Here is a 70,320-nt window from a genome sequence, read left to right on the forward strand (position 1 = left end):
TTTTTCACATAAGCATTTTGGCAGTTAATATTGTATTGCAGCATTTTTATTACACTGTATGAATCCTTCAACACACTTCAACAAGTAAATGAGAAAGAAATTATTAAACATATCTGTGCAATTAAATACCCTAATATATTATAAACAAAAAATATTTCATGAGTAGCTGAACAAATGAAGTCTGGTTTGCTATGGATTTGTTCATTACATGCCTTCATTTACTCAGTCCCCCCTCCTTACTGCAGTATGATCAGCTCCTTTCCTGTCTGCTTTCTGACTGAACAAGAAGTATCAGAGTGCATTGGTCAAATGGATGCTGCACCATAAAGTAGAAACACAGCTATGTTAAATTGCTTTTTCTTGGTAGGGGAACTACTTTGGTCTTTCTATACGCTTGGTTTTCCTAACACTTACAGGGACTAAGTGTACTGAAGCTTTGTCTCTGTCTGTCAAACATAGTTAAGGTCTCTACTCTTTTCAGATATATGTAAAATAATCTACCCCTTGGTCAAACCGATGGGGGGAAAAATAAAAAAAGAAAGCCAGAGAGGCAGGTGTAAGTCTTGCTTCTTTGAAAAATACTCACTTTTACAGGAGACTGCATGAATACTTCTTGTAAGTTCTCATGCCACATGTTACCAAATATGAAGTGGTCAGAAATGTTCTCCTCACTTATTTTGTTACTCTCTAATGCTGGACAAACACATTTCAACATTTAACACCTCTGTCTGAGACTTTTAGGAGACTTCTGCCTACTTTTTATTTCCAAATCAAAACTGGCACAAATATGCTCCTACTTTTCAATGTAAAAAAAGTAATTAAAATGTAATGCAATGTCAATGCAAGATGTTCAAGAATTTATGACAATGAAATTCTTTGCTAACATCTTTGGCCATAGTCTTGAGATCATGTCAGCTTTAGGCTGGCCAAAGTCCTGCAGGACCACCCCATAAAACTTAGTCCAGAACTGCAGCTGGAAAATCCTCAGTGATTCCTTGTCATTTTCAAACATTAAATTAAGAAATTTGTTCTGACAGTTTTCTAGTAAACTTTCCAAACTGATTTTTTAGATATTAGGGGGAGCGTTCTGTGGCTGGCAGAGCAATACAGAAATGGACATATCTTGAGGAGAAAGAAGACATCGGTCACCTGTGCTGCTCTGGGAAGGAGTAAGGCTATGGAAAACCTGCTAGGAACCTGCACAGAAGAAAGTGGGCTATTGCTAAGCCCACTCTTAGCTGAACTAAGCACTTCTTTCCAAAGATCTGCTGCACCACTAGAATCAAACAGTGCAAATGTTTTGCCCATTTCTAATCCTTGCAGGAGCCATTCACCATTGCTGGAAGATATTTGCCTCTGGGCTAAGAGCATTCATGCATATCGTCAACTGAGTCCAGGACACTCTGACACAAAAAATATGCCAGAATAAGGTTGAAGAAAAGATGTTAATTGCTATCCAGCAGAGAAAAAGCAACATTATTGGCACAGAAAAACATTATGTCAAGAGGTGGTCTGGAATCTCATTTGTAGCCTGTTTGAATGCCATTTCTTTTTTTGTGAGCAAGGATCATGTTGGATTTTTTCTTCATATGAAGGGCATATGTTAAATACAACACGAACTGTCAGCTCCAAATTCCTTTATACTAATGGAAGTCTAGAGTTAACTCCACAGCCTTCTGAACCTGGTTTATAGAGCTTAATCAAAAGAGCTGCATAGCTCTTCTCATGTATTTAAGAGGACTGCAATATAAATGAAGGAAAAAGTGGGTCACAACTTTGGCAACCCTTTTTCCTTCCCTCTATTTTTGGTCTCAGAGTTAAAGCCTTCAACATTTCCTTGTACGGACAAAACAATTAATAAAAAAACAAACATTACAGTGGAGGCAACCATACAACTAAGATGGCTTTACTTTACCAGTGAGGAAAATACATAAAAATGGGCAACAGCCTGTAAAAGCCCCAATATCATACCACATATGGTGCGAACCGATAAAATTAGCGTAGGTGATCTGCAGATAGTATCTAGGAAATGTTAACAGTAAAACTGTATGTGCTAAAGGCCTCCAAAGTTTAAATAAATATTCCAAGTAAATGTTATGAAAACCTCTATTCCTTTCATGAGAACCTGTTCCAAGAAGGCTAAATGAGATATAGTTTATTTACACAAATCCCATTTTGATCTTCAATAAAAATAAAGTACGGGCTGTGTTGGGCAGGATGGTATTGCACACCCAGCAAGACAGGGCACAAATCCCATTCATCTCAGGGATATAACTAGCCTGTGGAAATGGGAGATACTGTCTTCCTAGGAAAGCATGCAAAATTTTCTTCTGTGCATGGTCCAGTTTTGCAACTTCCAGAGTGCTTAAATATGCAGATTTGATTGATCCTTCTGTAGGAGGGGTCCCAATTCAGTTTATTCCCTTTAGGAAAGTTATAAAAAGCCGAAGGGGAACACGTTCTGAAATGCTTTGTCCACACACAAGGCCAAAAAAGGCCCCTGGTCAGCACAGAGAGAGTTCTGCCGATCCTGGCCCAGCAGGACACTGCCCTTTCCTTTGCTGACCTAATGCTTGCCTTGGGTTAAGCACAGCCAGGCTTGGGAACAAGAACAGAGGATGTTCAGTGAGATGAGAAGGTGGAGTTGGGATGCTGAGGCAGGTCCATGATGTTTCTGGGCTGGTGGACATAATAAGGCTTTAGGTGGGGATAGGGACAAGAAGAGGTTTCAGGCCCTGCAAATGGGAAATTATTTTTTGAGATACTACAGGAACAAGGTTTCTTTCTCCATCTCCCATCTTCTCAAGAGCTGTCTCCCTCACACAAAATGCCCAGACACGCTCCTGTACCTCCTCACTTCTGCAGCACGTTTCACCAAAGGAAGACGATGGAGGAAGGAAGATGGTAAGGTTGGGGACCATTTCCCCTCATCAAGAGAGGGACAGGAACACATCCCAGCTAGTGAACCAGTAGGAGAGCCCCAGGGGGATGTGCTCACTGCTTTCCCTGTGCTGGTGGACCTCTGCAGAGGGCAAAGCCATACGCAGGAGGGAGAGGCAGAGAAGGAGGCTTGTTGCCAGCTGGGGGTGGGATGATTAGGGGTTGGGGTGACAATACCTCTGCAAGCAGGGAGGCATGGCAGCCTCACTGCTTGAGGGTCCCTCCCAGACTTCAGCTCAAGGCCAGGAGAAGCCCCCAGTGGGACGAATGCAAAGTCTGGCTGAAGCCAGCTGTGTTACTGTTGCTCCCCTCCATCGCTACCCCTCCAGACTTTGTTTACAATTGATTGTAAGTCCCACTCTGTTTTATTTACAAATGAACAAATTCCTTGTAGGTTCTGTACCAAAGTCTCCATAACCCCTGACTTGCAAGTTGAAACAATGTTTTCAACATGGTGGATCACCATTGCACACTGTGAGTTTTTATCAGTGGGCTTGGGCAGTGGGATCAGGCCTTGATACTGCAATTTCAAGATATTTTGAGATTGTCTAGGGGTGGGGACAATGCAGAATGCAAAAGCAGGTGCTGGGGCCATGGGGCTGGTTTATGCTATTTTCTGTCTGAGATAACTAAGCCATTTGATTCATCTGAAAAATTACTTTTTTATATATTGAAACAATGGCATGACAAAGCAGGTAGAATGAAAACTGAGTGACCCACAGTTTCAATTCTTGATTTTTAAAGGCTAATTATCTCAAATCCCAACAGAATCACATTTGTCAGGTTTTAATTTAAATGAATGTCTTCAGTTTCATAAACCAGTTTGCTTTTGGGCTGATGGTACATGTGTCAGGATTCCTATTTATGACTGAGACAATGAATTAAATAAATAATACAGAACCATGAACGCATTCTTCTTTCCTAGCAATTTTTATTTTGTAGAAATATAAAAATAAATATTTGCATTTGATTAGTAAGTTTTAGCTTGGTTGCATAACTATGTTGTTAACTTTTCTTTTGTGTTCATTTAATACGCCAGTTTTTCACTTCTGGCTTGTCCTCATGCCTGTTTTGTACATGGTCCGGTTTTAAAAACGTTAATGCTAAAGAGAACATGAACTGTGCATTGTCTCTGCTAACGTCATAATATAATAAAATAATTTCCAAGGATTTTTTCCCCCCCAGTGTTAACATTTTGATGGCTATATTTTCCACAGGTAGGGTAGGTTTTTCTTTTATTTATCTACATCATTACATATGATATTCCCAGTGATTCACTGAATAGGGAAATTGTACTATCAGATGAAGTATCTTTGACAGAACAAACAGCAACATTTAACTTTTGGAAAGCTGGTAGTTTCAAAAAACTCCTTTGTAGTACTTATAGATTATCAACTTTGATGACCTAGGGTTAAAAAAATATTAAGCTGAAATAAATTGAAAATATCAACAACTTGGGTATTACTTAAAAATCATGCTTCCCTTGATACAAAAACAATTTCATTCATCTGCACCACTTCCTTTCATTTTTATTAGCTGTCCAAACTTGGAGTCTGGACTCCAAACTCTGCAAATCCCAGTCCTACTTTTTTTTCAATTTGATAGGTCACACTGAAAACTGATAAAAGATGTGTATGTTTTTTCCTGCTACATTTGCAGTGCTGCCAACCGCAAACTTAAAGAACACAAGGCTATAATCCCCATAGCCTTGAAATGGAGGAAAAGTCACGAAGAAGAAAAAGAAAGGTGGGTTATTGATATCTGACTTGGGACTTTTCAGCTCTCAAACTATAATTGTCTCACATTCTTCACACTTTGTCTACAAGTAAAAAAGACAGAAGCTTTGCTTTTAATGCAAGCAGAGATTATTAAGACATAGAAAAGTTTTAGTTTTATCTCAGCCATCAACTTAAAGCTTTAAGAAAAAACATAAGTAGTGAGACTTGTGATGAAATTGTGAGAGCTGGAAACACCTCAGTCAAACTTGTTGTCCATTTCCATTGAAGTTGAAAGAAAAAATGCCAAAACCATATTTCTGGTGCAAAAAGTGATAAACCAGCAGAAAAGTCTTCCCAGTGAGCTTTTTCTCTGAAATGAAAGACAAGCATCTTGTAAAATGTCTACTCAGAGTCCCAATGAAGTCAGATTGCAAAACCATCCCTAGATGACTCCAGTGTTAAAACAGTGTGCTCACTGAAGGGGTTGTTCAAGGGAAGAGAGGGTACTTGGTACCAGGTTGAAATTTGGATACTCTTGGTCTTGATAAACCTGTAGCTCTTTAGAGGCTGGCCGACATAGAGAAATCTTCTTCTTATTGCCTCCTTACCTTCAATGGCAAGGCAACCTGCTTAGTGGATGAGGGAAAGGCTGTGGATGTTGTCTACCTTGACTTTATTAAAGCCTTTGACACCGTTCCCCACAACATTCTCCTGGAGAAACTGGCTGCTCATGGCTTGGATGGGTGTACTCTACGCTGGGTAAGAAAGCTGGCTGGATGGCCAAGCCCAGAGAGTGGTGGTGACTGGAGTTACATCCAGCTGGTGACCAGTCACAGGTGGTGTTCCCAGGGCCCAGTGTCGGGGCCAGTCCTGTTTAATATTTTTATCAATGATCTGGATGGGGGGATTGAGTGCACTCTCAACGAGTTTGCAGGTGACACCAAGCTGGGTGGGAATGTCGATCTGCTTGAGGGCAGGAGGCTCTGCAGAGGGATCTGGACAGGCTGGACCGATGGGCCGAGGCCGAGTGTGTGAGGTTCAACCAGGCTCAGTGCCGGGTCCTGCACTTGGGTCACACCAACCCCACGCAGCGCTACAGGCTGGGGCAGAGCGGCTGGGAAGCTGCCCAGAGGAAAAGGACCTGGGGGTGCTGGTCGACAGCCGGCTGAACGTGAGCCAGCAGTGTGCCCAGGTGGCCAGGAAGGCCAACAGCCCCCTGGCTTCTGTCAGAAACAGTGTGGCCAGCAGGACCAGGGCAGTGACCGTCCCCCTGCACTGGTGAGGCCGCCCCTCGAATGCCGTGTTCAGGTTTGGGCCCCTCACTGCAGGAGGGACACTGAGGGGCTGGAGCGTGTCCAGAGACGGGCAGCGAAGCTGGTGGAGGGGCTGGAGCACAAGGCTTATGAGGGAACTGGGGGTGTTTAGCCTGGGGAAAAGGAGGCTTGGGGGGGGACACCATGTTGCTCTCTACCACTGCCTGAAAGGGGGTTGCAGCGAGGGTGGTGTCAGTGTCTTCTAAGTAATAAGTAATAGGAATGGCCTGAAGTTGTACCAGGGGAGGTTTAGATTGGATATTGAGAAAAATTCTTCACCAAAAGGGTTGTCAAGCACTGGAACAGGCTGCCCAGGGAAGTGGTTGAGTCACCATCCCTGGAGGTATTTAAAAGATGGGTAGATGTGGCACTTAGGGACATGGTTTAGTGGTGGACTTGGCAGTGCTGGGTTAACAGTTGGACTCGATGATCTTAAAGGTCTTTTCCAACCAAAAAGATTCTATGAACTTCTGCTACTGACTTTGCTGTGAAATATTCAAAAGTTATGCTGAATGCTGTGTTTCTGTTTATGTTTAAGAGAAGCTGAATTTATCAAGCTAAACTAAATATTTAATAGAAGTTTGAGTTAGCAAACTAAATTAAATTTTTGCAATTTATTAAAGAAAGCAGTTTTATTGGCTAAGGGATACAGACCTAACAGGATGAGATAAGTCATAAAAGTGTAGGTTTAAGAGTAAATACGGCACCATGATGAATAACATATGAAGCTGTATACTCAATATTTTTTAAAAATATTGAAAATGCTAGTGCCAAGTCTTATTTAGCATCACAATATCCTTTCTACAGGTGCTGTCTTCATCCAATGCATGGTCATGTTGACATGAAAAATGCCTGTGCAATCATCTGTGCTCTGGTTGTGTGTACCCACCACTTCTTTTTCATTAGCACTGGCAATCATGCATCTCAGAGCTGTTGGATTGTTGGATCTGCTTGCACAGCTGCCTGAAAATCAGCCCATGGGAAAAAAAAAAAAGAAAGAAAAGAAAAAAAAAAAAAAAAGGAAAAGAAAGGAAAAGAAAAGAAAGGAAAAGAAAAGAAAAGAAAAGAAAAGAAAAGAAAAGAAAAGAAAAGAAAAGAAAAGAAAAGAAAAGAAAAGAAAAGAAAAGAAAAGAAAAGAAAAGAAAAGAAAAGAAAAGAAAAGAAAAGAAAAGAAAAGAAAAGAAAAGGAAAGAAAAGGAAAGAAAAGGAAAGAAAAGAAAAGAAAAGAGAAGAAAAGAGAAGAGAAGAGAAGAAAAGAGAAGAAAAGAGAAGAAAAGAAAACAAAAGAAAAGAAAAGAGAAAAGAAAAGAAAAGAAAAGAGGTTAACATTTAGCTGAAGCTTGAAGATGACCTGGCTCTCTGTTTATCTGAAATACCCAAATATCAGACATGGGTGGTAGTAGAAATATGCATGCAGTGGTGGTGGAAAAGTAGGACTACTGTTTCCGCAGAAGCATGGTCTTACAAAAAGCTTAAGCTATTCATTAAACTGGACCTTGACATTTTAAGTTTGTCTTGAGTAACAAGGTCTGTCTGATTCTAATTGTGCTGCCTTTCCACCACCTTGCACTTTAGGAAACCCTTCCAACCTGTGCAAACTGGGCATAAAAAAACAGAGCAGATGGTTCTCTGTTGGCGGTGCTTTCTAACTCATTTCTGCAGGTTTAAATCACTCCACCAGGTGCTAACCAGAAAGCCCAAAGGCTGGATTAATTTTTCTTCTTTAAAACTGCTTTGTACTATTGTAGTGAAAATGAATACAATTGTAATAAAAACTGTTTTCAAGTTAAGACAGTATCTAGCTCAGCATTTGCTTATTGATGGTGCCATAGTGCAGAACATTAAATTTTCATGTCTACCTACAGACATTTAAGACATTCAATTTAGTCTTTGCTTTATTTTATTTCCACCTGCCTAAATCAAATGCATTTTATATTAAAGACAAGGTTTCAATCAGGAATCAAATTAACAGGCTGAATGAGCAACCAGCACAAGATTTTGTTACTGTAGCAGAGAGTTGTATACACTTCACTGAAAATCTTAAGCTGTTGCTTTAAGAGTTTCTGTATCACAAAGCAAATTCCCCACTACCTTCCTTGATAATAAGCAAAAAATCAGTGCTTGAAGAATTAAGGAAGAGGAATATTATGATTTTCTACAATACAAGATGAAACTCTCGTGGAACAGAAAGGACATTGATCTACTAGTGTGGGCAAATGCCTAATGGGTAGTGCTGTGTCTTTTACTTTGCCACAGTAAGGAGCACACAAAGGAGCAAAACTGGGACAGTGAAGTCAAAATTAACTGTTTACTGTGTGTGACTTGTCAAGTCCAGATACACAACTAACTGTTTGATATGAGCAATCAAATACACAGCAGTTAGGAATTATGTTGGGAAAACAGCTATTCTTTTCTCATCAGAAAGCAATTGATAGCTAATTAGGCAATTAAAATTCCTTCTAAGACAAATCCTTTGCTAAGCTAATACTTAGACCGTATTTCCTTTCCTTGTTCACTAGGCATCCACAGTTCCTGTTCTTTTTTTTTACTGTACAGCAGGATCCTGTCTCTGTTTTGCCTGTTCCTCTTCATAAAGTGAACAGTCCAACAGAACAATGTGAGCAAGGTCCAAATACCTCCATTTACTCTGTAAATACTCAGTGTGTAGTGTGCAATACCAAGCAACATATAAACACCACTGCTTTGACTGAGTTTTGGTGGCTTGGAAACAGAGGATACAGTCAAGGTCACTAGATGTTTCACAAGCTGTGAGAGGGATACTCCTCAGTTCCTATCACCGCAGACATATTGTGTTAGCTTGATAAGGAGAGCTGTATTTAAAATTATAAAGTAATATTAGTCTAACAGGACATCCAAAGGTGATCTAGCCCAAAGCAGGGCCAACTTTCAAGTTACATCAGGTTGCTTGAGGTCTTTCCAGTCTAATTTTGAGCATCACCAAAGATGGTGATGTGATACCACAGTCTCTTCGGACAACCATTTCTGGTGCTTGAGCACTCTCACTGTGAAGAATGTGTCTGTTCTTTCCCAGAGACACAGTTCAGGAAAAAGGGGGATTACACCAAGCATTAGAGCTAAAGAAGAGGGGCAGCACGTCTGCTAGGCAAATGCTGGAGGGCAGGTGGCATCAGAGACACAGAGAAGATGGCTTCCAAAGCTGTGAGGTCATTTAGGTCACATGCTGGGTGGTAGCTAGTGCTGTGCAGGGCTAGAGGATGGTGTCTGGATTCATGAGCAATAGAGTAATACTGCTAGTTTTTGCTTCTACTTGCTTGAAGGTGATGATCTATTTGAGGCCACTTCATCTTGAGGTCAAGATGGTATTCAAGCACTGCTGTAGCTCACCTGTGATGAGGGTTGTGTAAAGAGTTTGCATAGCCAGTTGCAGCCTTTATAGCACCCCTTGTAAGCTTGGGTTGACTGACAGAAAAAAGCCATTTACAGTGTCTTCCCTAGCCTTGGAGAAACTGCTGGGAATTAGTGATCCTGCAGAGCCACCCAAAGTGTGATGTGGCTTGCCAGATTGCTTTGGGGTGCTGTATCGCTTGCTTATGATCAGACTTCAGGCTCTCCAACACAGCATCAGTTATTGTAGAAGTTCATTCCTGACACAGTGTCGCAGCAGCAGCTTTATAGGCCTGAGGAATTCTTGTTGCCTGCCTGTTTTTTACCACCAGTAATACTTCACCCCTATTAACAAACATGCTATCTGTCCTACGTTGTTGCCTTAGGGCACAACCAGAAGTTGCTGCTGCATTGTGCTATGTTTTCTCTGTGTGCACTGCAGCGCCATATGCTACTCATTCAGGGGCATCAGTTTTAGCCCTGCTGGAGCTGTACAGGGCCATACTGATCGTATACTTCTAAATATGATGATGTATAAAGAAGTAGAACTCCATTTTTGTGATTTTTTTTGATCCAATTCCTAACTGAGAGGGTCCATTGATTTCAGTGGAATTGTGCAAGTGATTAAGCTGCTTTTTTTTTGTTACAGTAAGTCCTATTCTGTAGACAAATGAACACCCAATTAAGGGAAGTGTTCACCACTTGTTTTACCAAGACACTTTGAGAGAGGATAGGAGTTGATTTGTAAGGAGGTCAAGAAACCAAATAACACAACAAAGAAACATTCTTTTTTTTCCTTAAATGTTTGCAGAAGACGATGGAGGCTCTTTTATGCATGCCAGGCTGAAAATTTCCATTTTATGAAGCTGCTTTTTCCTCTAGAAATCTGTAGAAAAACCTGCTTAAAGCCTCGGTTTTTGCAGGACAATCAGCTGCTGCCTGTGGCATTGCTTCCAGACAGGTTTTCTTTTCCCCATAAATAATCAAGTTTATTTTGTTTGAAGTATTTTACATCCTGTGCTAAGGCATTCATCTTGTGCACACATTTAAACATGTACACACAGGAACATGCTGGGAGATTTTTTTTCTCCAAGGCCAAGACAAAGAAAAGGTGGAGACTAAGTCTGAAGTCTCTTGCTGTCAGTGATGGAGATTCAAAGGTTACTGGATAAGCTCTGAGCCTCTGTGTGAACATCTGAGATCAACTGAGAATGTGTCAAGGTCTATAATGTTACCTAGAAACTTTAAAACTTCTGTGGATTAGGAAAACCATTCCCACGGCTTACTTTGCCCCTTGGGCAAACATTGCCACTCAAAATCGGATAACTTCTGGGATATTACAAGCCCAGAGGCTCTAAGCTATTGCCTTCTGACAATGTAGTTCGGTCCTCATGGGGTGTTAGATGATTATTTTGATTTCATTCCTAGCTTCACCTTCATTATCAGTCTTTGTAAAATAAGAAAATGAGATGGATCAGTTTTGTTGTGCTTATTTATTGGTGCCCTCATAATTCTAGAAGATAGAGTTAATTTTGGAAAAAGACATACTCTTTTCCAGCAGTTGCACTCCAGTGATGAAACATGGATTTCTGTTAAGCTTGAACAGAAATAAATAGAAGAGGAAAAAAAGATGTAATTCTGCTAACAGTTTTGGTATTCTTTTTCCAGTAGTTAGCATGGGAGAAATAAAAATGGGAACTGGCAATCCTGATACAATAACGATTGCAAACATAGCCTAGCGTTGAACTTCAGGTCAAGTAGGATTACAGAAATGAGGGGAAAAACAAGTAGGCTAAGAAACATAGAACAAAATATACCAACTAAAATTATACCTAAGTTGGAAAAAGCTTTTGTGTGTGAGCTTGTTTGTAAAACTGATGCACTACCCACCTCAGGCAAACTGCTGATTATTTTTTTCAATTCCAAATTCTCTGACCTCTTATCCTGGCAGAAAATGTTTGTGGAACTTGCTGAATTTCTGCCAGACTTTTAATTATCCTACTGGGATGTTATTTACAGCCAGCATTTTAGGGTGAGCCTTGGAGGTGCAGTTCCCATTAGTATTAATGATGTGTGTATGCTGTGAAGGTAACTGTAATCCCTTTGCAGATTAAACACTTGATGCTGTCAAATCTTTTCCTAATGCTATAAATCTGAAGGCATTCAAAATGGGTGTAGGCCTTTTTTTTATTTTAATTTTCCATATGAGTGATTACAGCATTTTTGAATGCCTTGGATGAACAAAAAGATCTCTCCAGGAATGATGCTCTCTGCCAGAAAGCATAGCTATGAATGGATGGCCTGATTAGTGTAGGTGTTCAGGATCTTTGAAAGTCACACCAAAGAGTCTATCCAATATACTCTTGTTGGAGCTATTGTAGTTAATGTGTATAAAAACTTGCAAATTTTAATTCTTTGGTTGAATTAGTCCACTGTCAGATTGCTCATGGCCCATGCTGCATTGTAATACATTCAGTGAAGCAGGAGGATGGTTCTGTGAGTTTCACGAGTTGTGGATAAAACCAGAATGTGATCCCATGTGAAAAGTAATTGCTCTTATTTCTGAAATATAAGCTTCTCCACACACTAAGTGTGATATATCTAGTTTTGCTCTCTATGGATGTGTTATATCTTCAGCTGAACAGAAAACTAAGGTAAAGAATTTCAACATCAAACTTGTAGACATGCTGTGCTGGTCTACAATCAAATTAATGTGCAGATAATTGCACAAGGAATTGATAAACATGTTTCAGACCGAGAGGCCTAACTGTGGGTATCCTCTGCACTGGAGACCTCTGCTTTGTAACTAAGCCAATATGGGAATCCAGAAAGAGACAGAAATACAGCTGAAGTACTCACATCTTCAAGCTAGATAGCAAAACAAGGCATTTGAGAGAAAGATATAAACAAATCAAGACACAATGTAGCCTTAAAATTAATTCTCTTTTTCATATTATGCAGTTACACTTATCACACATACATTTAAACACAGAGATATTGAGGCCTGTGGGTAAGAGGGTTTCCCTGGGGGGAAATGGCCCTTGTACTTGTTGGCACTGGCTGACGAGACGGCTGTTCTACTTCATTTGCTACAGGCAAAGCTGAGCTGGCTCCTGTTGCATTCAGGGCTGCATCTGCCTTTGCCATCCATCCACCCCAACAAAATGTAAAGCCTAGTCACATTTATTGCCTCTTTCTTCCAACCATGTGGTGGTAGTAAATTGTTAATTGATTCTTAAGGGTAATCTAAAGGTTTAGCTCATTAAAATGGCCCCAAAATACCTTGTAGTTATTCAGGAATATGATCTGTCCTACCCAAAGCCTCATGGAAACCTGGGTGGGAATGGAAACCAAATGTACTGGGAGAGTCTAGGAGTTAGTTACTACCATCTTAGAACCCATCTGAAGTATCCTTGAAGGAAATAAGTATCACCCATTCACATCCAAATTACAATCTGCAGTTGTGTGCTATTTAGAACAAAAGTTTTTAAAAGGGCACAATAGTAAATTTGTGTTGGAGAGAATTTGTCTCAGGCTGCATAAACTGTTTGTGCTCTTTAGCACTGTTCAATACTTTATGAACATTCTGTAAACTCTGGGTAATCTCTGTTTTAGGTAACAAAGACGTGTCCAGGCTGCATGTACACCAAGCCAGGTACTACTCAAGCAGCAATAAAAAGAGTTGCATCTATCCTGGGTACAGAGTCTGAACTGGAGCAAACTCAACACCTCAGAAGAAAAGATTATTTCTCACTGCTTGACCCCAGTTGTCACTCTCACTCCTTCACTACTTGCAGCTGCCATCTGGGAAGAAGGCTCCTCCAAACCTCTTTAATAATATTTGAAAACACCTATTGAAAAAGGCAGAGGAAATGCAGGTATTACACAGCAGGAAGAATATCAAGAAATTCAACTGAAATCAGGGCCATTTTATGAAGTGCAGAGCCCTCCAAAAATTTCTGACTACACGAACTAGGCGAAACATGGAAGGGCAGATGTCCATCTGAAATAGCATTTTTTCACATAAGTCACATGGAGCGATGCCAGCTGAGACTGGGGATTGACCTCTTCTTTAAATTTTCTATTATTAATTTTTAAAACAATACACAGGTTTTGTAAGTGAAACTGCAAAGCACCCGAGAACATTTACATTGCAGCAGGAGAGCCTTTTTAGTTCTGTGATCACCACTTCTCTCTGCACTTCTAGTTAGTGTTTCTATAAATAGGGAAGTATCTGTTACGGGTAGCCCAAAAGAAGAAGTGCATAATAGTCTTCCCAGTGGGGTAAGTGCTAAGAAAACATCAACACACTCCCAGGTCCTCTACATGCGCTCCTCTGTGAGTCTGGGAGAGGCCACTTACCTCTGCAAGGAGAGCCTTCAAAGCTGGAGGTGAGAGTTTACCAGGTCATAAGCCATTCAGGGTCTCTGCAGAAAATTTCTCCCAATTCAGCTGCCTGCCTGCCCCCATGTGTCCCAAACCCCTCACGTGCTGCAGGTGCAGTGAGTGCAAAGGGGCACTGGGCAGTGCCCAGCCACGCTGCAGGCAGAAGCAGCAGAGTGGAGAAGGTGGTAGGAGGGAGAAGCAAGTCATGTTTGGCGGGTGATGCAGTCCTGAGGGCACCTGAAGAGAGTCTTCTGAGAGAAGCCTCTCATGGTGGCAGTGGAGCGATCTCCCCAGACTAGATCCTCCAGTTGATATAAGTCTGCAAGGTTAATTGGTTTCTTGGCTTTATGTGATGAGGCTCATTTTCTACCACATGCACATATTGTGGTTCTATGGTAGCTTAGTCAAAGAATATTGCTATCAAGACAGATTTGAACACAAGAAGAAAGTGATAACAAGTGCACTAACTGCATACTTCTGAGCTTCCCTGCCCTGCAGAGGTACCTACACATCTCCTGAGGACTTTTAGGTCCTGACCCTGGCACTTGCAGGTGGAAGAGTGTACTCAAATCCCAAGGCGTTGAAAGACCAGAGTGGGCCATGGTGGGCCTAAGACAGACCTTCCAATCAAGCCAAGCATCAGGGTTCATCCCCTCCTCTTTGTCATCCAGCCCTGTCCCACTCTGGCTAAAGGTCACTAGCGGATTACAGCAGGTTTGGTAGTTACGCTACTGGCAGGATCCAGGGGTGGGAGGCTTAAAACACAGCTGAACACGTGTGAAAACATGGCTGTTTGGGTTACTGTAGGCTCCGATGACTTCTCCATTTTTTCCAGTCTCTAAACCAATGCCTGATTTCTTCCTGAAAGCAATTCTTCACTTTGGTGGTCATCAGCTTGTGAACTGTGTGACTCTTCTATGGGCTGCTTCTAAGATGATTAGGGAAAGTAAATTTTTGTATGCTAGATATTGTGAGTTTTATGCAGAGGTCTGTGCATCTAATGGAATATTTCAGGGACCCATAACCTGAAAAAGATTGAAAATGGCTGCTAGTTTAAACTGTAAGTCATCTGCTGCTGCATGAGAATTATCTGGTGAAGTGTTAAAAGCTGGCATTGCAAGGATGACAGATGACTGGAGTTACTTTCTGAAATACTTGGCTCCTTTTACTGTAAATAGTATCACGACCAATTTCATATATGCAGCTAAGGCTGATCCTAAACTTGGCATGTCTTGCTTTTCTGGTCACCATAGCATTGGATAAACTTCCACAGGTGTGTTTAACAACATGAGCAATATTTATCTGGGTTTTTTGTTGTTGGTTGGTTGGTTGGTTTTGTTGTTGGTTGGTTTTTAACAGGGAAGTGTGCACATTGGAGTGACTTGGTAGATTTTGGGGGTCTTTTTTGCTGAACATGTATGCTTCTTTTTATTTAGGCAAGATAAAAGAATGTGGTAGTACCCGGCGCACAAAAGGCACTTGGTTCTTTGAGAGAGCTCTGAATTTCTGGTGGATTCCTCCACAGGTTCCCATTATGGATGCTACTTCCATACAGATGAGCTCTTCCCTGGTAATGGAGACCTTGTTGATTAGAGGAATTTAATGGCTGACTAGAGTAGAGTTATAGTGTGGGACTGGACTTTGGGCAACCATAAAGAAAAGGCTCAAGACTCCAAGCTTGATTTGAAGTTCTGCAGGAAACTGATATGACAAGGCCCCATGTCTTGCCTCTCAGCTGAGACTGTTACACATGGGAAAACTTTTTCTATTTCCTTCAGACTGAATTAGGGTTCACAAAACCTCGCTGCACCTTTATATGCATGGTGCACGCATGTGTGTGTAAACACTTGGGTAGAACTTGGTAGCATACGGTCTGCCTACAATGCAGGGACTCTAAGATCTCTTAGAGTCCCTTAGATGAGTCACAAAGAGGTGCCTTATCAAAACCCACATTTGCCTAAGTCCATCATCTGACTGAAAAGCTTTGTTCACAGTTCTGCTCTTAACCAGCAAGATATGCATGGAATTTGGATGAACAAAATAATTCAGAATATTCTAGATGCTGCAGATGTTAGCTCTGTGCGGTTCAGAATATTTCTGTGCAGCCTGAGAGCCAAAATCTGCCCTGTACGCTGACACAATTACACTCACTTACATGAAGTGACATGGCTGTAACTAATTGGACTAAGCACGCAAACTTTCACTGCATTTAGCCAAAGACAAACTCTGGCTCCAAATGTTTTTTCCCTGAATACATTTTCATGGTACCTGGCCCCATTTTAGCCTGAACAATACATTTTTGTCTACAGACACTAAAAATAGTTCATGTACTAATTAAAAAAAAACCAAGCTGTGACAGAAAACAATAAAGGCAAGGAAATGGGGAGGCATTTTTACATAGCCAGCAGCTTCCCTGGCACCATTTCTAGCTATGAAGAGGGTTATTAGTAAGCCCAGAATTATATAAACAGTTTCCTCAGCCAGCCAGTGCACACCAGAATCATCATTTACTTTCAAATTATTCAAGTCAGCAAAATCCACCTTTTCATCAGACCAGCGGAAAGATTGGCAGAGGTTTTTAAAAGTGGGATTATGATCAGAAAAATTACTCTCTTTCTCAACAGTTCAGTGCCCTAATTTCATAAACTCATTATTATTCCTGCTTTCTACATTGACAAAAAAAAGTGGTTATTCCTGCTAGCAAAGCACCCTCACCAGCTGCAGGAGGGGGAGCTGCATTCTTCTCTGCAAAATGCACCATCGCAGAATCATCCACAAACTCCAAGATGCTGAATATTTGCTACTGAACATGATAGCTGAGAAAGAAATACACAGATTGAGTTTTGGACTATGCTAATCTTGGTTATAGTTTAAAGCAGCAGGGCAAATCTGATCCGGAGTTCATGAGAAATAAACAGTCTTAGCCACTTTTTGCATGAATTTAAGTAATAAATTTGAGGATAAACTATTCATCTCTTCGGCTTTACACAGTGATGAAAAAGGAGATGACTGGGCCTAAATCAGCGCTAATGTTTGCTCTAGATGTGGCAGAAAAGTGTGGGTACTCCAAGGCTGTGCAAGGCTCAGGGGCTGGTGGCTGCCATGCGCAGCTGAGAGTGAGCTGCATCTCAGGGAGCCCTCGGGCACACCAGGAGGCCCCGGTTCAGTAAATCCTCCGAGATTGCATAACTTGGAACAAGTGAGCAGTCCTACAGTGGGGTTATTATGTGCCTCGGGTTATGCAAGTGCTTAAGTGTTTTGCTGGATAGGGGCCCTAATCTCTCAGTATCGTTTTCTCCTGTCTTTAAAATGGTAATAATAATTCCTCCATCATGAAGGGAAGTAATCGATTTAGTCACAATTACAGAAAGGAAGGGGTCTGTAACTACCAAAAGCAGGAGAATCAGGGGAGTATGTGGAATAATATCCTGGGATGCTTCTTTTATAAAAGGCAGTTCTGTTTTGGAAAGTGCATGTGTTAAACTGCCACTCCCTCTTACTCTGGCTGATCATATGCATTTGAAAAGTAAACCTACCTGTTAAGCTCTGCAGGGAGAAAGCTAACAAACAGTCATCAAGTGAATTGTGTTCCTCACAAATCATGAATAGAATGCCTTCACATCTGAGCAAAGCCTTTGAAAGCACAAGGGTCCTATTTGGCCTGAAGAACCAAGACAGGTTGTCTGAATAACAGGCTGACTTCCCAGGACCAGGAGTTAGAAAACTCATCGCTTTATGCATCACTGGATATGCTGCAAATGCTCTTCTGCAAACACAGCCAGGTACTCGGCATGCCTCCTTGTGAGCGACTTCTGGGGAGCATTGTTCTCGACATCACTAAGACAAATGAAAATTGGAATGACATCCTGATCATACTTCTAGATTATAATAACTTTTAGAATTAAGATAAAAGAAGAACTAACATGAGAAAATGTACTTATGACAGCAATACCATTATTCTTAAGCCATAGGCCGTTTACTGTGACAAAAGATGTGGTTGTGGCCTGATGAGTAAGGGCAATGTTCTACCATGTGCACTAGCTGAGCCAGTCATGTCGTTAATTGCTGTTGGTGGAGCAGTCCTGCTGCCCTCTGCACGCCCTGCCCTGGGCTACCTCGCCTTCCTCATGCTGGCTTAGGTGCTTCATTTCAGTTCAGCTCCCTGAACCTGTAAAAAGAGACACTCAGGAGGAAAAACCAGGAGAAGGGTGTTTTCCAGCCCTGATCCGCTTAGGTTGGGTATGCAAATTTGCCTGACATTTTCTGCATAGAAGCTTGACAGCAGCTTGGTATTCATCTTAGTACTTAGACATTTCTTCAGTAACATACAGGGAGGGTGAAGGCCTTTAAAAATCAGCCAAAACTATCCTGATAGATAGCTCTGCTATATTCCCACTAACCTCTAGAATTCAAGCAATTTCATGCATCATTACCAACTCCAACAAAAATCAATGGTTGTAATTGAGACACAGCAAGCCAATGTGTCTCCCACGGCAGGGTTGCACCTGATAGCTCTGCCACGACAAAGCAGGTGGAAGGGGAAGGCTGTTTGCACAGCAAATGACCTCTCTCAAATATAGCCAGGTACTGAGCAGGCTCTCTTATGAATGACGCAATGTAGAGCAGCTCAAGCTAGCCATTGAAATAGCATTGTGCTTTCTGTCTAACAGCACAGGCTATGAAACTATAGAAACCTTCTTTTGCATATCACCTACTGTGTTTTTCTGATACAGGCTGATTGTTAGTGAAGACAAATCACACCTCATTTTTCTTACATATAAAATGTTGGTATTGCTTTAAAGCTGTCAGCTGCTTTAGCAAACGCTGTGATGTGGTCATTCACCTTAGTAGGGATTATTTCTTATCAGGAGGAAGTTGACTTTTTCAGAATAAGGGGGAAAAGGGCCTTTTATGACAAACTCAAGCTGTAGTTGACTGTGGTGCTCCCAGGAAGTGTGATCCTGTGTAGCAGGATGGAAACAGCCTGAACCCTTTGCAGCCACATCAGTCACCGTGTTGTCTCAATATAAAATGTAAACGGGTTGATTTCAGAAGGGTATTTCTGTAAATTAAATAGAGTGCAAACACAAGTCTAAAAGCAAAATAAATGTTCTGCAAGATATTTGAAGTCTTCTAATTTTGTTGCCATTGGATTAACCTCCTAGCAGAAAGGAAAATGGACTCTATTTGTGCAAGTTAGGACCTTCCAGAGAGTTTGCTTGTGAGAAGGTGTGGACGTGTGGAATGCTGCAGGCTGACAGATAATGTATTTGAAAAAGTCTTTGAAGCTGAGCTTATATCAGGTCCCCAAAATTATGGCGGCTGTAAGTTAAACTTGGAAAAACAAGAGAGGTATTTTACTATCAAACATATATTTTGTTCCCAGACCGAAGCCTTTCCCAGTTGCAGGTGGCTTTGGTCTTCTGCCTAAATACTATGTGTAGACATGCACCGCAGGAGTGGACAGAGAGTAAGCGTTTGGCTCTGCTGTACATGTTTTATATAGAGAGAGCATAAATAACCATGGTAAATAATAGAGTTGGTAAGCATGGTAAATAAGAGAGGCTAGTTCTCTTTCTAATTTAATGTTGGAGCTCATTTGGCTCGGTTTTGTCTTTGTGGTATTATAAACAAAGGAGAGCTCCATGTAAGGCAATGGGGACACTTTAGTTGGAAATAGCAACAGAATGAGGCTCACTGGAACCATTTACATGTTGGAGAAATTAGTTGAAAAATGTGTTTCACAGTCTTGATTTCTTTTCCCCTCTTACCATACAATACTGCAGTTATATTTTAGTTTGGAAATTTGAGTTTTGAGTACTTAAAACTAAAATAGGGCAGAAATAGCAGAAAGACACAAAAATAGCTGGCAACGTGAGCTAGACCACAGTTTTCAAAATCTCAGAGCCAGAAGGAACACCTGCTTTTGAGAGGACTACAGTCCTCTGTCCTGAGATTTCTCCTCACCTCTGGAATTAAGAAGAAGTATTTCAGCACCAAGGGCATGTGTGGAACAGATGACTGATGACCTCTGTTCCATTCAATGGCCCTCTGTGGCTTACAAGGAAGACAAAGCAAGGGCTTGGCCCATTCCCTAAGCTTACCTACATATACCTTTTATATCAGCCTTGCCCAAAACAGCTTTTCCTTGTAAAGTTATCTGCATGACAAAAAGACAACTGACGACAGCTACGAGCAACACCTACTTTCTGTGGATGACCTCATGTCAGACTAGAAAGAAAACTGCCTATTTTGCTGGAATTGCCTGCAAGAGTTTGAATGCTGCTTCATTGCCTGAGAGCACATCGCTGTATTTCTTTGTCCTTCTTACCCACAAGTTACCTAGTGCTAGTCCTAATAGCAAGGAACTAAACTGAAAGGGAAAAACCAAAATATTTGCTGGAACAAACTGGGTGAGCTTGTTCTGTCCTTTAATGAAGACCCTTTTTTCTGCTTGCTCTGAAGAATCTGCTTTTCTGCATCTAGTAGAAATTTTAACATTTTTCATTTGTATTCTGTTTTCTTTTATTAGACCATTGCAGACAGTTTCTTGTTTTTCTGTAAACATATCCAGTTAAGACAAAGCCACTCTAATTTGTCCCAAACTCGTCCAAGTTTTGCTGACTTATCCCTTTAGCACAAGTCATCCACACATGATTTATCTACATATAAAGGTAGTTTTTACATTGATTTGCTAATATTTTGCCTTTCAGGTGAACCACAAGAACCCAATAAAGGAAAGGAAAAGGTAAAGAGGCATTCTGCTCTCACACCACCTTTCACCAAGACAGGCTGGAAGTCTTTTTCTCCTCTCACCCACCGCAGGAACTCCCCCAGTGTTCACTATTCATTGGTTGAAGTTTTAGGCTGGCAAGGTGCCAGTGAGTTCATTAGTGGCACACTGGATAACAGTGCAGACCCAGTCCTCCAGGATTTAAACAACATTTTAACAGCAACATTGTGATGGCTAGAAGAAATTAAACTCTGGCTGGCCCGAGCTGTCTCAGGGGGTCCAAGTACCCACAATGTAGCAGATAATATAACAGACTGTTACCTCCCATCTGTAGGCAGCTTTGGGAGACCAGATGTCTCATGCCTTAGTAGCTAACTATCTGCAAATTGAAGTGTGCAAAGCTAACATTTTTTTGCAGTCACCTCACTACTTACTTTTGGGATTTGGTTTTTGGCTGCAATGATCAGGTCCCATTAATCTTGAAAACCTCTTAGGACCGGAGATAACTGGAAACCGGAATCCAAATCTTCATGTTTAGGAAGTTACTTGAGGATCCGTCCTGCTTTCCTTGTGCACCTGCAAATACAGCTTCTTTTGTTTGTTCTGGAAACAGAGCTTTAAAAGGGGAAAAGAAAAAAAAAAGAAAGAAAGAAAATGAAAAACATAACACACACAAATGCTCTTGGCTGAGTGGGATGTGCCCTGAAATGAGAAAGCTCCTGTACCAATAAATCATGTCCGGTGGCCCCAGGCTGCCCACACCCGCCAGGCTGTCGTGGAGGTGGATAGGGACACTCTGGGACAGCTGTGTGGGTCGCTGTGTGTCACTGATGCACAGGGTACGGCTGTGCCATTTGCAGCTGCATGGGTCACTTATGCAGGGCACCGCTGGGTGGGACGCTGCCGTGCAGATCAGTTCTGTGAAGGCCACCACTGTGCAGGACATGGCTGTGTGACACTGCTGTGCAGGACTTGTGTGGGAGGGACATCACCGGGGGGGGGGGGGGGGGGGGGAGGGGGGGGTTGGGCACTGCTGTGGGGGGCATCACGGGTCACCACTTTGTGGGTCCCTGCGCATGGGGTGTTACTGTGTGGGGTATGGCTGTGTGAGACGTGGTTGCATGGGACGTGGCTGTGTGGGATGTGGCAGTGCAGGACATCCCTGTACGGGATGTTGCTGTGAGGGTCATCGTGATGTGCGACATTGCTGTGTGGGACATCGCTGTGCGGGACATCCCTGGCTATGACAGTGTGGGACACCGTGGGTCACTGCCATGCAGATCTTGTGGGGAACATCCCCTGCCGTGCAGGACACCCCTGGGGACACGCACCCTCCCCACCTCCCGCTCCCGAAGCTTTGCCGCGGCAGCCTGGCCGCTGCCCGGGCCCCCCGGGGCAGGGAGCGGGGGCGGCCGGGCCTCCCAACCCGACCCGGTGGGGCCGGGAGGGCCGGGCAGGACCGCGCCGGCCGCCCCCCCCCGCCCCCGCTCCCTGCCCGCCGATCCCGCCCCGCTCCACCGGGTGCCGGTGCCGGCCGGAGCGCGTAGCGGCGGCAGGATCCTCACGTCGGGGCGGCGCGGTGGCGGGCGGCGCGGTGGCGGGCGGCACGGTGATGGGCGGCGCGGCGCTGTCGGGAGCGCTGTGGCTGGGGCTGCTGTGGGCCGGGAGCGGGGCCGGGGGCAGCTGCTCGGGGAAGTGCTGCGAGGGCCGGGACGCCGCCTGCGTCAGCGAGGGATGGAGGGAGGGAGGGGGCTACGGGACCTGCTACTGCGACGGAGGATGCCGGCGGGCCGGGGACTGCTGCCACGACCACGGCCAGGCGTGCCCGGGTAGGTGCGTCCGCCCCCTCCCCGGCCCTGGGGGGAGCCCACCGAGAGGGGCGGGGGGCGCCGAGCGGGGATCCCCCGGGAGCCCGGGCCCTTTCTCCAGGCGCAGTTAGCGGGCTGCCTGCCGCTGCTTTGCGGGGTGAAGGTTGCCCTGGGGGCTGGAGTGGGGGGTGCGGTCAGGGTCTCAGCTGTGAGGGGGCTCTGCAAGGGCGAAGCCCTCCCCGGTACCACCAGCCGCGGGGCGAGGGCCGGAGCAGAGACCAGGCTGGGGCTGTGTGAGCGCACCAACAGGCACAGGCATGGGGGAAGAGAGACCTTTCCCGCACTAGGCATTTGCAGGGTTTCTGGATCAGCCATAGTGCAGTGCCTGGCGTTTGCCGGTCTGAAGTTATTTTCCCTCTAAAATGTGATGTTATGTACTGCTCACTCACACTCATCCTAAATTCACATCGGTTACAGTGGGGATGTGGGATTACAGAGACAACAGGGAGATGGATTTAGTGCCGTCCGTGTTTCTGAGCGGGTTCCTTATGTCTTGCCAAACATATACCAATGAAATAATCGGGGAAATCCCCAGGGCAAGGTTTTGTTCTCATTTCTAGGGGCAGGAATCAGCAAGGATCCACCGTGAAGGCAAGGACTTCAAAGTGAGCATAGGGGAGTGAGTGAGAGGGTCCTCTGCCAGCCTGCAGGGAAGGCCTGGCTCTCTGCAGAGCAGTGGCAAGGAGGGGAAAGTGACCCAGTTCTACCAAACTGAACCCAGCAGCCTTGTAGGTGTTTACACCCCCACTTTCCGTGGTATTTCTGCCCTTTGTGGTCTACACAATTTGTCCTCCCTCCTCTCTGCGATGCGGCACGCAGCCCTTGCTTTACAGGTGCAGCAGGGGTACTCAGCCAGCCTCACGTCTCTTCCCGGCTGGCTGGACGCATGCCAGCCTGCAGCCAAAACGGCATGAGTCCTCTGCACAGTCCTGCTAATTTGGGTGCATTGAGCAGGCTCAGTGCTGTGCTGACATAGCCACACAGCTTGGGGACCCATGTTGGCTTGCGTCTGCCTGGGTTGGGAAGGGGGAGTATGACTGTCAGGTGGTGCAGACCCATCCTAGGTGACGTAAAGCTGTGCAGACTCAGCAGAGGAGAACCCCAGGTCTCCAGAGGAAACACGGTCAGTTCTCTCACCACTCAATAATCTCTTCAGAATAACAGAAGGGAAAAAAACATGCACCACAAGGTCTGACAGAAGGTAGCATCTTTAAAATTAGCATTTTTTTAATATATTCATATTTCATTCAGGAAAATCAGTAGGGAGAGAACTGACAAGATGCTTGCTTGTCACATAGTCACAGCATATTGTGTCTTTTCAGTAAATCAAATGATTTTGAATATTCAAGTATAGTAGGAGAGAGCTAATAAAGGTGCATAGTGTCAGTATTAAACCGGAGCTGTAATCTGATAAAAATTCATATGCTCTTCAAAAGGAAGCTCTAACTTGTGCTTGAAAAGAAAGTTTAGACACTTCTCTTACCATAACTTCTGGCACCTGATGATGCCTTATTGTGTTTAAGATGGTATTTTTTGTCTCAAGCACAGTGGTGACGCCTCAAAATGCATGACTGTCTTGTACCCTTGTGTGGACAGTGCGTGCCCTAGAACCAGGCAGAAAGATGGAGTCTTGGCAAAGTCTCCCTGCGTTTCTCTCTCCTGCACCAGGACTGAAATTTGACTGTCTGTGGTGGCCCAGTTCAGGGAGCTAAACCCGCAGGAAACTGCTCCTGTTTTCTCTGTTTCCTATTTTCGGCTGGTTGGCTCCCTGCACTGCCTCACTGCCCAGCTGTGTGAGCACCGCTGCTAGCGCAAGCAAAGGGAGCAGGATGTCTTGCATGAATGTAGCATGGGTGGGACAGGATTTTGGCAGCCTGAGGAGGTGAACCTAGAATCATACATCCAAAACCTACAAAACTGATCACAAGAAGTCATTCTTTTGAAGGCAAATGATCATATATACTTTCTATTGCAAGCAGCCAGTAAGTTATGTCTTGTATAAACAGAATATAAATAGTTCCAGTGGGAGTTTGCATCAACTTTAGACAAGTGTGGCTGGAAATTTTAGAGTAATTTTTGTTCCGGTTGGATGTTGAGGTCTCACCGTTGAGTGTTTCTAAATTCTTTCTGAGTGTTTAATGACACCAAGGGTGTTTATTGGCATAGTTCGCTCTGAAATAGTTTTGAATGTAGAGTTCACAAATTTAGAACAGAAATGTGAAGAAAGGTGATCAGTGGTTCTCGTGCTACAGCTTGTTTGTCAGCCTGTTTGCCACTCATGACTTCAGCACCTGCTGAAATGACATTTCATCCTTTTGCAAATATTTAACAGGATGAAGTATTTGGGAAAAGTATGAGTGCTTCAAGTGTATGTAATCAAGAAATGTGTTAGGAATAATGCAAAACCAATACTCCAAAATAATAGAAACCACTGAAAGGAGGGGTGTCCTAAAGCTGCCAATGCCATGGTTAAATTCTGTCGTGCCTAAAAATCGTAGTAGGTCTGGGACTTTATAAATAGATGGCTCAGCAGAAGTCCATGGGCTGCTAAACCTAAGTCCAAGGGTTTTCACATTAAGTATCTTCGAAGTTCTAACAATGAAGAAAGAATATTTGTACACAGAGAGCATTTAAATAGGAACGACTGTACAATGAAAAAGCCTGAAAAAGGAATGAGTTTGTCATTGAGTCGAAGTTGTTAGTCTGAGAAAATCCATAGATCCTTATACATTATACATTACAAAATATGTTGTGCAGTGATTCAGTAGAGATACAATAATCCTCTTTTTTCCAGAGATGGGAAAAAATTAAATAGAGTGTAACTCAGAAAAAACCCCAAACCTAACCAATCACTTATGATTCACAGTGCTGTAAATGGAGAAAAAGAAAATACCCTGACCACTCAAGCTGTGTTTCATAGGATAGCAATGTAATTTTTCAGTGTAATTTTGAACTTCTAAGTGTCTCATTAGCTTTCACATTTTGCTAAGTATCTGAGCACAAATCCTGTCCTTCAGGTTCCTTTGACTTGCATCCTTCCCATTTTTTCAGTGAATCATTTCTACCATCATTGTGTTAACTAAGCTGGACCAATAGTAACATAGACAGAGACCGTAACAGTGTAGCTATGGATCCCTGATACTTCTTTTTGTATTTCAAGAAATGGCACAATTCCTTTTATGTCAGCCCTGGGACCCATTCTCTGTCATGCTGGGGAAGTTAACATCTTTCCAATGAGGCACAAAACTGATGTACTGTCCCATAATAGTTGCTGGGTACTGACTGCAAAAGCGACATTATTATCCCACTGGCTAAATTCCATTCCAGCAATCCAATGTTCTTATTATTCCACATGACTAAGGCAATTCATACTTCTTTTTCTAAATCTTGATGACCATAAAATTGCCATGTATTGCTGCAGATGACCAATATTTAACTGTCACCTTGGTTTAATTCTAGTAAGATGTGAAGCCATCACTTCATTTGTTGTGCAGCTACTCAGTCCCTTTGGGAGTTTTCTACATGGAGAATGGGATGATAGACCTGATGTTATCTGTGTATCAAGGTGCTAATATGGGACTAAAATTATGTGGAAATTCTTACTTCATACAGCCAAGGAAGGGAGCCAACAGATAAGGAAAAAGGGCTAGAGGACATTTACTGTCCTTTGGGTACTCTAGGTAGAACTAAGATGTGTGATCAGACATTGAAGTCTATGTTTCTACTATTAAATAGAGTGGTGCCAAGGACTGTTTTCTGGACCTGCAGCCAGCTGGCAAAGACTGAGGTCCATACTACATTTAGCACTTGTCCTGGCTATCCCATGACAGGGTCCAAGACATTTTTACTATCACTGCTTTTCTTTTTTTCGAGTTCAAAATGCTTAAAACAAATGTCTGGGGTTTGGGCTGCAACACGTTAGAGCGGTGCCTTCACAGCCACAGAGACTGTGTCTTGTGCCCTGGGGTACCTCGATGTGCCAGAGCAGTGCCTAGTGGTGCAGCATCAGGGATCTGCACATGGAGCCATATGCTTTTTCAGTGTAATTTTCCAGTGCTGTTTTACAAACTATACCTAGGATCTTCCTGGAAAGGTGTTTATCAGTAAACAGAAGAAAATTTCAGAGAATGCTAACAGTTAAGCAGGATGGACAACTGGTGGCCCAATGCTCAGGGCTGCTCTGTGGTTCTGTTTCAGTGGAGTTCCTTAGGGTGTGGGATGCAGCATCCTCAGCCACTCGTGGTGCTGTCAGACCGCTCAGAAGTGGGCAAGTTTGGTCAGGACAGGTGCACAGTGAGAGGAAAGGAGGGGAACTGTGATGGTACAGTAAGGACATCTGCCAAGGAGCCTCAGTCGGGGGTTTTATCTGCTTTACAATGGCTGTAGTGCTCCAAAAAAATTGGAGATGCAATGGCAGAGCAAACATCAAATTCTGTGCCTTATGAGAAGAGTCACAAACACCAAAGAGGTTATCACATTTTACTCTTCCCAATGTCTTGTACTGGCAGAATCCTAGAGGGCATGGAATATTTTCCTGAAAGACTAGTTTGGTCCCATCACTTTCCTGTAACACAAATACAAGTATGTAACTAGTAGTCAAGCTGTAAAGCTTCTTAGGGATTAAAATTGTAATCAGAAAATGCAGGAAAAAAGAAGGTTGAAAATATATGATATGTTCCATTACGAGCTAATGAGAAACAGAACACATGGGAAAGGAAAAATCTCCGTTCAACTAGATAATGAGAGGTGTGACTCAAAACACTTCAGAAAGCCCAGCCATTGATTGTAACATATATTTTCCACCATTCTCTAAGTATCATGTTGAAGACTTGCCTTTATAAAGGAGTGGAAAAGCAAAGTAAAATGTGATTCACACTACACAGAAAAAGATTTTCAGCCTGCTTGTAATGTGCAATTAAAACAAGTCTTTGAAGAACTGGGGAGTTTCCATATCACTAAGAAACCATAACATTAACATAGGCACCTTTAGGCTTTTATAAGACACTGTGCTAGTATTTCAATTACATGACATTAATTACAACTTTATTGAAAAAGCAAGCCCATCAGAGGACAGAAAGGAGCTAATGATGTTAGGGGAAGCAGCATGGACTAGTACACAGCGCTGCAGTGTTTTGATTGCTTATTTCACAGTTAAGGAAAGCTGCAGAGGGCCATTCCTTGCTCGCCCAGCAGCATAATGTGCATGCATGGGAAAGCTGGCACCGCTGCTGGTGTCCTAGCAGAGGACATTCCCTCTGGACACACACACTGATGAAAGGGGAAGGGGCCTGGAGGGATGCAGCTGCCCAACTTGAAGCACCTACCAGGTGGCCTCCAGGAAAAGTGGCTGCTGGAAATGAACCACTGGTCAGATTAAAGGTCCTTGTGGACCGCAGTTGAGGACTACTCACGTAGGGAAATGACTGCTTATTGTCATATGATTCTTCTGCTTGAAGGATGCCCACGTGTGAGACATTTTTCTTACCTGTTCTTTCACGGCTCGGCCTGCTGAGGCTGTGTAGACTTGAAATTCCTATCTGGAGAGGCTGTGTTTGTTCCATCAGTAAGCACTTGGATATGATCCTCATCCAGCCCCTCAGGGGTCAGTGCTCAGTACAGTTTTGAAGTACTGTAGAATGCATTTTGACTGCTAAAAGTGAAATTGTTAGGCCACACCGTTTTCAAAATCTGGGGCTTGGTGTTCCTGGAGGCTAAGGAAACTTGAGTTTGTTTCATGGAAACGTGAAACGGCTGTGTGTGTGTTAATGGGCAAATAAAGTGAAGACTTGTGTATGTAGCTTCTTAGTCAGGAATAATATGTCCGTCACCTGCTTCTGTATTCTGCAAATCAGGCTGTAAAACCTCTTCTTCTGTAGCAGATTATTTGTATCCACCTGGAAGATACCTCGCATATTGTCCATACTTCCATTAGCAAGGTTGACACAGAGCTACTGTTTTGCCAGAATACAAATGAGAAATGCAAGAGAAAGGAGATTTACAGATTGGAAAAATGTGTGTCACACTTAATGTAAATGAGAACTACAAGGAACACGCCATCATTCTTAGATGCACTGCAGAGAATAAAATAAGCAAGGAAATGGCTAGTGGATAACAGGTATGATAGATTGGAGCATTTCTGAGTTTCAAGACAATACCAAAACTAAGAGATGCTTAGTTTTCCATTTACATCTCTCCTAGAAAGGTTACAAAAAGTGACAAACATGACATGAAGGCTCATTGGCTACATAATATGATGATTTAGGTTTTTTTCTAAAGAACCTGTGTGTTATGTAATCAAAAAAAGTGTCAAAGGCCATAAACTGGGCTAAAGTTTTCAACAGTTGCCAGAAAAGTACCACAGAACACAAAGTATTTTTCTTTCTTTCTTCATCTGAGACCTTCAGTGAGCTCACCTAATATATGTGAATTTAACAGGTGAAAGGAGTTCTTTGTACCTCTGACTATTAGGCTGGGTTAGGAGAGGTACACGTGTATGGTAGCTGTACTACTGATTGCTCTCTGCCTGAGGAAATGCTGTCTCCTATAACTGAGTTTACATCCAAAACAATGGCACTTGCCCCATAATGTTTTGGTCAAGTTCAGAGGAAGTTTGTGACCCACGAGAACTAAAATGCAAATATCTATTGGACTGTTCTGTGGTGGGGAATGAGCAAAAGAGGGCCTTAAAATCACGTTTTCACACATTTAGCACATTTAAGTATCTGCATTGTTGTAAAGCTCTGTGTACATCAGTAAACATACAGACACAGAAACACAACTCTGTGCACATCCCTGCATTGTTCTGACACTAAACAAACCCGAAATTATCACCAGAAACTGTCTTTGCAGCAAGGACCATGGTGCAGGATACTCTGTGTTAAAACAGGGCAACAAAGATGTGGCAGTGCAACTTCATTCAGCGTCGAGGAAAAGGGGTTAGAAATCAATCTGAGGGGAATCAAGAGGGCTGAAAGGCTTCCTGAATTCTGCTACTTTATGTTCAGAGTTTAAACAAAATCTGGTGGCGTAGGAACTGCCAAGGTAGGTCAGACCACTCACTGGTCTAGATAATCCATGAGTTGGCCTCCTTCGGGGCTAATGCCATGTGCTTCAGAAGATGGTACAGAAGAACCCCACAGCTGTAGTGAAAGGTTTCCATGAAGAGCTGTTTCTTTCCGGACAAAGGATGGAACAGGGAGCCAAGCACTGCAGACATGTTTGAACGTTAAATTTGAAGATGAAAATGAAAGCATGTAAAAAAGAAAAAATCAGCCTTACTACGCAAGCTCTTGAGAGCAATTAGGATAAAACAGAAGTCTTGACTGCTAGTAATGTTTAATACTGCTTTGCAGCTCTTCCGTGCATTGTGGGGGAGTGGAGTCATTGGAGTGGCTGTGCAGAACAATGTAAACCTGATCTGCGGGTACGTAGGCGCTACGTACAACAGGAACCTAAAAATGGTGGGGAACCATGCCCTGCTCTAGAAGAGAAGGCTGGCTGCCTGGAGTACTTGACATACCAGGGAGAGGACTGCGGCCATGAACATGGTAAACTCTCTTTATCTGTATGTTGTGCCCATCATGGCCTTTGTAAATTTTACTGATGTCAATGAATGGAAAAAAGTGCATCTATCTGCAGCTAGCTGATTAAAAATACAATTTTAAACCTTACTTTCTATTGCCATATTGCTCTTTATTTATCTTTTTTTTCCTACTTAGGCTTTTCTTAATTTCGATTAAGTAAACCACTAAGCTGCATGCATTCCTTCAGTTTCTTGATTTAAGCCCCTCTGTGCAAAGTTAGAACACAGATCCAGTACGGAACACAAAACAGAGCTCCTTGTAGGCTTCCAGCACATCCTGTTTCCTCACAGACTAGATGGTGTGCATTTCCAGACAGATTTCTGCTGAATAAGGAGAGAGCTTAGCTGTGGGGAACGGGCTTGGGGTATGAAGTTGCCAGCATTTTATCAGTTTTTCAATAGTCAGCCAGCAACACCATCCACAAGCTCCTGATTCATCCATGCACCTACAGTAACTGAAATATGACTCAATGGTGTCTTGCTGCCTTACCACAACTGTTCTCTTCCTCAGTCCCTGCTTTCATAACTACCTCTGAATACGGTAAAGAAAGAAAAAGACGAGCAGCATCCTCTCTCTGGCCTTCAGATAAAGAAGCAGCTGGGTAATCTACTTATCATATGCATGTGGGTCATCTTGTTCAATAGAAAATAGCTGGCTACAGAGAAAAATGTAATTAAATTTGCAATAATTAAACAATAAGCTATAGCTTGTGCTGTTTTTCTCTCCTGCAGTTCATTTGTGTGTTCTAGATGTTGTTTTTTATTACTTGCTAATTGTACTGAATTAGATATTTGGGTCGTGGCAAATCTGAGGATAGCCGCTTTTGAAAGCAAACAGTAAATAATGCTAAATCAAAGCCAAATGTATCCGTAAGTGTTAAGGCTGAGAAATTAGATGTAGGTCTCTGAACAAACAAAATGGGCTGAACGTGATCGGTCTCAAGAAACCTTTCTTGTAAATTAATTGACACAAACAGTAAAAAAATTTTTTTGGTTTCCAGTAGAGATGGTTATGAAGTTTAAATTGGGCTATTACTGGGTCTGTAATGCTCATAATACTTTGCCCTATGCTACTTTCCCCAGAACAATAAAGCCCACTGGTATTCTTAAAGTCTCTTTTCCATTTTCTCTTTTTAGCAGCATAGACGAAAAAATACGGGCTACTGAGATCTAGTTTTCAATGTAAATTAAGAACACAGAACACAAACAGAAAGTGAGATTATACATAAAGCACTGGACGGGGGGCATGGAATCAGAAATAGTTTGTGTAATGTTTTTAAGAATCCATTAATTAGGTTAGGGCCAGAAACAGGCTTGTTAGCAATGATGCTGTCTAACTTGCACTTCACAAATACCACTCGTATGATACATACATTTGAAATGTATACCTAGCTTATGCATTACCGATTATAACCAATTTAGTGTTTTTCTTTCTGAGCAGATACTGTGTAGAATTTAAAACCGAATCACTTTCACACCACTGTGCTTTGGAGAATCGACCATACGCTCAATGGATGCAGTACCTACGAGAAGGACACACTGTGTGTGTAGCTTGCCAGCCTCCAGCTATGAAAACAGACACGCATCGTTGTTCTGGAGATGGGCATAATGCAGATGGGTAAAAAAATACATTTTTCTGTTCTCTTCTGTAGCAAAACCTAGTACAGAAGTTAAGACTACTCAGTCTCATTGAAAGCTGCATTTACCACACCCTAAAACTGAAACAGCTCATATCCCTTGTACAGCTCAGAAGACTGACCCTTTCAGTTCTCACAGAAACTGCTTTTAAAACCTAGATAAAATTGGTAAATAATTTCAATATAAGAGTTCAGTGCCTTGAATGCTTAATTTACTACTGTGAAGGGATGATGCAACTTTTGTAGTGCAAGAGGTCTTTTTACAGCTACAGGCACTTTCACTTAAAAACGGTATTTCCTGCCACAATCCAAATCTGATTTCAGGTTTAACAGTGGTGGATCATTACACTTCACAAACCTACACACCTGGTTTCTAGAACAGTAATTTTTAAAGTAGACATTTAATATTTGGAAGAGATTTTTATTTGATCTACACATTTTTTAATATGCATACTACTTAATACCTGTACAACCAGCTACTCAATCTACCGCGCTGTATACTATACTCAGGAATATAGTGCTTGCTCCAGGAAGCATTTTAAGAGCTAGATGAGCTAATTAAAGTCTTACACTATCAAGCAAATCCAATCTTCTGACAAGTTATACAACACAGCCTAGTTAATATGAAATGTACAGTTTTCAGCATTTTAATTCCTCACTTATTGTCACATTTCAGAGGTAAAATCTTACACTGGGAAGCAGTTGGCAACTCTCAGTGCCAAGGAACCTGGAAGAAGATTCGGCAGCTGGAGCACTGTTCATGTCCCCTTGTGCATAGCTTTATTTTTACATAAAAGTCTGAAAGACCTTTGAAACAAAAAGATTAAGAAAGTTAACACCAATGCCAAGAAACCTAGACCTTTCCGCTGCATTTTCTGGAGCCTAATCAAACTCTAAAGGAGTCAGAACTCTGGAAGAAGCATTTCAGGAAACTCTGCCTAAAAACAAATCACCAAGACTGATCTTTGTATTAGAACACTAGAAGCATGCATCCATGTTTTTCTTTTGTAATTAAAAGAGCTAATGTTTCTAACCGTAGTAGCTGCTTTTCCTAAAATTCTCATTCTTTATTGACCACAGTTCTGTCTACAGGCACTGCTCCTACTCAGCAGTGAATCCGCCAAACATTCACAAGTCTGAGAATAGTTACTGTCATCATTAAATAGCAAGGGTGAATAAAAATGAAAGTTTGAGAGCTAAAACCAGATTTCAGTTTTGATCCTTTGCTCCTTCCCAGTACCATCTACACAGCTGTTTATATTACAAGTGGTATTCTTCCTCTATATTGCAGTTTTCATCTTCAGCCACTTTTATGAAAAGGTGTATGCTAGTCAGCATTGTAAAGGAATCAGTCTTGTTCAGAATTTCATGTCACTTAATACAGTGTGAACTTTATGGCAGATGAACCTAAACAAGACTTTGTGACCAAAGCCTTGCCTAAGATTAAAAAAAATCACTTATTACTAGTTAAAACTGCTTGTGAACAACGATTAACATAGAAATTTACAATATTAGAGCACTGGCAAGACTGTATGCAGGGAGCTCAAATCCCTGTTTTGTTACCTATTTCCTTGAATTATTGTTATAGCATTAAAGAGGCTGCATACTGCACTTTCTCACTTGTCAGGTACCTGCTAGGACTTTTTGAATTGTTGGCTTACAGCTGCTCTAGCATTTCTTGCTGAAGGACAAAGCCTGTATCTTATCAAAACCCTGAAATTCACAATGTTTGCTAAAAAGAAATTATGCCTTAAGGTTGAGAAAATTTACTGTTAAGGCATGCAGCATCTCTGTAGAACCTAGCAGCTGCAAGAAGAAACCGTAGTATCTGGCGACAAGAGTGAGGAAGGTGATCTGGCTGACGTTTTGTCCACAATAAGAGTGTGAAACAAACCTTTCTAACGGTGCTTTACCTTTTTATCTTAATGGAAGCAGGCCTCCAAAACAGAAAGCAGAGAGATTATCTTAATACTTCCTGAACATTTCAGCCTTCAAGAATATATCTCTTCCTGTGTAGCCAAGAAAAATATCTGAAAGGTTTATTTTATTATGACTAGTTTGGACAGATGCTTTTCCATGTTAAGGTTCTTGTGAAATAAAAACCTCATTCAAGGACAAAAGTACAGAAAACATCTGAATTGAAGAGATTTCACTTCTAAAAGAATGCTGTGATATGTGAGTTCAAGTCACTAGATTCACACCAGTACGACAGTGCAAAGTATGTGTTTTCTGAGGTTGTGGAACTCTTCCCCACACAGTGTGAATCAAGACAGACAGCACAGTACCATCAGCATCTGTTACAGTCTCTCACGAGCAGGGTATCTGCAGTGACCAACTGACACCTTGATAGTTACTCTCATCACAGTGTGTCTTTGCTTGCTATTAGTTTGGACAAAGACAGTGGAGACCATAGATGAAACATCTCATGAGCTGTGCTATCAGTGTCAGTATAAACTCATAAGCCCCACTTTGGCCATTCGTTTTTGAGCCTTCCCTTTTCTGCTGGTCTAGAAGAAGCCACTTCTCAAGACAAGTTAGAAGACACAAGATAATAAAGAACTATTAAGAGCTAGTGCCATACTCTTACTTTCCATGTGTTTTCTATCTCTTCTGCAAGACAAAAAGTGCTATTTATGCCAACATACATGAGTTCAAAATAACCTTCCACCTAGAACTTAAGCTTCTTTACAAAAAAAAGCAGCACCTTTACTACTTAGAAATATAAAATTACATAGAGTATCACATTTTTAATTGCAAAAAAATAATCAGTTTGCAAAATTAGCAGTACCAACGCATACATACTTTTTGGTATAAATTACTGACAGAGATGACAAGTCTGACCAAAATTTCAAAGTGAAGCAAATCAGATTAGAATGAGTTATATGGCAGGAAGCAAAATGATAAAAAGCTCAATCTGACTAGCAATACAACCCTTTAAAAACACAGAACACTTGAGTCTGTATTAGCAACATATTGCCAGTCATTTAATATGCCTATGTACATAACTGGCTTTTCTGAAATCACTCCAAATATTTTCAACATTTCAGAAATTAGGTCATCTATTGCATGTAGATAAAAGGCCAGGCTTTACATTTAAGTCATCATTACTTAAGCAAGTGAGCTTACATAAGCATTTTATGCCTATTACTATTCTGTTTCATGTTTTAGGACAGCAACACTGCTGGACACTCTGAAACTAAAATGTTACTTTTCTGAAAAGGTAGACTAAGTCCTTAAGTAGGGAAAGGTCAAGAAGAGTTGATTCCTGTAGTCCAAGTTACCCCTGCTCAATCTTGCACAGCGTTCTCCACCGGTCTTTTAACATGACACTCGTTCGGTTCTTGAAATTACCATGGACCAAAATTTTAGCCCAGTTACCCACTCCAAACTCCTTTACTCCTGACTTTAGTTCCCAGTCTTCTTCGGAAGTCCATCGCTAGGGGAAGAACAGAGAAAAATACCAGATATATGACCAGAGAAAAGTATTAATGTTAGAGCTAAGCTTATAGCAAATATAAAAGCAAGTTTTTATACAGCTATCCAGTTATTAGAGCACAGATGTCTGAGGGTCAGTAGGGTCATTTTGATTTCTTTTGAGCACCATAACTTGACACTAAATACAACAACAAAGGTTACCAAGTCAAGTGTTACAACACAGTAGCAGACATCATCTGGAAGGAGAACCAGGAGAACCAGGAGGAAAAGCAAAGAAAAAAGACATAGGGCAAAGTTTTGCTTCGTTCAAAACATGCTTTCCAAAATTGTACTTTATTAGCTAATTGACCCAAGACAAACCTTGACTAGTATGCATCACAAACAAGAAAGCATTTTGTAATGCGTTAACCTAGGGACCGAGAATCAAAATACTATTTACCACCGACAAAGGCATGTCAGTATTCTTAAAAAAAACAAATCGCAATACTTAAAATGCTGATGGAAGCAAAAGGATATATATTGCATTTGAAAGTGACATCAGCCATAACCTCAGGTAACAGTTGCATATTTGGTTTTGGCCATTTGTTGAGCCCACTTCTCAAGTCTTACTGTCATGACTTACAAGCTTTTTAACCTTTTAGGGGATGACATTTCTCTCATAAAAGGAGACCAAATTATTAGCAATTATACATCTGTAAGCAGTCCCTTTCAATGAAGTTCCCCAGTGTACCAGCTATTCCTTAGTTGTATCTTGATACAAATACCTCAAAACGAACCATTTTAAGACTGCACACAGAGTGAAAGAAAACTGAATTTTAAAAAACCCTAATACTTAATTTAAAAAATCTTACCTTTACAGTAAAGTGTGAGGCAGAAGTATCAACTTTTATTGTAGCTTATAGAAATATGCATATATATAGCAAGAGTCTAAAGATACTATGCATGCTATCATGCCTATTTTTAACCACTGCATTTTTAATATAGGTGCATTACATAAAGCCATTTTTTCACCCTGGAATAGCAATTGGCAACTTTGGTATGAAATTATTTTAAACGAACTTATTCTGCTAGAATCTGATCTTCCACACATGTCTTCAAATCCTTGCTTGCTTAATACACAACTAATCATACCGATATATGATCAGGTTACCTCCTTAGGCAAATTGAACTGCATATCATCTATACAAAGACACAACAGGATCCCCCAGTTGAAACAATTGTGTAGGAAAACGGTTTCTAAAAAGTAAGTATCAAGTTCTATTCCAAACTGGGTTTTGATAGCATGTTCTTTCAAAATTTATTCCACACAATCTGAAATGTAAAGACTTAACTTACAGAAAAAATGTATACTTTAAAATGTTAGTGAGATTGAAATGTACAGAGAATTGTATTGTGCAGCTCCTCCATTTAATTTATCTGTGTTCTTTATCTGCTTCTTGCACTGGAGATGTCCTGCTGCTCTTGATCGTCTCCTGGACCATTAGTAAGTTATGAAAGGAGATAAATGGTCAGTTTTCACTGGTGTCATGCTGGCACTTCTATGGGTATACAGCAGATTCCATATTAAAAATCATTAGTTACCAGACTTTTACAAAATCTGCATATGTTTATGTGATGTCATGAGCAAATGACTGCTGAAAATCCAACCCAGAAGCTTTCTTATCTCTGCATTTAACCATTGACTGTGCTTTACTTATTTTGGAGTTGCTCTGAAACAGCAAAAAAAATTGGCGTTCTTGTTCATAATAGCACTATGAAATTTACATAGGCAAGTGATCAAAAGCACTGCAATTACTTACTCATATTCACTGTGTGTGAACAAAACACGTTCATAGGCCTTTGCCAGCCTCACTAGTTAAGAAGCATTTGCAGCTAATGGTCTTGCTGGTCAGAACGATTTAACTGTCAAAGAAGTGAACTATTTGTAAAAGGATGTACGGTTTGGAGCTTCCTTGTCTGACAAATGTCATTCACTGTTGTTATATGCTGGTTATCTGACACAGTTTTGGTGAAAAACGGGTTGTAAGTTATAAGAACTTCATAGCTGCCCCAGCTGGCCAGAGTTCACATAGAATCCTAGAATCATTTAGGTAGGAAAAGACCTTTAAGATCATTGAGTACAGCCACTAACCCAGCACTGCCAAGTCCACCACTAAACCATGTCCCTAAGTGCCACATCTTCACATCTTTTAAATACCTCCAGGGATGGTGACTCAACCACTTCCCTGGGCAGCCTGTTCCAGTGCTTGACAACCCTTTTGGTGAAGAACTTTTTCCCCAATACCCACTCTAAACCTCCCCCGGTACAACTTCAGGCCGTTTCCTCTTGCCCTATATTAGTTGTTACTTGGGAGAAGAGACCAACACCACTTTGTACAGTCACCTTGCAGGTAGTTGTAAAGAGCGAAAAGGTCTCCCCTCGACCTTCTTTTCTCCAGCTTAAACACCCCCAGTTCCCTCAGCTGCTCCTCATAAGCCTTGTGCTCCAGCCCTTCCACCAGCTTCGCTGCCCGTCTCTGGACACGCTCCAGCCCCTCAATGTCCCTCCTGCAGTGAGGGGCCCAAACCTGAACACGGCATTCGAGGGGCGGCCTCACCAGTGCCCAGTGCAGGGGGACGGTCACTGCCCTGGTCCTGCTGGCCACACGGTTTCTGACACAAGCCAGGGGGCTGTTGGCCTTCCTGGCCACCTGGGCACACTGCTGGCTCACGTTCAGCTGGCTGTCGACCAGCACCCCCAGGTCCTTTTCCTCTGGGCAGCTTCCCAGCCGCTCTGCCCCAGCCTGTAGCGCTGCGTGGGGTTGGTGTGACCCAAGTGCAGGACCCGGCACTGAGCCTTGTTGAACCTCACACACTCGGCCTCGGCCCATCAGTCCAGCCTGTCCAGACCCTCTGCAGAGCCTCCTGCCCTCAAGCAGATCAACACTCCCACCCAGCTTGGTGTCACCTGCAAACTCGTTGAGAGTGCACTCAATCCCCCCATCCAGATCATTGATAAAAATATTAAACAGGACTGGCCCCCGACACTGGGCCCTGGGAACACCACCTGTGACTGGTCACCAGCTGGATGTAACTCCAGTCACCACCACTCTCTGGGCTTGGCCATCCAGCCAGCTTTCTTACCCAGCGTAGAGTACACCCATCCAAGCCATGAGCAGCCAGTTTCTCCAGGAGAATGTTGTGGGGAATGGTGTCAAAGGCTTTAATAAAGTCTAGGTAGACAAAGTCCACAGCCTTATGCAATAAGCAGGTCACCTTGTCATAGAAGGAGATCAGGTGAGTCAATTAGAGCCTGCCTTTCATAAACCCATGCTGGCTGGGCCCGATCATCTGGTTGTTCTCTACATGCTGTATGATGGAACTCACAATGATCTGCTCCATAATCTTCCCCAGCACCAAGGTCAGGCTGACAGACCTGTAGTTCCTTGGACGCTCCTTCCAGCCCTTCTTGTAGATGGGCATCACACTGGCTAACCTCCAGTCAACTGGGACCTCCCCAGCGAGCCAGCTCTGTTGCTAAATGATGGGAAGTGGCTTGATGAGGACTTCCACCAGCTGCATCCCATCCAGCCCCATAGACTTGTGTCTAAGCAGTGTAGCAGGTCACTGACCATTTCCCCCTGGATTACTGGGGCTCCATTCTTCTCCTTGTCCCTGTCTTCCAGCTCAGGGGCTGAGTACCCTGAGAACAAGTGGTCTTACTACAAAAGACTGGGGCAAAGAAGCATTAAGTGCCTCAGCCTTTTCCTCATCCTTTGTCACTGTGTTTACCCCACATCCAATAAAGGATGGAGATTCTCCTTAGCCCTCCTTCTGTTGCTAATTTATTTATAGAAATTTTTTTTATTGGCAATGGCCAAATTAAGTTCTAGTTGGGCTCCAGCCCTCCTAATCTTCTCCCTGCATAACCTCATGACATCCTGGTAGGCCTCCCGAGTTGCCTGCCCCTTCTTCCAAAGACCATAAACTGTCCTTTTTTTCCTGAGTTCCAGCCAAAGCTCTCTGTTCAGCCAGGCTGGTCTTCTACACAGGCTCACAGGCATCAGGAAATGCCATCCCTCTACTGCTCCCTGTCCTCTCCTATAGCCATAGCAATGAACCGCTCCTGCTCTGACCTGATCTAAATTGCAATTCAGGTTATTTCTGTGACAGCATCTGGTGCTGTGAATGGGATTCACATGGTCCGCTTCACCTTGGAGGCCCACAGGCTGCTCCCTGCCACTGCTTAGAAAGGACCTTTTGAAATCCCTGCTGGGGCTTCAGCCAAGGGTCATCTGTAGGCTGCTCTGGTGTGCACGGATGGCTGCATCCCAGCTTTTAACATAGGTCAGTCCAGCACCTCTCTGCTGCTAAAAGACAGAAAGGTAATTACAATTCTGGTCTGGTCAATATAAGTCTGGTAAAGGTACTTCTGGTATCTGGTAATATTGAAGAGAGGTTGGTCAGAAAAGTCTGGGTGGGTTTCAACTATTAACATGGTACGAACAAGCTGGGTTCAGGACACAGCTGAAATCACACGCAGCCACCCTCACGGGGATTGGCATTAACACAGCTGCAAAGGCAAGGGTCAGAGGTTTGGTTCTGGATTGTCAGTTATCCCTTCCCATTCTCTGTGTCCAGTTCCAGTACAAGCTTCCTCAGGACCTGCTGTTAACAGTCCTGACCGGCAGAGTGGGATCAGGATGGAGAATGTGACCAGAAGGAGCCCTTATGTGTTTTGTAGCTTTTCCTTTGAGTCTCTAGTTATCATCAGGTTGGAGGGTCAGCCTGGCAGAAGCGACAGTAAGCTGACACCCAGGCGGCATGGGTTCCTTCATCTCCTTGAATGAGTGAAAATTTCATCTTTTGCCTGAAAGGGAGAGATCTTGCAAGCGTAGACTGGAGTACAAGTGGAACACAGAGTGCCCATGGGACAAACACATGAACATTCATGTTTGGTGCACCCAGCTGAACCAGTCAGCAAGTAAAGGACCCAAGAAGCAAGTGTGAGGGCTGAGATGGGGGCACGGTACTGGGCACCAAAAGAGCTGTGCCCATACTTGCACATCTGGAAACATTCATGAGCCTGTGAACCTAGAGAGGCACATGTGTACATTCACTAGCAAACTTACACCTCTACCAGACAGCAAAGAGGAGATTTGGCTGCCTGTGTTTATGTCTTACATGGGTACCACATGTGGGTGCTGTTGAGGGCAGCGGCCAGTGTGACTGGCTACGTCAGGGTCCTCCGTCTCTGGGATTTGTGCTCAGCTGCACTACTGGGTGAGCCTGCAAACAGTAAAGCAGCAGCCACATCCACCAGCCTGAGCAGGGACCTGCCGTGCTGGGCTGGGCTCCAGCAGCCAGACAGGGGGTGCTGGGCTGGGGCTGCTGGAGGAGATGGTCACTTCTAACATCCCTTAACAGTCTTGTAGCCAGCAGGATCTGGTTGAGTTGTGAGTATTCCCAAGATTAAATGTATATAATCCTCATGTTTTGTGGAACCAATCCTTTGCTAACATGCCTATAATGATAAATTTGCAACCAGACTTATAGAACCTTATGGAGGCTTCCAAAGGGGAACTGTGCTGATAAATCCTCAGCTTACTTTTTTTTTCCAGTCTAGTTGTTCCAATTAATAATGTTTATAAATATTAGAAAATCAATAGGAGGTATAAATGGCTGAAGCTGAAGGCATAGTGATCCAAATTTGTAGTATGTGGGATGAAAAGAGAGGTTTACCAGAATATGTACAACACCTCCTGTAAGCAACAGATCACCTCCAACTATCAAATGGATAAACGGTGTTGGCTATAAAGCAGAAGGGAACCTCAGAGAATCAGGCTACGGCTGACCTTTACAACTGGAACTTTCAAAGTTGTAAAGAACTGGGTAGAAAGGGAAATTCAGTTGCAAAGGAATAGCCCCAACTTACAGAAATTTAAGCTTGATAAAGCCAACTAGTAGAACTGAGTGGTAAAGAGGAAATCCATGAATTACAGGGGAATAAACATGACTTAACTGCAAATAAGGTACCCAGTGGAAATATGAATCTCATGGCTGCTGTCATTAGACAAATGCGTATCACCCTGCTTGTGCACAAGGCAGGGGCTGAGCAGGACAACCCAGTCAGTCAGTGGCACAAGAGATCCATGTGCCCAAGAACGCTCAGACAAATCCCGCATCCATGGAGGTAAGAAAAAGAAATTACTTTCTCCTTTCCTAATGACGCGGAACCCTTCTGGGGAATCTTTAAAAAGATTCTGCTCTTAAAAGCAACAACAATTCAGGCACTGGGGATAGGCCAGGTAACAATTTTGAGTGCCATTCTGCATGGTTCTCCCCCTTCCCTTGAACTTAAGCTGCTAAAAGTGGCAGCAGCACTCAGAGGTGAAAGACAGGGGGTGTCTCTAGGGAAGAAGGAGCTTAGATACCAGAATATAATTTTGATCAGGCTTAATGTTTATTATGCAACAAGCAAAAATGTGGCATCTACACAAAGTGGAAGCTGAGGTATGGGAAGATCAAACTTTACGTCTGAAAGCTGGGCTTAATCCAGCTTAATGGAACTATCAGTACCTCTTCAAGAAACTACAGTCACTGATAAGCCTCACTAGGCAGCAAAAGAACTATGAGTGGTAGTAGTTCAGCTGTGTTTCTAAACATAAACTTAAAGGGTAGACTACTCTAGAGTACTTTTATCAAAAATACTTCCGTTTCCAATATTTCCTGTTCCACAGATAGTTTGCAACACTAGCAGTGAATTTTTTTTCAACTAATATTACAAGGCCAGAGACTCCATTGGAACCATCTAGTTAATCTCATTTCAGAGCATGCCAGAAAAATTTCTTGAATAAAGATTTTATTTAAGTAACAGTTATGTTTGACCTACAGCAACAGATAATTCAAATACTTCCAAGACAGACAATCCCAACCCTTGTTACTTGTAATGATTAGTTACATTTCCTGTTAAAATGATTTTTTTTTTGCTTGTTTTGCTTTTGAAGTGCTTATACTGAGCTTTTCAAAAGATAAGATTTCTTCAGTTTAACATATAAGTGAGGAGCCTGCCTCACAGGTAAGCCACAGACTCATTTTCCTTGCACTGAGGAACTGTATAGAGCAGTAACTTGCTCCCTGCTCCTGACAAACTGTCTGTGCCCACTGGGATGACTATAGCAATGCATTGCTACAAGCTACCAAGACTGGTTAAGATATTGGACATAATGCAGAACTATGCTTGAGCTAACATACTAAAAAAACCATAATAAAAAAACCACCTAGTCTGAGCAATGTGACATTTGGCTAGCTCAGAGCACTGGCAGAGAAAGCTTGAGTTTGCCAGACAGACTACGTAGACATACCCTCACATATCTAAAGATCTTGTTATCCCTTAGAGTCAGTTCTGCTCTAGTAATCTGTTTTCTTTGGTTGTACATTCTGGGACTTTACTCTGACTTCTTTTTCCTCCAAGTTTAAATACATTGAAATTTTTTTCCATACATGTCTGACTAAATTCTGAAAACCCAGATTTTCAGTGTCTTTAATTTAGGCAAACTGTCAGTCAGATTTTAGACAACCCACAGGGCTTGCCATACACATAAAAGATACAAAAGTTGAGTACAAACAGTTCTCTAAATTGTGACACTTGCATTCTCTAATTTAGGGATGAGAAAATAAAGTACACGTCCTTTCAATAGCACTGCAGATTGTTGTATGCAGCTAACTGAAAACACAGCAATGAAAGGCTGAAAACAGGCACTGAACCATTGCAATGAAATGCCATTTACAAAACAAGAGCAAACAATGCCAACATTGAAAAAGGGACTACACAGAAAATTAAGTTCTAGAAGTCAACAGCTCTGACATTCACTGCATTCTTTCATGCATGCAGACAATTTTATAACCCAGATTTTTAAGCAGAGGAGCAGATTTATTGTTTAAAAGGCCAATTATCATTGCTTTCTATACAGTATTTGAGAGGTCTCACTGGCAGGGTGTATGGCCTAACTATCACACAGACAGCAAACGCCTACTTTTCTAAGTGTTTTGAGAAACATAGCTCTGAATCTTAATTTCTTTCAAGACTTTATAAAATTTTCAATGAGTTCTTCATTATACTATCAGAATATTTTCCTACAAATTTAGACTTTACATTTCAATTATAGTTAAACTGTAACAACAGATTTAAACACATGACATTATTTTTTCCAGCAAGATGTGTGCACATGCCCTAGGCCTAGATACAGTGCTTGCAAGCTGACCTCATAACACACTACCTCAACATAAAAATAGGTGAATATAAAGCTGTCATTATCTCTGTCAGTTATGGTTCAATAGGTTTAAATCCTGATGTTGAAAACAAGATTGGTGGAAGTGTGCACGCTTACCAGCAACTGGCTGACAAGGTACCACCTATCCAAGTACAAGCTGGAATAAAGTAATTCATTATGTTTTTGAAGGCAACAAGCAAAGCCAATAAGTGTTGGGTGGGGTTTTTTTTGCTTTGTTTTAGTGTTTTTGTGGGGTTTTTTGTTTGTTTTGGTGGTTTTTTGGTTTTTTTGTGGGTTTTTTGTGGGTTTTTTTTGGGGACACTGGTTGTATTTGCAGCTTTTAAGGAGGTTCTCAGTGATTTAACTATTGCTGAGATTTGTGAGAAAGTGAAAAAACTGCTTATATGTAGGAGGGGGCTTAACCTGCTTAACCTCCAAGGACAGATGAGCTCTCATTAGGACCTCAATCAATTTGAGGACAGCATGTAACTGAAGATTTAATCAGTGCTTCAACTTCAGTAAAAATGCCTGAAGAATTAGGAATAAGTACAACCCTCCTCAATGTCAGTCTGAAAAAACATAAGCAGGTTTGTCCTTCCCTGTTATATGAAAAATGACATGTTAAAATGAACAGCAGAAAAATGAAACTGCTCACACCAAAAACCTGTTGTAACTTGCACTGTTATCTAAACAGAAAGATTCCATATTGCTTCCCAAGACATACTCTCAACAGGAATTCAACAATTGGAAGACACTTATTTAACAGTAATTTCATTCAGAAGTGTTTATCATTTTATCATAACTGAAGAAAATTGGCTGTGCTCAAAAAAAGTTTCTAACAGTTCACCCCAACACCAAATCAGCTTCAGATTTCCTTCTATTAAGGCATATCCTTCTATACTTCCCCCAAATACAGAATTCTAGTGTTAGTGAACAGAGTACAATTATTTTAAAGTAATTCAATGGAATAGGCTTACCCATTAAGAGAATGCAAAGGACTATTTGAAATGTAGCATTACAAAAAGACCTTAATTTGTTTATAAAAACCAGAGTAGTTTCCCAAGTAAATATCCGTTTTTACCTCATACAAGCAAAGTATTGAATTATAAAATTACTAAATCTTTAACCTTCCAAGTGGGAAAACAAAGTCTTTGATGTTTGCTCAAAACTCACAACCAGATGACATCCTGAATTCTTTAATCCAGAGCGGAAAGATTTTTTTTTCTTCTTTCCACGTTTTGAAGAGTCAGACTAAGCTTTAGTAACTGTATTTCAACAAATTGAAGTCTCATAAGCATTAGCAACAATATTTGAGACTGCACAAAAAATCCTCTTCTTTAAAGACAGGAATTGAAACTTAACACAGTTTCAGAAGCTGTAGCACAGCCTGGGTAATGTGGAGAATCTTAAACCCAAGCATTTTGAGGACAGTCCAATGAAGTTGGGGAAAAAAATTGTATAGAGTGCAGCTTAATTTTATCACCATTTAGATTAAAGAATGGGTACAAACCTGTCGTCTTCGCCCATAAGTCAAAGCATCTCCACGTTTTTCCAGATTTTGCGAGTTGTTTAGGCCTAGAAGAGAATAGTTACACACCCAGAGATATGAGGACTCAACATTAAGGCAGCAGTTTTGCATTCTACCGTTTAGACACAAGAACGTACACTATTTTGATATGCTTTGACATAACGGGAAAATTTTAGTATCTGTTTATATAAGAATATGCTTTTATATATGCACACACATGAATCTCACCTTAGCCCAAGGACTCAAAGATCAGTCTGTTCAAAAAAGTCACTATATTTTCTATGCAATAGATCTCACAGAAGAATTATATTTCAAATATATTTCAGGTAAAAATCAGTACATAATAATGAAACATTGCTATTTCACACTGGTAAAAACATTTATACAATATATACTGCTCTTATTTACATAGCGAGAATGGAAGCTAACTAGCAATCAGAGCTATGATACTTTATATCCAGGTTCCATCACTTCCACAGAACATGTCAGGTTCTAACTGTGGCACGTATTCAAGGCACCTTAAGAATTTGTCTTGCCAAGTACAACACAACCACATGCAGAAGCTATAATGTCATCTCTGCAGTAAAAGGGTGTTAATGGTTTTCAGAACCTACTTATAAGGATTATATAATCCATGTTGTAAATTCTTAAAAACTAATACCAGGAAGATGGACAAACATCCTAACTTCGTGCATTTTAAACTACAATTTGTTTTTCCAGTCAGCCAACCTCTTTAATTCCTTCCCTCCAAAGTTATTTAGGTCATAAATCAGAAAAAAACAAGTTTCAGTATTCCTCTACCAGCTTTCTTTTGCACAAAATACCGTAAATCCCAGTAAAGCAAACAAGTAAACAAACCCCCAAACAAACCAGAAAATAGTGAATTATTTTGCAAAATGAGTTGCCAGAGAACTTTAATCCACCACATATCTTCCTAAATGTGGCAACCACCAAATCTGGTTTCTGCATGAATACACACGCAACTAGGAGGGTTTTCACCACAATCACGTTTCTATTAATCCAATCACACTAGATAGCAGATATCAAATCAAAGATCAATTATTGCAGGGGGTGTGGGATAGAGAAGTGTTTGACATGACTGTTTTGGAAGTGTAAAAATAAGCTAATACTCACTTCGAAGAACACGGTTTGCACTGCATTTCCATTGTGAACGAGGCCTGCAAAGAACACAGTACTGAAGTAAATATATACAGAACTTCCTTAAATGTCTATGACCAAAAGCAACAACAACATTTTTACCTTATTTTGGTGGGTTTTAGATCTCCAGGTGATGGATTTGTAATACTCTCCTCCTCTTTCATTGATCTTAAAAAAAACAAAAAGGCAAAAAAATTCCTGGGCAGCAACTTGCCATTTATGTGATTCAGCCATATTTAAATGAAAGGAAATCCCAAGATTTCCCTACAGAAATAGTGGCATACAAACACTAACTGCTTCAATGCATTATCCCTCTTAACCTTGCTTCCCTATACCTGTAGGAGACATACACAACACATTACACACTTAAGTTGACATGAGGTATTTTACACATCTACTTTTTTCATACCATCTTCACAATCTAGGAGTATTTCCACAGGAGTTTTAATCAAGTCTTTCATCATATCTCTCAGATGTAATTGTGTCAGGGGCTGTCCTAAAAAGCAATAATCTTATCACTTGTCTTCCTGTCTACATCAGTCAATTTGCCTTAACTAAACAATGCCAAGTATTCAATGTCTAAAACTGCAGGAATACAAACTCTATTCCAACTAAAGACTGCAACTTACTCTCCATGAAAAAAAAGTGGTGATAAACCTAGAATATCAGTATTTTTGAAAAAAGTCAAGGGAGGAGGGAAGAAACTGGGCTTCAAGCTCCCCCAGCAATTTTTAGAAAAGTTGAAATTCTTTGGAGGGTTTGCATTGTCAGAATCATGAAGCAACCCAACTAAGAGAATCTTGTGTTTAGCTGTAAAGAAAACTAATAGATTAAATTTTCCTTATTGTCTTTCTTCTCTAGGCAACCTATAGCCTGAAATTAGGAAGGCAGCACTAAAAGAACCTCAATCAAGCACGAAGAAAAAAAAGCAATTTCTATGTCTTTATTGTTATACAAAACTGACAGCTTTCAGTTTAAACTGAAAGATGTATGTCTTCAACAAGAACTTAAACTTAATGCCAAGCTATTTGACATAACTGCCACAAGTAACAAGCACAGAAAAGCCAAAACTTAAAAAAACAGAATGTACTTGTAGTTAATTTTCTATTAGACAGCATTCTGGAACTTAACGTCCTTCCTTCTATCTACTCTTAGCTCTACAAGTTTCAAGTTACTACCCAAGCATGTCCCTCAGCAGTTTAATACTTAATGCAAACCTTTGTTTTGTTTCCAAATTCCTTCTGTCGTTTTCATTGACATTCACAGTTTTGTTTTCCAGTGCTGGTGCTCCCAGTCCTTCAGACTCTACCTGTTTTGTGGCTGCCTGTGAGAAATGGAATTGATACTTTAAAGTAAAAGCCAGCCAGTAGTTCACATTAAGATTAATATGTGTACTCTCTACTAGGACTAACAACAGTGCTTACTTCACAGACCCTTCAGAGGTATTACCATTAAAATAAGTAGTTTAAAAACAACTCTAGTGTGTTATGTTGAACTCCATCAAGATCTTTATCAGCTAATTAACTCAAGAGAAATATTAGTCATAGCCATAAGCAATATTTGTATGGACACACAAGCACAATTCATACTTGCATAATAACTGAACATATAGGTGTGGGAAACAGTGCAGAGATTAACCAAGACTGCAAATACTATCAAAGTACTCCAAAGTCTGTTTTTTATAATGAGATTAGAAACTGGAAACTGACAGGCCTCATAAGTTTATCTAGTTCTGTAGTGCATGGCAGGATCAAGCATACCTGTAACACTTCCAAAGGACACACCTAATCTGACTTTAGGTTTGTAACGTAACTTCTCTCGTATTAGCAAGAAAATTTTATAACATCCTGCCTAAACTTTTAGCAACAAACTAAGATTATTTCTCCTCCACTCCCAAGAGGAGGAATAGTTATTTATTCTTTACTGAATGTCCAGAAGATCTTAAGATTTGTACTTTTCCCTAGATTCCTCCCGCTTACTTGCCATAATAAATAAGACCTTCAACCCTCCCACACCAGAAAGAAAAACAACCCCCCCAAAAAACACTTAGTCCACATGAGGTCATACTTGCCACTTCGCTATAAACTTTCTTCTCTAGCATCTTAACGGTATACTTACTGCCCAAACCATAAAAATCCCCACCTGGTTGTGCACTATCATAACATATCATTGGCATAAGAGGCAACCATCTTCCATCCAACACTGTCTATACATCCTGAGAAGTGACCTGTTTTGCAACACTCAAATATCAAATTTATTCTAAATTGACAGATTCACTACAGGCCCAATATTAATTCTCTCTCTGCTTGGGCAGTTGCTCCCACTTCTCACCTATTTCTTTCAGGGCTTGCTTTTGCTTCCTGTCAGTTTTCTGTCATCCACCCAAGTTTCAGTCTTTTTGAAATCTTAACCTGTCCTTCACAGTAGCTTGTGGAGTCTCTCAACATTTATCAGAGGCAGGTAACATAAAGGTATTCTCCATTTCACTCCTTCAATCATACTCGAAGGTATTCTGGTCACAGAATATTCCCAGTCACAGACTAAAATGTTTCACTGTCAGAAATTTCATAGCTAACAAAGCCACATCTTTCCTCTGTAATTTTTCAGAATAACAGCTCGTTTACAGTGGTTGATGGTAGCAAAACACGTGAAAATAAGGACATGTTTTCATACAGACAAAAGTGTAGAAAGGATTTAGTTAAAGGTTTAAATCTACTATATTGTATTTTAAAAGTTAACAGTAACTTTCAAGTTGTACTTGTCCTTAAAGATTATAAATTTTATTTCTTTTAAAAAATAATTAAGAAAAATTAAAGTATTCAGATTAATGCTTTCTTGGTATAGGTCCTTTTTCCTTGTAATGCATTATCTGCAGACTGTTTTTCGGGCAGCTAACCTGTAAGAGTTTCTCGAAGCACAAGAGCTTCAACAGCTGTATGAGCTACAACCCTGTAGATTCCACACTTGACAATAACCTAGAAAAAGCAACTTACAGAACAGTCTAGCAACATAGACCACCTTATGGTGGGTGAAAAGCAAGACATGAGCCAGCGATGTGCATTCACAGCCCAGAAGACCAATTGTATTGCGGGCTGCATCAAAAGAAGTTTAGCCAGGTCAAGGGAGGTGATGCTGCCCCTCTAGTCTGCTCTTGTGAGACGCCACCTGGAGTACCGCATCCAGCTCTAGGGCCCTCAGCACAGCAAAGCCACAGACCTGTTGGAAGAGGGCCAGAAGAGGGCCATAAAAACTGTCAAAAGAATGGAATACCTCTCCTTGGAAGAAAAGCTTGAGAGAGGGGAGCTTGTTCAGCCAGCAGAAGGTGGCAGGGAGACATTACTGCAGCCTTTTAGTACCTAAAGGGGGCCCATAAGAAAAACAGGCCAAACTTTTTAGCGGAGCCTGTTGCAACAGAGACAAGGGGTAACTGTTTCAAAACTAAAGAAGGGTAGATTCAGACTAGATACAAGCAGGAAATTTTTTATGATGAGGGTGGTGATACACTGGAACAGGTTACCCAGAGAAGTAGTAGATGCCCCATCCTCAGAAACCTTCGAGGTCAGGATGGACAGGGTTCTGAGCAACCTGATCTAGTTGATGCCCTTGCTCATTGCAAGGAGGTTGAACTCTATGACCTTTAAAAGGTCCCTTCTAACACAAATTATTCTTCTGGTGCTGTATGTAGAAGTATAACCATAGAAAGAGAAGAGATTAACAGTTAAAGCTAGAGTGATTTTCTGTAGAGAATACAGGATACACTGCTAGGAAACAGTTATGTGCATTACACAGCAGAAGTGGGAACTCTTCATAGAATTGTCTCCTCCATGTCCCAGAGTGAATCAGTCCAAGTAAAGATTTCAGAAGTAAGATTTGCAGCATTGGTACAGACAGTAGCACAGATGTACAGGCAGTGCAGGTGCAACACAGAGGGCCCAAGTATACTAGTATGGAGTTCTGGGCCTTCAGCACCTCCATCTCCTCTTCCATTCAAAGAAGTAGCTTTGAAAAATAAACTTGAAAACCGACAGCCAAGTGAAACCATTAAAAGGTATTGCTTGTATTATACCTTGAATGCATTTAATCAGTTCTCTAGTCTCTTTGGTAAGAAAATGAAAGCTCCCGAGGAACTTCAGGTTTGTTTATTTAAAATTTGCTTCTTATTACATTTAGATGTCTGTGCTTTTGTAATACAGTAATTCAATATTCTTTTATAGGAAGTAAACATAAGAGAAATTCTTTACAATCCTCCTGAAGATGTACTGCAGGAGGAATGTTGTTCCTGCCAATTTTAAATCACTTCTGAGCAAGACTGTAAGGATCTTTTATATTTACAGGAAAACATCAATAATAGTTTTCCATCTCCTAAGTTCTGACATTCCTAAAGATTTTAGCCAGATTAATAGGTCTTGATCTTTTAGTTTTAGTATGAGAAGTGTCATAATTCAACCCCAACAAGCAATTAAGTACCACACATTCCCCAGGGGGATGGGGAGGAGAATGGGAAAAAGGTAAAACCTGTGGGTTGAGATAAAAACAGTTTAATATAAAGTAAAATATAAAAAAATATAATAGTAATGAAAAAGAGAGGAATAAAACCCAAGAAAACCAAGTGATGCACAGTAGAATTGCCCACCACCCACTGACCAATGTCCAGCCAGTCCCCAAGCAGCAACTGGTTGCCCCGGCCATCTCCCCCCAGTTTATATACTGAGCATGACATTCTGTGGCATGGAATATCCCTTTGGCTAGTTTGGATCAGCTGTCCTGGCTGTGTTCCCTGCTGGCTTCTTGTGCACCTCCTCACTGGCAGAGCATGGGAACTTGATTTAGTGCAAGCACTACTTAGCAACAACTAAAACATCAGTATGTTATCGTCATTATTCTCATACTAAACCCAAAACACAGCTACTGAGAAAATTAACTCTACCCCAGCTAAAACCAGGACAGAAGTCACAAAGCCTTGAACAAGAAAAGCATTAAATATATAGTTACATGAACGTGTCTCACATCAGAATCACTTTTCTTAAACATATAATAATGCAGACCTTAAGTTATGCTTTTTTCTTAACTATTTTTCTAATCAAAACAGTTGGGAAAAAACATTTACAACAGATATTTTAGAGTAGTCTTACTCCTACTAACTTTGTCCTAAACAAGTATTCAGTTATTTTTAATTAATAAGACAATCCAAAGGAAGATTAAGCTTCCTTTTAATTTAACACAATTAACTGAATATTGCCTAAACAACTCCACTGAAAGTATAAATCTAACCTCATCATGTACCTGTTTTGAAAACAGTTTTGACATACCTGTATTAAGAAGTTAGTTCCTTTTTCTTTCATGAAAAGTTCAATGTAATCCTTCATTCTACTTATCAAACGACTGTAACTGAAGGTTTGGAGAAGGGGAACATATGGATCCTTGCTTCTAATTACAGTTGCCAACTTCACCCTTAAAGGCTATGGAAAGCACAGCTTTACACAATGCAAAAACATACCCTGCTAAACAGGACAACACAGAAAGCTAAACATGATTATTATAGTGTTTCCTCAATATGCCTGCATAACTTCATGCTACAGTTAGAAAGCATTCTGGAGTTCACTAGGCATATTATCAGGAGTTTATACGCTCAGTAAACTGTTAAGTGTAACTCTCCAGAGATCTTTATTTTCATTCCCTTGATGAATAACATTGAAAGCAGGGTTGTCAAGGGATGAAGAACACCTAGAAAAGGCTACTCATTACTGGATTCTCTTTTTGCATTTGCTGCCTCAGAAAGACTGCCGCTGAAAGGGGTTTACAGTGTTCAGAAAAAGGACTATTTAGTACAGTAGCACTAAGGACAACTGATACTGCTAATTGCAACTTTACATTTTGTCTACCAGCCACTCTGTATCTTAGAAATGAATATACCCAAGAATTAAATAAGACTAACTTGTACACAGAAGTTATGAATTTAAATACTATTACCATAGCCTACACTTTCCAAACATCTGAATCCTCTGAAGTTATAAATGTGCTACTGTTTACATAGGACATGTGTCCTAATATACCAGAGGAAGACAGAGCCAGCATTTTTGCCTTTTTTTTCTTTTTGCCTGCAGTCATTCTTTTGCTCTTTTCTCCAGCCCAGCAAATTCAGATGTTAAAGAGACATGCTCTTAAACCTGCATCTTTCTGAATGATGCAATCAACACCAAACCAGAAGGTGGGCTGACCCACCTATGTTATATTTTCCAGAGAGAGACATAATAATATACACTATACTACAGATGCTACTGAACTTTCCTTCCCTGTGACGCTTCAGTATATGGAACACTAATCACAGGCAACAAAAACCACTGCAATGGTTCAGAAAAAGTCAGCAGAAACTAGTAGGGACTTAAGATGTCTCTACCAGCATGTTTGTACTGTACTTACTCTGAAAAAACAATAGCAAATTCCCAGATTCTGTACTGACTTCTCACTCTTCACATGAAGCAGGAAAGGGGATGAAGTTTGGACTGATGCTGGCCACAGTGAAGAACAACCGCTGCTAGAAGCATTTTACTCCTCCAAATCACCTATTATTTCTATCAATACCCTAGCCACAAATTTCTTTTTGTATTTACCAATGCCACAGGTGTCTACATGACTGCATAGGCTGTAATTAGGACAAAACTATGCAGGTAGCAACTGCTAGCTTTGGAAACTCATTCCCTTCTTCTCTGAAAACAAGAGAGCTTAATGCAAGTTAAGCAAGTTACTACCTTATCTGATTCAGAGTCTGTAAATAGTCTTCCAAGAACTTCAGCAGCCTCCTTGAAATACCCATTTTCCATATAGACTGCTATAATCTACAAATACAATTACAAGATACACTGAAATACATTTCATCTGATACAGAAAAAAAAAGTCACACTTTTAGTTTTTTAAGACTTCCAAAATCCAGAGCATTATATATTTAACAGTTCTTAATTATCTAGTTAAAACAGTTTGTTCTGAAGTATATATTAAATCTCATGTAAGAAGGCCTAAAACCTCTCCAACAGGTATTTACATGGATCCTCACTGCTATCTACTAAGTATGGAACATGCTGTAAATACTACTTTCATCTTTCCCTGAAAGACTTTTCACAGTCCCAAATAGCTATCAACATGTTTTTACACATGTGTCTCTGAAATTAAGTTTTCTAATAAAAATAATTATTTAAGCAAAACAACCCCTATATTTTTTTCTTTTTTCGAGATTGGCAGATTCTGAAACAATTTTGAACTGGGACAAACAGGAACCAATTTGGATAGGAAAAGGTCCCCTCTACAGATCTGTTTACTCTGTACTTGCAAACACAACAAACTTAGAAAATTCAGTTCAACCTGCTAATAGCCCAGTCTTTTTGAAGAAGGAGCCCTGTTTTAGCAGAATGAATAGGCAGCATCCTGAAGCATTCTGATTAAGACACACAGACCTGAATTTGAATTAAGTGACGAATATTTTCATGAAGCTTTTCAAGTTTAATTTCTTCCTTTTCAAGTGAAGTCCAGAAAGACAGAGCAGATTCCAAAGGTGAAATTCTTTGATCATTTTCAAAATGGCATTCTTAGTGGGGAAAAAAAAAAGAATTAAAGGATAAGTGCAATATATTACATTATTTATACACAATAAAGCAATATATATTATACATAATTTCAATCCCTTTTTCATCTAATATTTTTAGTCTCTCTTCTCTCTTTAAGAGACCTGAAGTAACTGCCTTCTCTTCAGACTGGTTCTTCCTACTCTTGCTAACATTAGCATTGCATTTTTAAGGGAAGTTATGTGTCTACTAATTATTCTTTGCTTAAAATACCACTTGCAATAGTGCTAAGTTTAGCATCATGTATTTGGATTGGTATTAATAATACTTTTATATTAATCTGTCATCAGATATCAAAATATTTGGCATTGACACTTAAATTTGTAATATAACCACTACCCCAAGGTTTTTTTCCCCCCTTCAGTCTCTCTAAATTTCCTTGTCTTAACTTTGTTATATCCAAAATGGTTAAACTGAGAGGGAAAGTCAAACAGCTTAACACAGGAGCACCGCTGAAAAATCAGAAGCAATCTCCCATGTGATTGTATTGCTGTGCCAACACCAAGGTTTGCCCAAGCTCCCAGCAAGCTGGATCGGTGACCTGATCTGGCAGAAGTCTAGCCCAGCCTAATAACCATCCCCTCAATGTTCTAGAAACGGTTTGCCACTCTGGTCATTGCACATCCACACAAGTGAACACAGCAGCACAACAGTAGGAGCTGGCAGGTACATGACTATTTTTCTCCCCATGGCACTGCCACCTTAGCTCAAGATGTTCACCGAACTACAGCCTCAATTATTTCTTCATTTTATATGACATCGTAGTAGAATCTCTCTCAGTATCTTCTTATCCCTTAATACAGTAAGCATTTTTCAGATAGAACAAAATTTAAGGAATACTGAAAAAATAAAGAGCATTTGATAACTGCTACAGCAGAAGACAAACACTGAAAATTAAATAGTATTACAAACACATGAAAAATATACTTCTGTGTTTAATTACTATTTCAATCAAGTAATACGACACTTCACATTAAGTTTATTTTAATATTGTAAAAACAAAGTTTTTAATTCTTAAAGAGCTGGCATCTGAAAGCCTACTGTTTTAAGGCTCAGGACACATCAAATATTTTAATAATTGGAAAAGAATTAGGAAAGCTACCATACAATATATTAGCTTTCCACGTACATTGTGCAACTACATCTGACATAATACCTACTAAGCACATGTAATCTTCCTCACCATACAGGTCATTCTCTACACTGATTGATAAAAACACACTGAAGTCTTATTCCCTAGTTTTAATAATGTAGTTTCAACACATTGGAAAAGTTTCGTAATTTGTTTATGAAGAACTATTTTAAATATTACAATATCATTCTAAGATTGAACTAAATTAAGAGCAGCGTTATTACCCAATAAGCAATGTTTCATTTTTATAATAACAAGTCTTTGTGGCTAGTCTAGAATAGACTACTTCTTTTTTTCCCTTCCACACTAGCAAGACTACTTTTAAAGTCTTTAAACTCCAGTGAGTTTTATCAAGCAGTGAAAACTTGCAGCAAAAAATTTAAGTCTTTCAAAAACTTGAACGCTGACAAAATCAGCAAGTTGTTACTACAGCCAAACAGGAGACTTGGTAGTGAATAAGAATCCCAAGGACCTGCTGCCAGCTGAAAATCTTACAACATTCTGTAAACAACAAGGGCAGTCATCCTTTTCATCCACATGCTTATTCCTACTGTCTGTCCTACTTTAGTTACACATGCAGAAAGAAAATAAACACACATTCTGTGCTTTAAACTTGAAAATATTGCTAAAAGCTGGTCAGTCTTTTCCAGTATATTTCTTTTGTTGATGCTACTCTGACAAAAAAAAAAAAAAAGATCTATAAGAAGTGTATAGTCATTCAAACTCAAAGCAGATCAGTCTGTGAGGACAAAATAACACTGGTCCTGCATACAGCTCAGGCACATAAGAAAAAGACAGTCCAAAATGTAGAGTTCAGTCATTTTACTTATATATGTACAGTAAAAGCACACCTAACACACCTCTGTGCAATTTCATGCAAATCTGTTTAAACAAGTAGGAAAAAAAAAGATTCAGAGTACTTACCAAGGCTTTGTCCTTTTGCAATTCTTATCAAAAGCTGACAAAGATACACTGTTTTTTTCTGATGTGGAGGTATTTTGGAGAGGTCATTAATAAGAGCTGGAAAAGAAAAGTTAAGTCAGTCTTGCTCCAGCACTGCCACAGTGTGGCTAGAAATATACTAGACACTGTGTTATCAGACTTTAATAACCTGCTAAATTTCTTATTCATTAGGAAACTGATGAAGCACATTTAGTCAATATTCTTTCATGTTAGAAGAACTTAAATCATACTTAAGAATTTGACCAGAAAAACCTATCCCTCTTGCAGTTCACAACAGTATCCTAGAAGGCGTAAGACGCATCACAGGCTTTTCATCAAATCAGAAGACAACAGTATCTTACATACCTAAGTGTTTTGTTTTGCTCAGTAGTTTGCTAGGAAAGTCAAGGGTCTGCTCCAGAGAGCATTTCTGTGGAATGCCCACAAAAGACCAGCTACCTGCAGACTGGTAACAGTTGCTGCTTACTGCTACAGCAACTGACACTAAAAGCAGTAAAAGCTACAGGGGGAGCTTAGTCAGAAATGTAAATCTACAAGTGAAGTCTTCCTCATAAGGTTGGAATGTTGGAATAATTGTTACATATTTTAGAATGAGAGCTATCATGAGATTATTTCCATCATACTAGTTACTGTGAACTTCATATTTTAGTGTGCTGGGTATAGTAATTCATCTTCACAGCATAACAGAAACATATTCTGAAACGTGAAGAATCTGCCAAGTGACTTGCTTAAGTTGCAGACTGAACACCCTAGTTTAGGAAGTGTTTATGCACACATTTCTGTATCAGCCTAGCAAAAACCAGGATTCTACAGCATGGGACCCCCAAGTTTTGCAATGACACAACTTGGAAGTACTTTGCCTACTTCCTTATTAGTGTATGACCTTTTTCTATGAATATGAAATTACAAAGTAATTAAATAGCCCCAAATCATTATTTAAGCTAATTTCAAGCAGGATATTACCATTTGGCCTTGGAAGAATGTATTTACAACTGCTTCAGTGAGGACAGGTGACACAAGAGCTTTTAATTCCTATAGGAACTAAAAAAAGAACATTGCTTAGAACAGCAGCGAAGTGCTACTCATTATAATCAAATTTATGCATTTCCATGGCAGAGGAGAGTTCAATTTCAGAAAGAGTTTGGATGAGTTCAATGCTAGAAATAAGCACCATCATCATGCCCTGAAGAGGGAGCCAGTGCTCGGACATTTTGGAAGTAGGCATAATACTGTAGGCTGAAGGATTCCACAGAACTAGAAGGGGTCATCCTAGGCAAGTAGCTTGAGACATTTCAGCTTTCTCCATTCTTTTAAGGTGTACCTACATTAGTGCATTAATTCAGAGCAGGGACGCATTGCAGGGACTGTGCTTGGTTTGACAATAGAGCAGTCTTGAGGACACAAATTTAACTCCTTTGGACCTATTCCAAAGGAAAAGAAACCTGGAAGTGTTTACTGTGAAAACACCAGGTCCTTAAGCAGCAATTACTCACAAGTAACACAAACAGAAAGAAAGTAGCCTTAGCAATCTTTCCCTGACTGTTCTCCCTCGCCACCCCTAAGGTATTTTCTCTATTAATTTGTTAATAGTGCCCGCAATCATAAATTGCTTTCCTCCCTACGGTCACTTCAAAAGTAATTATCATTTCAGCCTTTCATTACAAATTCTACAATTCCAGTTCCTTGCATTGTAGATACTGACACAAGCTAGTTCAGGTATATAGACCATAATATCCTCTCAAGGCAGGATAAGGTAGACAAGAGATGCACCCGTCATTAAATCCTTAATCCCGGGTAACCTAGCTCTTTCTACTTGGCAGCATACTGAGCTATACAGAACTATTATTTATCTCCTAATAAAACAGCTCATCTTGTTTCCCTAACCTTTCTACCTTTCTGCACTGGCTTCAGTTTGAGTTGAACTTCTTGTTGACAGCCAATCATTCTTTTGGTAGGGTCTCACTGTGACATATGCAAGAATAATAGTTCTGTATTTCTAGGGAAAACACCTCACATCCACTTTCGTAATGCAGTCATGTCTCTGCTTAGCTTTTTCCATAGACTTTCACACTTTCGACTTTGTTATCTTACAGTACTGATACGCCAAACTCTTTCCTATGTTACTGAACACAGCAGGAACAAATTCCAAATTTGCTGTTAGCTCCCAGTGCCACATAACCTTGCATTCTGTACAGTTTAATTAATTGTTTCTACTAACAGGGTACTCAAAAGTCTTCCTATTCTTCTCAGGAGATATTCCAATCTGCTTCTGTGTCGACAGTGTCTCTGCTTCCCAGCCATGTGCTCATGAAATTTCAGTACAATTCTCCCACTGAGCCACAGTCCCAAGGCCAAACACCAAAAAGCACCATTAATAATTGAATCTAGCAGCTCCCCATTCAACATACTTTATTATGCTATCTTTAGATTTCTTACCTCTTACAGCTTCTCTTAGCAATCTCCTTACTAATCATTTGGCATGCCATTGTACTCCAATCTTTGCGGAAGTTTGAAGATGTCATACTATCACATTTGCTCGAATCAAGAACAACACACACACAAAATACCCAAAAGCCCTAACCTAGTATCTTCAGGAATATTATTTCTAACAGAGAAAACCACCATAAACCCTCATTACCTAAGGCCTAGCCATTTGCTATTAACTAATCTCACTCTTAAGTATTTCTCATTTTAAAAACATATTTTTCAATTCAAAAGCCAGACACCAGACTTCCTTCCACTTTGTCTGCTGGACTACAGTTCCTTGAAATACTTCTAGCCTTCTACTATAACCCTGAATATAAACTCTAGGAACCCAACGTATTTACCACATTTTCATCTCTTCACTATGTCCTCTTCAACTTTTCAGCAGCCTTGAATTCTCAGCATCTGAGGCCTCAGCTTCAGTATCTGCTGATGGCATACAGGCAAACAAGTCATACATTCAAGCTTCACAGAATCAAGAAGATTAACACCAATGCTTGTATTCCACCTAATAATCTAAAAGTCCTCACCCCAACTCCTCAGCAACCACTGTTTTCTTGGAACAGTTCAGTTTGCTTTCCTGGTCTAATTCAACCAAACGTGAAAAAACTCTTCAATACTGCGATTACCTTACAGTAGAAACAAGTAAACAAAGATTCAGACTACATTCCTTTGTTTTCAGCACATGCAGATGTTGCTGATACCATTAAATCGGCTCAACAACTACCCCGTATTCTAGGAATCTCCTGGAGTCCTCAAAAGCTAGCGACCGCCATCATTAGAAGGCTACACACGTATATAGAATGTGCTTACACGGAACGAGAACTAAGCACAGAAGCACCATTAGAGCTTTAGCAGGCCGTTTAGCGTCCTAAAGACAGCTGCCCCGCAGGCTTTCCAGGGACACGCTGCCTTCAGAGCGGCCGCAGCCGCCTGAGAGCCACAGGCGCCCGCTCCCTCGGAGCCCCAGCCACGGCTGCCGCCCCTCACCCTGCGCCACCCTCTTCCACCGCAGGAACTCGGCCTCGCGCCCTTTCCCGAAGTGCCGGCACAGGCAGCAGCAGGCGAACTCCAGCATCCAGTCCGCGACCACAGCTTCCACCTCGGCCGGCGGGACCGAGCAGCCGCCGCCGTCCGCCGCTGCCGGAGAGGCCCCGGCCGCCCCCGCCATCTTCAACTCTCGCGCCAACGGCTGCCGGGCCCCGCCCCGCCAACGGACCGCCTCGCGCTGCCCCAGCCCCGCCCCGCGCGGCGCGGCAGCCACTCAGCGCGGCCGCCGCCGCCTCCCGGCCCTGGCGTCATCTCCGGGCGGGCGGGGCCCTCCGGTCGCTCCTCGGTGGAAGGGGAGGGGCGGGGCGCGGGCCGGGGCCGAGGGTGACGCCGTGGGGCCGCGGGCGGCCGCCCGGGGAGTGTAGGCCTCCCCGCTGCCCCCTCGGCCTGTAGGACCCCCTGCAGGGCATGCCCTCTGCCTCCAGCTGACTAAACGGCGCGGCGCGGCGAGGCGAAGGCAGCTCGTGGCACCCTATCAGGAGCCTGGCATTCCCCTGCCAGGAATGTTCTGGAAGGTCTGGCTGGCTGCTGGTGGTTGGAGAGCTTTCCTCTGCTGTTGCTGCACCCTGAGAAACTTCGGTGTCGCTGTGCAAATACAGATGCTTTTCGGTGCCAGACGCAGAAAAGTTAAAGCAGCGTCTCGCTTGGAGCAGGTGGCCCTGAGACCTGCCAGGCCCCACAGTTTCTGGGAGAATAAAGTGCAAAACACTGGTGGTGGGGGTGTGTGTGGTGACAAGGGTTCATGTTAGTGTGTGTTCATGTGGGTTTTGGAGAGACAAGGTTGCTGGAGGAAGGAGGGGGGACGTTTGAGCCTGCAAACTCAAAAAGTGGAAGCCTTGACTTGGCAATGAAGCCCAGAATGGAGTGTGAAGAGGGGCTGAATTGGTTGGAGTGTGCAATGCATGTATCTGAGAAGGCAATCCTGTGTTTATGTTAAAATTTAAAGCCTAAGGAGGAAGATACAAGGAGGCAAACGCTGAAGGGCAGAACAGTATTTCTGTCTGAGAATTCATGGAGGGTGGGACATACTTGTGGTACATCTGGTGAAAGGCTTTGCTTTGAGCTTTACTCCTGGGATGAAGAGTGTGGTATCAGAGCAGAATGAATGAACTGCTAGGCCTTTGCTGCCTTTGACTCCTGTGGTCACGTTAAATGTACCTGCAGCAGTCTTGCTGTGGCATAGATAGAGATCAAAGAGAGAAGAAAATAGATAATTTAACTTAAAAAATCCTCTATTTGGACATCTTTATTAATAGAAAATGTGATTTAAATTTGTACTTTGAAAGAGACAATGTTCGGCAATGGTAAGCTTATGTTTCAGTAAGCTTTCAGATGTGTGTTTGCACGTGTATCTACAATAACAACTTCAAGGACGTGGATTCTTTAGACTGGGAAAACTTGCTGTTATTTGCCATATCGCTTGATAGTTTTTCTGGAGAATGGCAAGCTCAAAACTGTGACAAGCTTTATCAGGCTGCTGATAATCTCAGGAAACAAAATTCTCAAATTGTTTGACATGAACCAGACACAAAAAAAAGAGATCACTATGCATTAATCTCTAATTGAGCATGCATTTGGGGGGTTTTGTAGTAAGAACTGTGACAGGAAGTATGCCGAAGCTCAAAATTACCATGATCAAACAACAGCAGGAGCAAACCTGCAAACTGTTGGCTTTTTGGCAGCTATGTTCTTCTGGTCCTCTTCAGAGGACCTTCAGAGGAATCTGACTGCAGTAGTTCAAGTGGAGAGAAGATAATTTCTTGAAAATGTACTTTGGGAAGCCACAGTAGTCCCTATGACCTTCTCAGCTTTAGTGAATACTCCCCAACCAGTGCAGTATCTCTGCGCTACATTCTGTGACAAACACTTGAATGTCATCTGATTTTCCTTTAGTTACCATCTTTATTTATGGGTGGATTTTTGTATTTAGATTATCTCCACCCCTAAGATCTGGAAAAAGTCAAAGGTACCTCTGCACCTTACAACAGTACTATGTACAACATTTCTGCCTGCCTTGTGTGCAGCATCAGAGGACAGTATTTTAAAAACTAGGTTGTCTCTTCAATCTGAAAACCATTTGTGAAGATGTTTCTAATGCCATTAACTTTTCAGCTAGAAAAGTACAAATTTAATGTAATTTTCAAACTCCTTCCTGCAGCCTGTGCCCTTCTGTTTTTTTATGGGACTGCACTGTTATGTGTAACAACTTGTCTGTGTACCTGCAAAGGAGCACCAAGAGACAACGATGGGGGAGAGAGAGGCTAAATAATCCCGTGGCCTAGATATGCCCAGGCCCATCTCCATAAACCCGGAGGAGTATAGGACACAACGGAAGGCAGGAGCCCAAACTGCAGACTCCCGGGAATGAACACGGTATCTGGGCCCTTACCAGGGCTCAGTCCCTGGTGTCCAGGTGTGAAACCCATCACCATGAGTCTTCCAGAGCATCTCTCAGGATCACCTTTCAGGTGCTGTCAAGGAGTGGAACACATGATGGCATGCAGGGGAAGAGCATTTTCAGATTGAACAGGACTCATTATAGGACTTAGGGGAGAAATCAAAAGCAGCAAAAGGGAGGGATTAGGTGATATGGAGGAGGGACAAGTGTGGGAAAACAGAGGGGCACAGGTATAAAAAGGTTGCATGAAATTGGCTAGTGGTTATGCTTGTCTGTGCCTGATCAGAGCAGTCTGTCCTGTCGTCTTACTAAATTAGTTTCTAACTCTTTCCTGGGCAAAGGCTCTGTGTCCATGTGTGTCTGATATCTGTGGACTTCCATCCTGCTCAGTCAGAGAAGGGAACAGGATGAAGGTTGATACTGTTGTCAGTGTTTATGTTAAGTTTTCTGGGTGTGTGTCTGATCTGTGTGGCCAGCTGTGTATGTATCTGTAAATATTTATGTATGGATGTGGCATACACGTGTGCTCTGTGTGCATGTGCCTACTGAGGGTGCATCTTTTGCCTCTTTATAAAATGAGCATTAACAATTAACATTGCATAAATGCATTTCTTTACAGTTATTATCTGTTTTTTATAAGGAAATAAATACGGGGAAAAGAAAGATTGACTGTAGGACAAGGTTAGCTTGAATTTTATTTTGAACAGGCAGAATTCCCTGCTGGAATTCAGCTGGCCTGACAGGTTGGTCAAAGTATATAAACTGCAGCAGTGTTGGGTTAAGTATTGGGGTTTGGGTTTTTTTTTACTTCTTGGATAATATGCTGAGATCCAGTGGCATTTCTTACTCCTGTTTGCCTCACTAATCAGTATTTTGCACCGTTACTGCAAATGTAGTATTCTGGAATACCTTCTAGCACTTCAGCAGTTTTAGGGTCCCCTCAAAACATTCTCCGTTGTTTTTTCCACAAATAATACAAAGTGCAGTGGTTTCCTTGCTCTGAAGGCCTTCCTTTAGATCTCTGCATGAATTGATTTCCTGTTTTCATCTTGCCTCAACCAGAATCAAGAATCCTATAATCCAATTAATTAATAGTTAATATTAAAAATATTTATCAGGTAAGTTAGTGAGGCGGAAAAAAGAAGCTGTGCCCTGAAAACTCCAAGGTCCCTTACAGAAGTTTTTGTGGTGTTACTTACTAACCGTCTTTTCTGCCTAAAAGGAACACTTTCAAAGCTGCTGAGCTTTTTCAGGCGTGTTGTACTAGTCTTTTGTTGCATGACAAAGCTGCTGCTTGGCTCACAAACTCTATTTCTTCTGAGTGTTATAGCATAGATTCTTTTTTTTATCTTACTAGCAGTACTGAGCCGTGAGACTGATCGAACGGGTAGACTTTAGAGTGAGGTATATTCAAAACCTCACAACCATGAAAGATACATTTAGTTGTAATAGTGGTTATATAGTATTATATGCAGTTACTTTAGAATAAAGGTGAAAGAGATGGTTTAACACTCTTGATACACATTTAATCAGCCAAAATGCTGCTCTACTGTAATATACCTTATTAAATTAGTCCAGTGGTAATAGTTACACAGTATAGCATGATGGAAAAATCGAAGTAACGGAGCCTCAAAAGGTCTGTTAAAAGAATATTACTGAAGTTATTCATCATATATAGAACTAAAGGATCAGACCAGTGTTCTGGTAGAATACTGTCAAAAATAACAGATCTTGGAAAATCACATCTGTCTAGAAATTACTGACTGTAATTTTCCATTCGGTAAAGGATTTTATTTATGAGTATGCCAAGATTATGCAAGGATAATACTGTATGGACGTTTCACGGATTTATAGGTGTTGTTCCTGAGCCATACATGCAGAAGCAACTGGACACAGTACGTTTCTGAGAGGAGAAAAATACAGTGGATGAGGTTGGTCTGCGATAGAAAATAGGAAAATGGTTACAGCTCTGCAACTATGTTCTGTCTTTCCTTGATCCTCTGGGTATGCAGCTGCTGTGGTTTCAAATGGTTTGGGCTTTGCAGGCAAAAGTGGCAAGGCTGAGGCAATGACTCCCTTGTTTACAGTCACAGGCCACATGAATGCTGGGGAATTGCCATGGTGAGGTTTACAGCCAATGTTTCTGTATAAGAGCTTGTTTGGGACATAAGGAGATCACTGCAGAAGCACATGGCCCCTTTGTGGATTGGTACTTGCTTCCAAGGGGACAGATTCCTTATGGAACTCTGATCTAGTGGGAAAGGAAGAAGGTTCTGATTAATTAGCTGGAGAAAGTGTAAGAGAAAATGGATGGAATTTCCTGGGACCTGATCGGGAGCAGGGTATTATCCAACATAAATGTTCCTTTTTTGCCACCTAATTCAGATTACTTGATTCAGTATTACACATTTCTCCTGCTTTCTGTGTAAATAAATACATTCTATGAAATAGAATGATAGGGGAATTTAAAAATACATGAAAGGCTAGATTTCTCCTGTTGAGAATGCCATTAGCACTTGTAAGATATTTAGATGATTTCTGAAGCTTAAACTACAGATCTCATTGTGTGCTTTAAATACTAGACATTTTAATGGCTCATTAAGCTAATATATGTATGAAAGAATAAAGGTTGCATTATTCTTAGTTGATCTACTGCAGTTTTAGAGACAAACGTATTATAGTATTCAATAGAACGAACTCAGCAGTCTCCTCCCCTTTGCTGAGATTAATTCACACACAGAAAAGGAATTGATAGGTATTTTATTCTGCTCTAGCCAAAGAGCTACATTGGAGACTCAAATAGAGTTAAAGACCATGTGGCTGAGTATGTATCACCAGCCATGTGCCATGTCCATTGGCACATTAGCATGACTCGGTGTCAAACCAATGTTTTACCCCAGGCCATGAGACTTCCTTTAGCAGGAGCAATGGTAACTTGGCGTGCTGTATAGCACTGACCATAGTCCATCTTGCTACCAGAAATGTATACTTCCTCACATTTTGACTTTACTAGATGTCTCTTGTTTTAACCGTGCTTTTACAGCCCATATGCCAAACTCCTGATGAAGTTATATGGAATTCTCCTTGGCTAAGATCAAGGCATTTAGATCAATTTAAAAAATCCATGCTGTTTACCTTTTAATTAATTTGAATGATCTTTATGGATTACATTTTATGTAAACAAAGATTTCCTGATAAAGATATGCAGAATGTATCCCTGAGTTACTGGCCAGATACTGATATCTCTGGTATACTGAGTAATGACTGACATTTGGCACCATTTTCTACGGAATTATCCCTAAGATACACAATTTCAGCTCAGATAACTGTATTTCCGTGAAATGGTTGTTAGAGACCTCTCAGAAACTTTGCTTGTTTAGATGTAATAATTTATTTATGTGTTTATTTACTTTGCTTAGTGTGCCAGGCACTAGGAACCAACAGCTTTGAAAATGTTCCCAGTGTGAAAATAAGGTCCTGGAAATACAATTCTCTGGCTCTGCTGACCAGCTAAATGTTGGCTGAACGTTGCATGTGTTTAGCAGACTGGGAGAAAGAGAATGGACTTGCAACAACTTTAAATATTGTGGAAACAAATAAGAGACATACCTACCTGTATTCTCTTCAAAAGTGACAGAGAAGATGCGCTGTAGTTTATACCGGAAACCCAGAAAATCTGAGATTCAGTTGAGTGGGTGAAACTGAATCTGGTGATATTATCAACCCAAGCTTCCTAATGAAAGGGGAATCATTCACTGTTGTTTAAAAGTGGGGTGTTGCTAGACTTCCTTAGATTTCTAACACTGTTTCAAATAGCTATTGTGACAGGCAATACTTCTGAACGTATGCACAATAGCGAAGTAGTTTGCCCTGATCAGACATACCACAATGAATGTCAAATTAATTTGCAAGATTAATAGACTCCTGGAATTGCAATTTTATTCATTCAGAGCTCTGGATACATTGCTGACAGTCCATGTGATTTAATTCTGCAGAAGTCATGATTACAAGTTCCAAGGAGAACAAGACATGCTGATTATCCAAAAATCACTTTCATTGTTAACTGTGGGGAAATACTGAGGTGAAACCTTTCTCACAGAAAGCAGAGATAGCTGCATATTTATGCAGTGGTGCCTCTTTAAATTTGTTTTTTCTTTTTTCATTTTCGTGGATGAGGGCTTAGACATGAAAAAGAGTAGCTACTTTTTTCTGTTAGTATTTAACACCATAGAATTGATAATTTTTTTAAGCTCTTTATTTCTTTTGATTACTGGGAATCTTATTTTGTCCTCCCCAAGAAATGTAGGTAACTTTTGATTTAGTTTTGAAATATTTTGTAGAAAAGTTAAGAGCTTTACTCCAGTCCTTACAAGGTAAACATACTTGTGGAACTTGCTTGAATTGATCAAACAGGCTTGCTTATATGGTCCTGATGAGAAGGGGTGTCAGGCAAGCAAGAGTGGGTAATAATTAAAGCAAAAGTTCAACTGTTGCTGTCATAAGAAACTTCTTGTTTTGGAGATGTAACATTTCATACCAGAATGAAATTTTTCTAGTCTATGTATGATGTAATTTACTGCCAGGTATATAAGCCTCATAGCAATTACAGTGATGCGCAGGTGTTAACACTTCAATTCTTCTGTATGCATGGGAAATGGTGTCCTGGTATATAACTTAATTAGAGCTGTGAGAACTGTGTGATCTTGCTCAAATGGTCATCAGACTTGCCACTGGAAGATGAGTCACAAATACAAGATGTTTCTATCATGTAGCATCCTGGTGAGGGATTGGAGAACTGAAGACACAGTTCCTTTCTAAAGAATGGTACATGTTTAAACCAACAGCAGTAAAAGATTAAAATTGAAGAAGTGGTAAATACAGGCAGTTCCTTGAGTGGCTGAGGTAATGAACTGTACTTCTTTATGGATCTGGGTTTTGTGGTTGGATGCCTTAGTGTTTAATAAGGTTGAAACATTTCCTGCAGTTGAGGCATTTACAGTGGCTCTTTTCACTGTAGATTATCCAGAGTCTAATTGGAGTAAAGTTCACTTTGAACCCTTTTCCTTAATGAATGCATTAAGTTGTAATAATCTCTTAAGAAGCTTTTTAAACTTTAATAGCATGGATATGGGTACTTTACTGATACTTCAGCCAACAGCTCGTCTCTTGCCATTTAGTAGAAACAAATTGACATGGGAAGAGATCATGAAGAATACCTGTAAATTACCATCTGAAAGCTGTAACATAAGAGCAAAAATAAAAACAGATTTCTTCTGTGAAGTAAAACAATAGTTTCATTAGTAGTTTAGATAACAATGAGTGATAACAGAACTCAACCTGATTTTTTTGTATTAGGAATAGCTAAATGGTAATTTAGTAGAGATTAGCAGTAAACTGTTGCTGTGCTGGTTTCCAATGTGGGAAGGATGGTAATCTGTAGAAAATTTGAGGATGAAGAGTGAGAAATAACAAATAATACTTATTTATTGTAATGGAAAAATGTATTAATTTTGGCGCTGTTCATGTTTGGTTCATCTTTCTGCAAGTAAGAAGTATTTCATAGTTATAGTAGTTCAACACGATTAAATGCTTCTTAAAATAGAGATTAAAGCATTTGAATGCACATTGGTGATTAACAAATATTTTTGTCTCTCTGGCCTTGCTCCTTGTGGTTGTGTCTTCATTAGGGAGAAGAAAATATGCATTTAACTTAGTTCACCTGTAGCAACTAATACCAGATAAAATCCTCATTAAGACAGTCAGTTTTTGTAGTTTTAAACCAAGTTAAGAGCTTTGAGTAAACTCTTGTTCCCTGTGGGCCCTCTGGTGCTGTTGGCTAACAAATCTGCAGATTTTTTTCTCATCATCTGATTAACAGTGTCTATTTTTCACTTTATCAAGCATCAGTAACTTTGGGTGTCTATAAACAATGAAAATTCTCTGGCAAATCAGTTACCGTGAGCCAATAATGCAAATGGTTTATATTTTCATGGGGAATATGTAGACTTCTTGTTTGTGCAGTACTTTTCCCTCAAAAGCTGAAGAGTTTTGGACATGTAGAGCTCAATTTTGAATCATTTAGGTACTCAAAACTTCTATTAAAGCAGGTTCTCAATCTTCATTGGCTCATAGTGCCCTGATTAGTAGTAGTATTTTATTAACACATAATGACAAAATAGAAAAAGTCCTGGTGTGGATAAGGCAGGTACAGTTTTCCTAGATAACGAGTCATTATGGTTGGGTTTCAGGTTGATCAGGGCTTCTTGTATAATGTTGGTTATCTATAGATTATGGCTTTGAGAGGACTGATTAGAATTCAGTCTGGTTTCAAAAGCAAGCATTGGAAAATGCCCAAATGCCAGATCTGTGCTGGAGGTCAGGCTGTGCATCCCTCCGGCTGAGGCACCACGCTGCAGGTTTCTAGTTAGAGGACCGAGGTGAGAGCCATGTTCCCTTGGGTAATTCATGAGGACAGAAGAATAGACTCAGTCCCTTCCACCCCCAGCCAAGAGCCTGGTAGGCCCTTGAAGGAAGGACATAATTGAGGATAGCCTTTGATGCCCAGTCTGTGGGCTTTCAGTGACAATGTCAAAAATTCCCATTTTTCATTCTAGTGCAGAACAAAAATGAAAGTCAAAATCTCTGTATTTCTTGCAAGATGTAGTTATGATTTTGATTAGTGTTTTCATCATGAACTGATGAGGAGAAAGTAACTTTACATTTTGCAATTCTGGTATCATTTCAAGGTATGACTGAGGAGAAAATGGTGCTGAAATATTGAAAGGTGCCCGCTTGCTTACATAAAACTGATTTGAAAATTCAGTGTCCATTTATGAAGTTAATTTCAGTTGTGGATTCTGTGGTGCCCATAGATTTAAGCCTGCTGGTATTTCAGTGCTTGGATGAAAATGTGTAAGTACTACAAGTGCTGTTTGAAAGGTAATTTATTTTACTGGGGGAGTTTATTGGCTGACAGTCTAAAAATGAGTCAGCTCCATGAATATCTTAAAAGTTGATATTTCATTTGGAGAAAGCTACAGTTCAGAGAGTTAAGTAAGCAGACTCTTTTCTGAAGACCAGGGCCTGAAACTGGCCTGCTGTAATGACAGATAATGAATGAATTTTTTTGTAGACACTTTCACCATTTGCTTATGCAGGCAATTAAGGCCTGTGGCCTGTGAGGTATTCTGAAACCTTTAAAAAACACCCAACCCACTATATCACACAATATAGTCTATTTTTTCCTCTCCAGTTTCTCTCTTTAAGATAGAAGAATGGGCATGGGTTTCTAGAGACCAAAAAATGGTCTGAACAAATTGTACTCAACTTTTCATTTAGTTTTTTTCTACACTCAGTGAAAATTTGTATTTAGAGTCAGCAGAAACATGATTTAAGCCTATACAGTAAATTAAGGTTTAACATAATGATATCCTGACTATTTAGATTGTTTGCTTTACTAATATTGGTATTAGAAATGCTTGAAGGTTTCCTCTGAATAGAGGGTAGTACTTTTATGCTAACCTACTGGCATCTCAGTACTTTGTCAGTATGATCTCTGTGACCTGCTCTTTTCCTTGTCTACCACAAGTATTTCTTTCTTTAGGACCTAATTCCAACCACATATCACATTTGCAGCTTTGCGTAAAATAGTGTGCCTTCTTTCTAGCTGCATTTGTGTTTAGCTGCAGGTCAGATTGCACAAATAAAATAGTGGAGATTTTCTGTATTTTATTTTCTTGCTAGCATCAAGTCCATTCCTTCCTTAGGCTGCTGTGGAGCTGCGATTTGATGCCAGGGTTCTAGATACTTTTGTGGTTGGATGCCTTAGTGTTTTTGAAATAAGCCCCAGAAGAAAGAATAGAGGGGGAGGAGAAGATGGGAAAGGATGAAGTAGCTAGAACAGAAAGATCTCATAATCTCATGGCATGATCAAAGAGATTTTTAGCTGTGTCTGAACTACAGTGGTGTATCTTGGTCTGGTGACTGTCAGACTCAGCAATTACTGGAAAATGCTCCCACTCTTTCTCCTGCATGGCTTAGTCTCCTTTCTGTGCAGTCAAAATTTGCAGGGTCAGGGGACTTACACAAGGCCCAGGTCTTGCAGGATGGAACTGTAGGGCAGCTGGAATGTGCACCTAGAACTGCAGTTTTGGAGATACTTTTGGATACCATGGATAGATGTGTGGGCTGCTGATTGCTTGGTTATTGAATAACATATAGACCTCAAAATCCTTCCTTTCAAATGGAGTTATTCAGATCAATGCCAAGAAGAAGAGACTGACAGAAGCAATAAGGATGTGGGTTTTGATTTTAAGGAAAGAGGAGGTTGGGAATGTGTTTTAGGTGGAACAGGAAGACGGAATAAATTTAGATTTATGTACAGTGCTACACATTCAGAGAGGGAACCTCTAGATTAAAAGCTGAAAGGGGAGAGGTTCTGCAATGCAGTGGACTTTCTTGAGATAAGCACAGTGGGTTTGTGATGCTAAAGTGTGCCTCTAAGCTCTCTCATAGTAACCAATCAGCATGCTCACCAAAGGGCCGAGCTTGGTCCTCCATTTTTGTTTCATTGTAATACTGTTCAGATGTAGACATTTAAGAATATTTTCCTGTTTTGAAGATGTGGAAATCGTATTCCCTATTTTCTGAATGTTAAAGATGCTCTATTGTAGTTGCATTTGCAGCAAAACTTCGCCTGTAAAAATAGTTATTTCCATGACTCATCTTGAAGGAGAAAAGTAACTACTACAACTTACATTTT

General features: G+C 41.0%; 2 protein-coding genes and 1 long non-coding RNA gene across 4 annotated transcripts; 1 reads left to right on the plus strand and 2 right to left on the minus strand.

Moving 5' to 3' along the window:
• Positions 1–10,771: 10,771 nt before the first annotated feature.
• Positions 10,772–21,376, minus strand: LOC114016932 (uncharacterized). 2 transcript variants are annotated; one of them, XR_003561708.2, is made up of 5 exons: positions 21,182–21,376; positions 20,891–21,071; positions 17,260–17,560; positions 13,700–14,748; positions 10,772–13,188 (listed from the first exon to the last, which is right to left on the minus strand). It is a non-coding gene; the product is annotated as an uncharacterized LOC114016932 (long non-coding RNA). The 2 variants fall into 2 exon arrangements; XR_003561707.2 differs by lacking the exon at positions 17,260–17,560.
• Positions 21,377–21,552: 176 nt separating this feature from the next.
• On the plus strand, positions 21,553–32,581 carry SBSPON (somatomedin B and thrombospondin type 1 domain containing). The gene is made up of 5 exons (XM_055706150.1): positions 21,553–22,285; positions 29,677–29,871; positions 30,418–30,508; positions 31,348–31,524; positions 32,220–32,581. The coding sequence occupies exons 1-5, from the start codon at positions 21,700–21,702 to the stop codon at positions 32,335–32,337; spliced, it is 1,167 nt and encodes a 388-aa protein (XP_055562125.1). The 5' UTR covers positions 21,553–21,699; the 3' UTR covers positions 32,338–32,581.
• Positions 32,582–33,570: 989 nt separating this feature from the next.
• On the minus strand, positions 33,571–59,317 carry TERF1 (telomeric repeat binding factor 1). The gene is made up of 10 exons (XM_055706151.1): positions 59,102–59,317; positions 55,589–55,684; positions 53,365–53,495; positions 52,666–52,752; positions 51,226–51,375; positions 47,134–47,240; positions 46,019–46,084; positions 45,893–45,936; positions 44,741–44,805; positions 33,571–34,979 (listed from the first exon to the last, which is right to left on the minus strand). The coding sequence occupies exons 1-10, from the start codon at positions 59,280–59,282 to the stop codon at positions 34,821–34,823; spliced, it is 1,086 nt and encodes a 361-aa protein (XP_055562126.1). The 5' UTR covers positions 59,283–59,317; the 3' UTR covers positions 33,571–34,820.
• Between the last annotated feature and the right edge of the window lie 11,003 nt (positions 59,318–70,320).

Source organism: Falco cherrug, chromosome 3 (assembly GCF_023634085.1).
Source record: "Falco cherrug isolate bFalChe1 chromosome 3, bFalChe1.pri, whole genome shotgun sequence".
NCBI classification, from domain to species: domain Eukaryota; kingdom Metazoa; phylum Chordata; class Aves; order Falconiformes; family Falconidae; genus Falco; species Falco cherrug.

Bases quoted from the DNA above. Each gene is read 5' to 3' on its own strand.
- SBSPON (XM_055706150.1), top strand. From the start codon at position 21,700: ATGACAGTGTGGGACACCGTGGGTCACTGCCATGCAGATCTTGTGGGG. The intron at 22,286-29,676 runs GTAGGTGCGTCC...ACTGCTTTGCAG, and splicing joins CCACGGCCAGGCGTGCCCGG to CTCTTCCGTGCATTGTGGGG. The intron at 29,872-30,417 runs GTAAACTCTCTT...TCTCTTCCTCAG, and splicing joins GGACTGCGGCCATGAACATG to TCCCTGCTTTCATAACTACC.
- TERF1 (XM_055706151.1), bottom strand. From the start codon at position 59,282: ATGGCGGGGGCGGCCGGGGCCTCTCCGGCAGCGGCGGACGGCGGCGGC. The intron at 51,376-52,665 runs GTAGTAACTTGC...TGCTTTCCATAG, and splicing joins CAGACTCTGAATCAGATAAG to CCTTTAAGGGTGAAGTTGGC. The intron at 44,806-45,892 runs GTGAGTATTAGC...ATTCTCTTCTAG, and splicing joins TGCAAACCGTGTTCTTCGAA to GCCTAAACAACTCGCAAAAT.